This window comes from Nicotiana tomentosiformis, chromosome 11, assembly GCF_000390325.3.
Source record: "Nicotiana tomentosiformis chromosome 11, ASM39032v3, whole genome shotgun sequence".
Classification (NCBI taxonomy): domain Eukaryota; kingdom Viridiplantae; phylum Streptophyta; class Magnoliopsida; order Solanales; family Solanaceae; genus Nicotiana; species Nicotiana tomentosiformis.
In genome coordinates this window covers 24,448,602-24,520,690 of record NC_090822.1, presented here as the reverse complement: position 1 = coordinate 24,520,690, position 72,089 = coordinate 24,448,602, and the positions used below count along the sequence as shown (strand labels likewise).

The 72,089-nt window shown below is 38.1% G+C and overlaps 2 protein-coding genes across 2 annotated transcripts; both read left to right on the top strand.

The window, feature by feature from the left end:
• Positions 1-28,960: 28,960 nt before the first annotated feature.
• Positions 28,961-29,716, top strand: LOC104086164 (uncharacterized). The gene has a single exon (XM_009590360.1). It carries the CDS (start codon positions 28,961-28,963, stop codon positions 29,714-29,716), a length of 756 nt encoding a protein of 251 aa, XP_009588655.1.
• A 25,953-nt stretch (positions 29,717-55,669) lies between these two features.
• Positions 55,670-60,923, top strand: LOC104086158 (uncharacterized membrane protein At1g16860-like). Its single transcript, XM_009590356.4, has 5 exons — positions 55,670-55,926; positions 57,218-58,220; positions 58,906-59,061; positions 60,041-60,252; positions 60,379-60,923. The coding sequence occupies exons 2-5, from the start codon at positions 57,363-57,365 to the stop codon at positions 60,569-60,571; spliced, it is 1,419 nt and encodes a 472-aa protein (XP_009588651.1). The 5' UTR covers positions 55,670-55,926; positions 57,218-57,362; the 3' UTR covers positions 60,572-60,923.
• Positions 60,924-72,089: the final 11,166 nt, after the last annotated feature.

Genomic DNA, 72,089 nt, shown 5'->3' with positions numbered 1-72,089 from the left:
ACGTGTTTGTAAGAGGACACCAAGCCTCACAAAAGGCATTCATGATACTTGTAGAATGATCATAAATAAACAATGAGGCATAGACAACATTGTAAATATTGGTGACCCTCAATGTTCGATGGTTCCTACTAAGGATATCTTCGGTCCACTCCCAATAGCTGGGAATATAATGAAATTCGCCACCAAAAGTTAAGGAATCACTCCAGTGTACTTCTCCTTTGAGGATTCGTTGTCCTAAGCATGGGAGGGAACTTGCCACATTCTTAAATTTATGATTATGGTAACAAAGAGTCCATGTGTTGAATTTACGTTTGGTGTTTTCAAAGGTCCAATCTACCAAACGAAATGGATTTTGTAAGGATGGCCACGAAGCTGCATATAAGTCGGTTAGTGGTATATCAACTAGCAATTTGGTCTCCGTTTTACTATTCTTGTGCTCTGAGTTTACAAGATACTTGGACATGGAGAAAGAGGATGATGAGTCTCTGAAGTAAACCATGTTCAAGCTGTATAAAAAATATATATTTGTTAGTACCTAAGTCAAAAGGAAAGAGTAAAAATCGCAATCTTGAAATCAATTATACTTCCTGAAGCATTTCAATTTCGGGATCCTATAAATAACGGCTCATAGATAATGTCCCGAATTATCCTCGTGCCACGTCTGTGAGTCCAAGGATTTGCGTAAAGAAAAGGAAAATATTCCCTGTTAAAAGAATGTGATTGGAAGCAAAATAAGTGGACAAAGTAATATGATCATTGATTGTCCATGTCATGACAAATTTGACAAATTAAAAATCAAAATGTAGTGCCATTTGTCTCACGTGAGAAACATGCACCGAAAATCATGATTCAAAAATAAGAATATAAACGTTTCACAAGAGAAAAATAGAAAAGTTTTTATAGTTTGCTCGAGTAATCCAGCGTAATTATGATACTTCAAGCCCAGTCTTCAAAAGTTTAGACACCCGACAAGTCTTGAATGGGGACATTTGTAGACATGCAAAATTTATTGGATTCAATTTTAATAAATAATTTGGATTATATTTTAAATATACTAGTCCAAATAAGTATTATGGGCTAATATAATTGGATTAATTACATAATTCAATATATATAGATTAAATAAATAGGTCCAAATTCATTGGGTTAGCCCATTTAATTGGGCTACAAATTATGAGCCCATTTCTTTAGGCCCAAGATACCATCTTCCTAGAGGCCCAGTTTGGTGTCACACGTGAAATGATGTGGCACGCCAAGTCAAGCGGAAGAGCCAATAGGATCGTGCCACGTGTCAAAATGACAAGGCCATCCCAAGTCAAATTAAAGAGCCAATGAAATCGTGTCACGCGTCAAAATGACAAGGCCATGCCAAGTCAAATTAAAGGGCCAATAAAACCGCATCACGTGTGCGGGTGACATGTTCTCGCCAATCAAATGCGGTCTTATCACACTTCAATTTGATTGGTCGGAAAGAGTTTGTTCTTATCATAACTCTTCCCTCTCACAACTATAAATGGGGATCTTCATAACTCAGAAAAGACACCAGAAGTTATAACAAGAAGCAAGAGAGAGCTCGTGGATCAAACGCCGAAGATTTCTCTAAAAGCTACAAGCATTCAAGTGTTTTAAGAATTAAAAGATCAAGGCGAAGATTCAAGAACAAGCTGCAAGCCCTTGTATTAAATATACGCCAAGATCGAGATCAGGCCTCAAGCACTTGGATTAAAATAAAATAAAATTCAAGATTAAGCTCGAAGGCTCTTTTATTAACTGTTGAAAAGTAGAATTAAAGGATTCATAGAGATTGTAACACTCAAATATTTGAAATAAAATACTACAATTGTTGCAATATTTTTCGATCTTGATTTTATTTTCTTGACGCAATTTATTGTCTACGATAATAATAATAATAATAATAATAATAATAATAATAATAATAATAATAATAATAATAATAATAATGGGATTTTACAATTAGGAAGCTTATTTCTGTAGTTATCAGTATATAAACGACAAATAAATTGGTTTAAAAGTATCTTGAAAGCAAAATTCCAGTAAACTGTTAAAATAGGAAAGATTACAAACAAACAGAAAAAGTAAAATCATTAATTACTTACAAGTTGCAGAAATTCAGGTAATGAGAAGATTTTGAACTCCTCTATGGTTAGGTTTGGGTCAATTGCCAATAAAAGGCTGAGTGATCAGAGGGAGAAAATCATACTCTTCTTCTATATTTTCTTTTTACAATTTTACTTTTTCTTTAAATTTCTTAATTTATCGAGTTAACAACAGAACTTTTTATTTACCTTATTTTTTTTATGATATCTCACGGTATTAATTAAGGAGAGTGGCTTTACGAGTAGCACGCAAAAGAAAATAATCATATAAAGATTACTTGTGTTTTATTTAAAGATCACTTGTGTTATCTTTTATGAATTTTTTGTGAAAAGGATCATTTAATTACTAATATAACATTTAAAGTGGACTATAAAACTAAAATTTCCGATTTCTCATGCATGAGGTCGAATAAGTTGCTCCAGTGGACTAACCAACATATGTGCTATTTCAAATCTTTAATTTTAGAAAAAAAATTCTGTTTTGTTTTTGAATTTATAAAATGCATCATTTGTAGTAATAAGTATAAAATGATGAAAGAAAATCGTTCTCCTATGTAAGGTAGATTTTTCGTTATCTAAAAAAGAAAGAAAATCTATACATACACAACAAGACTAGACAACACCCATATCTAATCCTATATTTCGTGATAACTATCATTTTGCAAATTTGCAAATAATAATGGGCGTCAAATAAGTTAGATTTAATTAAAATTCTTCTCAATCGATCTCCCTGCTGCTTTATACTAGGTAATGCTTTCATTTTCTTTATTTATCTAAAATGACTTTATTCATACAATATTGAAAATTGTAATTCAATCTTCCGTGTCAACACTGATGAAAACGAATATTTATCCTTTCTCCAAGTTCCTTTTTATTGCTGCTTGGACTGAATTTGGTAATACGATGAGTGAAATAGGTAATTATCATATATATATATATATATATATATATATATATATATATATATATATATATATATATATACTAGTATCTATGAACATGCGTTGCACGTTAATAATGGCACGAGATGATTTAAATATTTATTTATATGAAGGAACAATAAAATTTAATTAATAAGAGCAATTTTATGCATAATAATATAACAATTATCTAAATACCGAAAAATATTATTACATTAGCATAATACATTTAGACAAGAGTGGGTTGCTCTAGTGGTAAGCACCCTCCACTTCCAACCAAAGATGTTGTGAGTTCGAGTCACCCCAAGAGCAAGGTGGGGAGTTCTTGGAATGAGGGAGCCGAGGGTCTATCGGAAACAGCTTCTCTAACCCAGGGTAGGGGTAAGTTCTGCATACACACTACCCTCTCAGACCCCACTAGTGGGATTATACTGGGTTGTTGTTGTTGTTAGCATAATACATTAAAATTAAAGGACATCATCAAACTTACACAAATGATCAATTTTGTCGTGTTAGTTAGATAATTATGTGTTATAGTTTAAAAGTATTTAATGTGATGGTATCTTAACGAACACTTCTTTGTGGATAATATTTTTTTTTTGTATGTTTCCTCCTAATGCTTTCGTTGCTCTGCCTTAACCAGAACTCTTGTTGTCGATCTTGATATCCCTCTTGAAAGTGCAACATACAATTATTCGTGCAAGAAAATATATTAGTCCAATATTTAGGATGCTTGTCCTTGTACTTTATTTATTATATTTGCAAAACATAAACATACTAAAAAATATTTTCACACAAATTTAAAAGGATATTCCTTAGTTTCGCAAGATGAAAGTTGAATTCAGGGATAAGAATATACTTAGAAGTACATTGACCAGTATCATAATTTTTGCATGTATGACGTTATTGTCAAAATTTCTATATACCATCTATGTGCTATTACATAAGCTATTCGACGTATTTAAATTTTTCAGTAGCATGACAGGCATATGTTTTCTTCAAAATTAACCTATATACAATGGAAGATCAACTTAGTCTATTATATATACGGTGACACTCACATACGTAAGAAATAATAAACTTGACAACAAACATGTATGGTAGAAGGCCGTTTGGTATTAAAGTATTTAAATATTCTTCTTGGTAGTAATTATTGGTATCATTTTCTGTTGATTCAAAAACAGAAAAATATTTTATTCTTACTATAAATTTTGCAATCGATATTTTATTTAATTGATCAACATATTCATTTTTGCTAGCTAAGATGTCTTTTTAATTCTATCATGTAATTTGCACAAATTACATTTTAATCTATTGATAAAAATATTTCTCTTATTAAATGCACTATTATTACCATTGAGATTGATAACCAAGTGTTCAGGAAGAACCAAATCATCTTTTATTGGATGCTCTTATTCGTTTCCGACACAAAGCAAGAAGACACTGAATATTGGATCTGTTCTTACTTTATATTTTTTGTCAGTTGAATCTTTTTCATTTGAGGCTAGAAGTATAACTTTGGCAAGCTACCTTTTACAATCTCTGCTTTTGTCGATTTTGGAACTACTGGTAGTACTTGACATAAATTACCTCTCAAACCATTAATTTTTTACCAAACGATTCATGAAACTATTTCGATCGTTTGACACATAACCATAAGTGCTTCATCCCATATTATCAATTTTGCTTTTCTTATAAATTTAGCATCATTGCTCTGCTTTGATATATTTGTGATGGTTATTTAAGTTGTTTGAAGAGGTATATCAAATCTAAAGTGGGTGGCCTCACAATAAAATCATTGTTGTTACACCACTTGCTATTATTGCTAACAATGTCATACCTCTTAATATGATATTTGCAAGTAATGCATGATATAGAAATATTATTTCTATTCCGTCGGAGGCATCTACAAAGAATAATCATGCTATAGCAAAGTCGACTCTTTATAATATAGTCTTGAAAGCTTGTTCTTGTTTAATATTTAGCTTTGATTGTGCTTCCTAAGACACTTGTATAGCATTTTGATTCTTAATAATATATTAACGTTTTTACTTTGTGTTCTAACGCTCTTTTCATGGAATAAATTTGTGTACCCTAAGATTTTTTTTAACTTGAATAAGAATTTTACTCATGTGATGAATTTAAAAAATAATTGAATTGGATTCTCTTGATAAATAATTAATTAAAAGATTTAATTATTTAATTTTAACATAAAAAATAATTTATTCTATGTTGATTTAGATCTTAATATTAGTTCATCTCTTGTTTTGAATATTTAATCTTGACAAAACAAATATTATTTGAGTAGAAAAATAGTTTAAATATAATATAAAAATATATTATCGTGGGGGTATTGGGGGTATTTTTTTCTCAATGTCAACTCTTAATATAGTCCATTTAATATTACTTTATTTTTTGTATTGGACATTATAGAGTGGTAACAGTAACGTATTGCCAATACGGAGGATTCTGATGAAATTAATTTTATTAAACCTTCCTACATATTTTTAATAACAATTTAATAGATAAATTTTATTAATTTTAAAATATTTGTTATTAAAAATTAGCATATAAGGTATTGTAGTCCAAAAAATAAGTTAATACATTTATGGCATTTCCCTATGAGTTCTTCCGTTTAATATTTTTGGGCTATTTTGGTATATTAATATTGTATTTATGCTTTTATAATAATATAGGCTCTTCTTTTTCTAAATGGATTTGGACAATATAATACATTCTCAAATTAAATTAGTAATAGGATATTATAATATGTTTTCAAATTAAATTAATAATAAAAAAATTTAAGAAGTATATCCTAAAAGTAATAGGATTACATGACTAAATATATTTACTTGTTCAATTTTATATGAATTAGACAGCCGGAAAGTAATTATACTAATAGGATTCCTAAAGGTAATCATGTAGGATTTCTAACGTGAGTATTATGTCCTAAAACTAATAGGATTATAAGGCTAATATCTAGAATTTCAGTTATGTTCTTTTATTATGAGTTATTATTAACTTGTCATAGGATATCACTTTATATTTATTCTAGGTTACTAATAAATGTTATTCCTTTAAAACTAAGTTACCTGCAATTAACTTTTTAGAGATCTTATTGAATAATTATTTATTACACCATCAGTGCCTAAAAATCAAACTCTTAGCTGCAAAATATTGAAGACAACTTTTATTGAAACATGAAGATTGTATATGACAATTTGGAATCAAAGTTGAAGGTGATTTACCTCACTGATCACAGAGGATGGGGCTTAATAACCATCATTACTGTTTTTCCTTTTAAAAAGTAAAATCAGGAAGATAACCAATTAGTTGATCTATCATGTAAAAGTGAAACCAAATGAGTAAAACAATGTAGCATTATTTAGATATTTGCGGATGACTGAAGAATCTATTGAAAATAGCACGTGCTATTGGTAATTGAAAAATAGTCAGTATTTGCAAAGTTATTAAAAAATAGCCACTATTTTACTGTAAGACGGAAAGTTTCAGCATAATATACTGGAGATGTGTATGAACTTCCAGCATATTATGATGAACCTCCAACACACGAAAGTTCCAGCATAATATACTGGAGATTGGAGCACCTGTGTTATGCTGGACCAGTATATTATACTGGAACTCCAGAATATTATGCTGGAAGTCCAGTATATTATACTGGAAATCCAGTATATTATGCTGGAATATTTTTCGCATTTTGAACAGTGTTTTCGTTCAGATTTATCTTTACATGAAAAGTGACTAAATTTCGATTACTTTTGAAACTATGTCTATTTTTCAATTATCACTTGTAAATCTGGTTATTTTTGAATTTCTCTCAAGAATCTAGAGTTAATTTTCTTCATTTTCATCCTTTACGCCTAAGAGTAGGTCTACTCAAACAAATGTTGGCCCATGGGATTAGAATAGATGCTAGACCTTCTTATGAGATAAGACCAAGTGACATAACTTTGGCCGGGTCGAGGCATAACTATTCTCCTCGTTTGTTCAAAGCTATGCTTAACTTGACATAATTTTACTTAAACATGGACAAAAGTTAAATAGCAGCCCAAAATGATCCTATTGCAAATCTCCCAAACCTTAGGTATTTTCTGTCCAATCTAAGTAAATTAGTAAGGCCCAACAAGCAAGTTGAATTGAGGTCCCTTGATTGCCAATCGCTATTCGTTTCATAATTTAATTAGAGATTTTTATGCGGTTGCTCATATTTTAAAACTTTTTTATGTTCAAAAATGATATATTTATTTACCTTTATAGCAATTTAAAGTATTAAATGTGATTTTCAAAATAAGTACTAAAGCACAAGTTCAGCCCAAACGTGATATATTGCATTTAAAACAAAACCTGCATTTAATACAACTACTATATAGGCGTTACTGCCCCACTAAAAATGAGGAATCTGTTTCTATCTTAATTATATCAATTTTATTAATTTGATTTCTTCTCACTCTTCTATAAACAAAAAATTACCTTAATCTCTCGGAGATTTTCTACTATTTTTGAACATTTTCATGATTCATCTTCTTATTCTCCATTTTTATATTCAAAGTCTCTGGATACTCAGTAAATATCTTAGAGGTATTCTATACATAGTATAAAAAATTTAGCAGTTTTCTTTGTATACAAAGTATTAATATACATGGTATAATTTTGTTGAGTTATAATAATATATATTTGGTACAATATTTTCTTTAGAGAAATACTAGGTATTATTATGGTATTAAGTTATAACATTATATCTAACTAGTATAATGATATTTTCGAGAAATACTATGTATACTAACGTAATAATATATCTTTGATCTTTTTAATAAGAAAGTACTCCTTGGTATAATAATGATATAAAATTACATGATTTATAATATAAGAAAAAGGGTCAGATATACTTATGTACTATTAAAAATTATCCACATATGTCATTCGTTATACTATCGGTCTAAATATACCCTTCCCGTTAGCAAAGTAATTTAAAATACCCTTATTTCTAATAGTGGTCCGCTATGGCAATCCAAATCGTACATGATCTGACATTTGGGTGAGGTGGCATGCCACTTCACTATCTTCTTCCCCTTCCATTTCTTCTTTCCCCCTCGTACCTTGAAATAGAGGTTCCAAATTCTTTTTCTTTTAAGTCCGGACAAAATTACTGTTAATCTCCGAATCTAACACAAATAAATAATCTCCAAAAGACTTAAAGAACAAATCACAAAACCCAATATTTCTCTAAACAAACAAAAACAGACATCAGAGAGATCTTTGATGTTCATCATTGATGAACGGAGTAAAGTGGGTCAGTAATGACTTTATATCCATTTACATTTCATAGTGGTAGAGAATAATCTTTTTTTTTATAATGAAGATTTTGGGAAATAAAGTTATGCTCAGTGGAAGGAGAAGTCGTCAATTAAATGAGCTCACGGAGAAGGCTTTAATCTTTATTTGCTTAAGATTTGATTTTTTCCAGAATGACAAAGAATTATCTTAAATGCTCAGATTTGTTTTTTTGGGAATAAAATGGGCTATATTTTTGTTTGCTACTTTCTCAATGGCTGCTATTTAGTCTACAAATATGTACTTCAAGGGAGGATTATTAACCTCTTTCATCACTTTGGTTAAGGTCGGAATAACCCCACAAAGCTGGAGTTCTCCAAGTTCACAAATTCTAGGTGTGTGTGGGTAAGGGGGTTGGGGGAAGAAGAAATGGAAGGTGAAGAAGATGGTGAGGTGGCATGCCACGTGGCATCCACCTCACCCAAATGTAAGACCATGTAGGATTTGGATTGTCATGGTGGAGCACCATTAGATATAAGGGTATTTTTGATTACTTTGCTAACGGGAGGGTATATTTAGACCGATAGTATAACAGAGGATATATGTGGATAATTTTTAATAGTACAGGGATATATCTGGCTATTTTTCTTATTTGTGGTATATATATATATATATACCACAAATATACATTACAGTTTTCATGAAATATATGTATTTTATTTTTTCCAAATATAAAGATGTATACTTTTGCTAGAATTTATGTTGTATAAAAAGGTACATGTATTTTTCTAGTAAAACGATTCATGTATGGAAAGTAAAAAATATGTTATGGAATGAATTAGTTTCCAACAAAAAATAGGAAAATATATTACCATTTAAATATGTTAGGGATTGGTTTCAAGAGAAAATATATAAAAAAATATTTAAAAGTACTAGAAACGTTTTCATTAAGAAATTAAATGCATTTGGTGCGTGATTATAGGTACATAATTTAAAGGTGTTGGTTGGTAATATAATTATTTAGTTGCCAAGTGTGTAAAATAGCTGCTACACTTCTAGAATTATTTTTTAAGTGTTGCCTATTTATGTTTTTTGCTTTTTAATTAATCACAAGGGGCACAATCAAGGGACCATCTCAGTGATCATGAGGTGCAATTCAATTAGTAATATCACGAATTTGAGTTTCAGTAATCTCTTGACTATTGCCTTTTATAGGTACTCGTATTTATGGATTAAAATTTATATATATACGAGTAAAATACGAGTAAAGTCAAATTCTAATCCATAAATACGAGTAAGGTTTGCTAGTAATATGGTAAAAATCAAGTTTGACTTTAGAGACCAATTTATACATGAATTGTTTTTTCCTCTCCTTATGTAGCTCCCATTTTAAGTGATAGTCTTTTTCTGTAACTAATCATATTTATATAGGATACAATATTATTGTCAATTCAAACGCTTAAAAATGCAACTGATTTTTTGTTGATATTTTCTTTAATTGTCAAGACATGTTAGGTAATTCCTTGAACCACATTGCATCTTCAACCATACACGAGTGAACCTAATTTGAAGTGAAAAGAGAGTTGACGTTGAGATATCTCAATTTCTCAACCACAATGACATGGACTCCACTGTGTAACTAACTCAAAATCTGGTTAATTAAAACCAAATCTAGTTCTGTCTCAATGATAGCAACCTAGCAGTTGCACAATATAATTTGTAACTCACCCAAAATTACCATAAATCACTTTATTATGTTATTTAATAGCTTAAGATAACCAAACAATTAAGAAAATTAAATTTTCCTCGACGACATCATATTACATTATTTAATAATAGTGATGAATTCCTATTAGTGAAATTTCCCAAAACCTAAGGAAGTAGCATGGAAGCCTTCTATTTTGTCGTTGCATAGAAAAGAAGTTCTCTAAATAAAATACACACGAAGGTTTAGATTTATATTAAGAGCTTAACTGGCGTTGGATGTCAATCAATTGTCAAATTTTAAAATAAACCAGCCTCGTGAGGATGTTTGTTTGGTTTGAGTATACAGATAGATTTTTATATTGGAAAATCTATTTCTTTAGCATTCATTATTCTTTTTAAATATACTTACCGCCCAGGAGGTTTAGTTTCTTAACTAAAGGGATAATACATAATTATCCGCTGGCGTTGAACGTTTTTCAAATGCATCCTTTATTTTTACGGGGGTTGTATTAACATGTAATACCTTTTAAGCCCGTGTAGTGTAAATCATTCTCTTGAAGAGAGTTAGAAACTATTTTTATTAGCAATTTTATTAAATATTAATTATCTTTTAATATTTACACAATCCCTAATAAATCAAAGTAATAAATCTGTCATGACCCAAAAATCCTAAACTGTCGTGATGGCGCCTATCTCAATACTAGACAAGCCGACAACATCAATAACCCACGATTTTCTTTAAGTTTGAAAATATAATGTTTAATACAATACCAAAAATCTCGCAAATTCCGATACAAATACTCCCAAAATCGGTGTCACTGAGTACATGAGCATCTATACATTACAAGTCTGGAAAATACGGTCTATAATAGTCTGAGATCGAATACAGTAAACAAGGAGATGGGGAAGGAGAGACAAGGTCTGCGAGACATGGCAGCTACCTCAGAATCTCTGAAAAATCAACTGTGCGAAAGAATCAACACCCACTGTATCCGAGATCTCCTGGATCTGCACACGAAGTGCAGGGTGTAGTATGAGTACAACTAACTCAGTAAGTAACAATAATAAATAAAGAACTGAAAGTAGTGACGCGCATCACAGCTAAGTCCAAATACAATACTTTCCAACATGAAAAGGTAGGCATGCTTTCAAGTTCGACATTTAAAATTTTACAACAATTTCATATCAAATTTTGATTGAAACAGAAATAATATCTTTCAGAGTTTTCCAAAACAGTGATATATGACAGCTGGAATGCAGTAATAATGAAATCAATGCATCATCTCAGAGTAACAGTCACTCAGTTCTCCCATTCACTCCAACCTCACATTCACTCTTCCATCACAGTCACTCTGTCACGACCCAAACCGATGGGCCGCGACGGGTACCCGGTACCTTACTTAACTGAGTATCAATGTAACGTATCTTTCTTATTACATCATCGTATACACGTGACATACGGGCATAATAGGCCAACATCATCATTTATAAACTCAAAACATAGGCCGACAAGGCCGTACAATCTTTCACGTACACGACATATGTCTACAAACCTCTAAGAGTACATAAATGTCATAAAGGTCGGGATAGGGCCCCGCCATACTAATCAGTACATGTTCTAATCATACTAACCACATAAGCAACTCCGGAACAAATGGAGTGCACCAACATTTTTCGCTGAGTTGATCGCCTACTTGGAGGACTCTCGGCCTGTCTATCGAGACCTGCGGGTATGAAACGCAGTGTCCCCAGGCAAAAGGGATGTCAGTACAAATAATGTACCGAGTATGTAAGGAATGAAATTCAGTAAATAATAGACATGAGAAAAATATGGAGTAAAAGACTCGACATGTATGTCTGCATAGCTCTGTGAATCATTTCATTTTTATAATGTCATGCATATGCGTATAAATGTCATACCATGCATTGGTATATGCGTTCCTAATATCATCAAGCCTCTGAAGGCATCCCATCATATTATTTCGGCCATTGTGGGCAAATCATCAACATATACCAGCTGATCAGGTAGTGGTGCGTATATAACGCCGTAACTTTTTTCCATATCCCATATATATATAATATACATATATACGCGTATATAACATCATCTGGTCATAGGTCAATGTACATGTATACATGAATGCAATGCATGAGAAATACGTCATTAAAATCTTTCGGAGTGTCATAAGACCATTATGCCTTTCATTAATATCATGAAATAAACTTTATCACCCATGAACAGATGATAGAATAATATGACACATGGGGAATCAAGAACATAAGCATCTCTAGTATTTCTATGAATAGAGTCTTTTATGAAAATTGTGCATTTGCTCGTTTCGTTTGTATCGTATAGATCATGCCAAAAGGAAAGAAGGGATAGCCTTAACATACCTGGAGTAGAAAAAATTCGTATGATATTCTTGGAAAAGATTGCACTGTACTCCTTTAGAATCGCAAAATCTCACGTTGCTACGGTGCTAAGAAATCTCGTTAAAATTGTTTTGTTTCGAGAGTAATGTTCGTTGAAGCCAACATAATTATGGAAATTGTTCTTACTAGATTTGAGATAACTTGGAATTTTGGAAGAAAGCTATATGATCCCTTTGATTATCTCGAAGGCCAAACTTTAAATATGCTTACGGAAGTGTCATGTGTATGACACTTAAATGGCCACCTTTCATGCCAAGTTATGAGTTACTTAATGTATTTCAAAGGGGCTGCCACGTTTTTGCTTTAGTCTTTATCCAAAAACTTTAATTAATCCATCACTAATTATTAATTAACTAGGTAATATCCCATTACCCAATAATTAACTAATTACCCACATAATTAAGAATTATTTCCACGTACTTAAAATACTACCCACTCTTCACATACCTTATACACCTTACTACCATGGTCATGTGGTACCCTGTATGGCATTAGTCCATAAATACCGAGTATTTTAGCTGATGTCAAACTTGACGAAACTCATTTTCTTCCACTCGATCACCCTATCACCTTCACGGATTTACTTATCACTGGTTTGAAGTAGCATAATACTTATAATCCCAAAATAATCTCATTCCCGAACTTACGTCGATTATCTTACGACGAAATTTTAACGTACAAAAATGCGGGATATAACATCTCATTCCCTAGCTTTTATCAATTTACTTATAGCGTACTTTCACGTACGAAAATATGGGGTGTAACACACTCGTTCCTCACAGTCACTCATTCCTCACAATCACTCAGCACTCGGCACTCGGCACTTACACTCAGTAGGTACCTGCGCTCACTAGGGGTGTGTACAGACTCCGAAGGGGCTCCTTCAGCCCAAGCGCTATAACAAGCCAATCATGGCATAAATCAACAAAAATATATTGCGGCGTGTAACCTGATCCCATAAATATTCTCACAATTAGGCCCTCGGCCTCACTCAGTCATCAACCTCTCCAGTCTCTCGGGCTCTCAAAAATCATGATAAGCAACCCAACAACAATGATATGATACATCAATAATGAACAAGAGAGATTGAGATGTAATATGCAAGTAAAATCGTGACTGAGTACAAAATAATAATTTAACTGATAATTCAATATGTACATGACCTCTGTGGATCCCAACAGTGTCAACATATCGTTTATACTTGATTTATAGTTCAATTTCCCTAATACGTGGAAACATTTACGGGTAACAACAATTTATTCAACTGCACAGATCCATGGAATTTACCAAGTCACAATTTCTACGGTGCATGCCCACACGCCCGTCACCTAGCATGTGCGTCACCTTAAAACCAATCACATAACACATAATTCGGGGTTTCATACCCTCAGGACCAAATTTAGAACCGTTACTTACCTCAAACCATGTAATTCTTTATTCCGCTATGCCTTTGCCACTAGAATTGCTATCCGAAAGCCTCGTATCTAGCCACAATTAATTCGATTCAGTCAATACCAATTATTGTAATTAATTCCATAAGGAAATACTAATTTTTCTAATAAAATTCGAAATTTAACTCAAAAATCGCCCGTGGGCACGTATCAAAAACCCGATAAAAGATACAAAATATGAACGCTCATTCAAACACGAGTCCAACCATACAAATTTCACCAAATTCCGACATCAACTCGACCCTCAAATCTTCAATTAAAGTCTTTGAAGATTTCTACCTTTATCAACCCAATCTTTACCCATTTGAACTCAACAATCTTTTCACAAACCTTATTGGTATGTGTATGTATAAATAATACTGTCATACCCACAAATCATACTCCCAATCACCCATCTTTACCCAAACTCGAAATTGAAGATTAAGGGTTAGAACCTTACCTCTTGGGTGAAGATCTTGTGATATTTCCTTGTTGGACTTCAAAGCTTGAACAAGATCTTGATGAACAAAGCACTTGAGCTTCTTCCTCTCTCTAGAACACTCTCCCTTCTCTCTAAAAATGTTAGAGTTTTGCTCCAAAATGAGTTTCAAGGCCTATAAATCGAAGTTGGGTCGGGTAAAAAATTAGAAAAAATTGAAGCCCCGACGCAGATTTGCAATCACATAACACGTACGTGGTCCGCAAAATGACCGCATAAATGAAGCTCCAAAACGAGGGTCGTCTGGATAGGTCTGCGGTGATTATGCGGCCCGCATACCTATTCTGCGGTCGCATAATGCACCGCAGAATAGGTGTGCTATCGCATAATGCACCGCAGAACAGGTGTGCGGTCGCATAATGCACCGCAGAACAGGTGTGCGGTCACATAATGCCCCGCAGATTTCCTCAAATCTTGCCTCGCATCTGCTTCACTCTGCGGCCATTATGCTGTCCGCAGAGTGATTCTGCCACCGCATAATGGGCCACATAAATGTCCTCTTTTGCTGAAAATTTTTCTTTACTCCCCAGTGCATTGTTCAACCAAAAACGGTTGAGCCGCGACGAGCTTTTCTATAACCTTTGTACTAATTGATCTACCTCGGCACCACAAAACCTTAATTTCCTTAGCAAAATTTCTCCGGGGTCGTTACACATAAGTCAACATCCGGTCAACCTTTTCAACTTAAATTCTAAACTTTGGAACTAAGTGTTCCAAATCATTCTAAAACCTTACCGGACCCGAACCAATTACCCCCGACAAGTCACTTAACAAATGTAAAGCATAAATTGAGCAGTAAATGGGGGAACGGGGCTGTAATACTCAAAACGGTCGGCCGGGTCATTACAAAATCACACACACAACTAATAATAATTATATCAAGATTAATATAAGTACATTTAATAGACTAGAGAATTTACTTTATTAAGTCAGTATAAAATACTTATCTCTACTTGCTCAGTTCAATATATATATATATATATATATATATATATATATATATATATATATATATATATATATATATATATATATATATATATATAGTACTAGCAGATGAAGTCGAAAATCATTCTTATAATCAAGATAAATTATATTTAATCTCGTGCTATAATCATTCTAATGGCTTGCCTAATTCCATTATTAGATGGTGAACATAATTTTTAAAATTGAAACAGTGATTTAATCTTTCATGTATAAGCTAAACTCTACATACTAAATAATCTACTCTATATGTAAAGACATAAACGAATACATGATCTGTTTAAATCTTTAATAAAACTGGTTAAATATTTTTTCAATAATAAGTATTATATCTAAACACATGGTTAATAGTATATATCTTTATAATCTCATACTTAAATATTTAACCATGACAATTGTTAGAATATACTATATCTAAATAAAAGTTAATTATACATTCCCTAATAATTTTTCACTTAAATTTGTAATCATGATAATTATTAGAATATATTAAAACGCATGATTAATAGTATTGTTTACCCGTAAAACAGTACAGTTGAATTTATAATGTGGTTCACAGACAAACGAATCGATTTGATCCCAAAATGATAAATAAATTAAATTAAATACAAGTCTTAGCGTTGAAAATGATATAAGACAACAAATAACTTGGTCCCGGGAGCAGAGCTTCCGAAGGTAGTAATACGAATATCAATAAATAAGAAATAAAGTGTTATTGAGCTTTTGAATAGTATATAGCATAAGTTTGTGAGAAAATTCATGCGTCTACAATGGCTATTGAAGTCATTATTTATAGTTGCACCTAGGGAATAATGTTCTAGGATCAAGCCCATCTTAAATGACAATTATGGGGGACATTGAAGAATGTGTAATGGCAAGTTATGAATGCCAAAATTCTCTATAACGGATTTAATACTGCAGAATATTCTTCATTGAATGCTATCGGGTGACAGACATTCGTTTGTCTTCACTAGTAATATTCCCTTCGGAGGCTTCGCGGTGCCAACCGAAACTGCTGCCCCCGGTCTTAATTTTCACCTGTCTTCGGTTTCACGTATCGCTCTATTATACGAGTATTTAATATGAACCGATTTTAATCTATATAAGTATATAACCCACTAAAAATTTACTCACATTTTGTTATTGAAAAAGAATGACGGATTTGATAAATACATTACACATATTAACTTATATTTTTGAAAATCCAGTCTTACCTTATATCACTCCACAGGAACAAAGGAGAAAAAAGAAAATGTGTGTGTTTCGAAAGTCCAAGGAATCTATAACACAGCTAACAAAGCATCATAGTCACATGCAATGTTCAATAAATTATCTAATCGTTTATTCTTAATCCACGTTTTCTCTTATGATTGGTCGGAACTTCATGCGCGTCCAGCAATAATCTATTTTTGGATTCTTGAATGTTAATTCTTCAGGACAAAAGTCTGTCTTTGGTTTTCACTCAAGTCCCATATAAACATGTTTTTGAACATCTAAGGGGTTGTTACGCAAATAACCGTCCACAATGTTTACTTTTTGTAGTTATATATATTAATTTTATATAGTTATACATAAATTATATATGAATTATACATATATTATATATTCGTCGAATATTTTTAATTTAGCATATTAGGTGGACGACTATTTAAGTTAATTTTGGCTTGCAATTTTTGTGAATCTGATGTAATTTTGACAATTATTCTATATTTATAATGAAATGAAAAGATGGTCAAAGGACCTCTAGCGATTTGGCTATGAAAACCAGCAATTTAAAAGTATCGTCAACTAAATAGTATTCTCTGGGGTTCACTTTAATTGATTTTTTTTTGACTATTTTCACATATTAAGGAATCGGCTTTTAGCATTAATTAACGATAAAATTATCATATTAATCTTAATTTGTTCATTGAAAATACAACAAATACTCTTAGGCTCTTTACTTCTAGGACAACTTTGAAAATAAGAAGTTAATTCCTTCTTGATAATTGAGATCTTCCTAATCTCAACCAAGAAATTCGAATTTAGGCCTTGAAAATAAATATCTCTTCAAAAAAGGGTACGTTAAATCTTAATAGGCCTACTCGGTGCAAATTAGTCGATCAAGATGCTTTAGCAACAAAAAAAAGAAAAAAAAACAATAAATAATTAGTATTCTAATCAATATATACAAGTAAGATGGTCAAAATTGGACATCAGCTGTCCCTTCAATTTCAACATATTAATTTTTTTAAACTAAACTTCCAAAGTTTTGCTGTTGCGTTAATGGAAAGAATTCAACATTTTCAAATTTTTAAATTTTAATCGGTGGAAATGTGGAATAAGCTGAGTATCAGATAGTTGTATGCCACTACAATGAAAACAGATAAATTGTGATAAAACTCAATTACTGAAGTTTTAGGTAAAGATAAAACAAAAAATTCCAAATACGACAATTGACAAGTAGACAAGTTGTAGAATCTGGGAATCACCCACTTAAGTCTTTGTCACATCCTATTATTATACGCTTAATATATGAATTTCTAGAATAACCTAAGGTTTACATTAATTTAAATAGTACAAATTAAAGAATTCTTGTATAATATTTCTCTTATTTATTCTATATAACACGATATACGAATTTCATAAAGTCATTTCACGTTCAACTTTCGGTTTCATTTAATGTACATTTTTTATTAAATTAAAATAACTTGCTATATATACGTTAATCATGGAGAAATAATTTTCCTGAAAATTATTTCTTTCTGTCCTAAAAGTGTAGTCCATGCTTGACTTATGTAGGAGTAATTCTTAATTCATTTCGACTATCAAAAAACTATAAGCACTATACTTACAACCCTTTTCTAATGTTATAGATTTTAGTCCGCCCATCACTAAAAAAGTTATAACTATAATAATATATTAGACCATTAAGTTCAATTTAGGTTACCTAAGGTAGGTTGTAGGAATTTATAGACATACTTCTTCACTTCTTAATACACTTCTTTTCTGCTATTTCAAATTAATCAAAAACCAATTTTTGGTGCCCATATCTTAAAAGCCCATTCTTCTACATATTGATTTCTATACAATTGATAATCATTTTAAAGTACAACAACAATAACAACAAACCCAGTGAGTTTTAACAAGTGGGGTTTGGGGAGGGTAAGATGTACGCAGCCTTACTCCTACCCTGGAAGGGCAGAGAGGCTATTTCCGACAGACCCTCAGCTGGAGAAAGGATGAAAAGGAATAATGGCAACAAGTAAGAAAAACAACAAGATAAAAATACGACCGAAGCCAAGAAAGCACTTAGACTCTAGGTAGTAATAACAATCTAAAAATAAAAAGATATCATATTAACACTCGCGCTCCTTCCGCTAGCAACCAACTTCGGATTCTCCTTAAGGCACCATGTTGAGTAGGGATTTGAATAGAAACTCTATTTTGGGGCTCAATGTTGCTGGACTCTACTCCTCTCGCCAGGCTGCTAGTGAACTGAGCAAACAAAGGAAAACGGTCGATTATCTACTAACCTTCTACCCTAATATTCGACCTCCACACCCTCCTATCAAGAGCTATATCCTCAGTAAGCTCCAGTTGTGCCATGTCCCGCCTAATCACCTCTCTCCAAGACTTTTTAGGCCTACCTCTACCCCTACTGATACCTACCAAGGCTAACCTTTCACACCTTCAAACCGAGGCTTCTATGCTTCTCCTCTTAACATGCCCGAACCATCTCAACCTTGCCTTCCTCATCTTATCCTCCACGGGGGCTACTCCCACCTTATCCCAAATAACTCAATCCCTAATCTTATCTAACCTGGTATACCTACACATCCACCTTAACATACTCATTTCAAATACTTTCATCTTATGAAAATGAGAATTCTTAATCGGCCAACACACTACCTGATACAACATGGTCAATCTAACTACTACCTTGTATAACTGTTTTTTTAATTTAAATCCATCCACACAGGCTTTCACCTCCTGCGGTGATGGGGGGTTTGGCATATACCACTACCTTGTATATTATTGAAGAAAGAAAGGAGTACATTGAGGGGAACATAAACCTTACCTCCAACTAAAAATACAAGGGAAAAGTAGGGGAGAAATGACCGAGCATAGCCCTGACCTCCTTAACAAAAAAAAACTAGGAATGATAAAATCCTCCTATTATACCTAATGGTCATTGACCTTTACACTTGGGAACTTAGGAACATACTACAAAGAAGACTCAGAGAACAATGTTCCTCCTTTCCTATACTATGTAGTTCAGCTCATGGTGGTTCAAAAAACCAAGTCAAGTGCTTTTTAGTCCTTCTCCTGAAGTTGGGAAGTATAAGTTTGTTCATCCTCAAGGGACCTCTTACCTCTCGTGGTAAGTCATTTTCGTGGAAGAAATGTTTTTGATCTGGAATAGTTGTGGCATACTTAGAAAGAGCATCAACTACTACCTTGTAGAACTTATTTTTAAGTTTCAATGACACATTCTTATCACACAAGACACCGGAAGCGAGCCTCCACTTCAATCATCCTGCTCCGATAGGATGCATTACATTCTCATCAATATCCCCATCACCCTGTATTATAGACCCAAGGTACTTGATGTAAGGCCCCGTAAAATTTCGCCAAGGAATTTAAAGTTTCGTGATGCCGAGGTAGGCTAATGGATTTGAGGATTATAGAAAACGAGTCACGATACTGACTTTTTGGGTTGAAGAATGCACTGAAGTGTTGATGGAAATTTTTGGCAGAAGAAAACGATTCTGCGGTCAATTTCGCGACCGCAGAACTGTTCCGCGGATCGCATAAGAATTGCAGAGTGGAAAAAAAATGGGCAAATTTTGAAAAACAATTAATTGGCCGCAAAATAATTCTGCTGGCCGCATAACAATTCTGCTGGCCACATAATCATTCTGTTGGCCTCATAACCATTCTACTGGCCGCATAATCATTCTGCTGGCTGCATAAAAATTTTGTTACCCACATAATGATTCTGCTGGCCACATAATCGATTATGCTACCCACATAACGATTCTGCTACCACATAATTGACTTCGGGGGTCATTTTTGAAAGTTTTTTTATCCGACCCTATTTTGATATAAGGCCTTAGGGGGTCATTTTAGAAGGAAAGATCTAATATTTTAGAAAGAGGAGAGAGCTATTCTAGAGAGAGAGAAGGGAGGGCACCAACATCGTCATGCTTCAAATTCTTGCTCAAGCTTTGGAGATTCATGGGAGAAATCCATAAAATCTTCATTTAATGGGTAAAGTTTTACTCCCTAGCCCTAAATTTCGTGATTTGGACTGAAAGTAGGTAATGAGAAATGTGATTCTTGGGTATGAGAGTTGTTATTTATGCATGCATATAGCTATAAGGATGGTGGGAAGGTAATTGAGATAATATGAGTAAACTCTTGGTATTGAATGAGTTGTGGAGTGTAGGAAATCTTGTAGAAGAACCTTGTAGTCGAATTTGCACACCTAGTGTATGATAAAATGCTCAAATGAGCTGAAACCATGAATATCTTCCTAATTTATGTTCTATTTTGTTATATTTCAAAATAGATTGGGATTGCTAGGATTTTCAGAATATTGTAGTAATTTAAGGAAAGCTCAAAGCAAGGTATGTTGGCTAAACTTCTCTCTTAGAATTGAATTCCATAATGTCCCCGTAAGCTTCAAGTATGGTTGGTTCAAGTTCCTAATTCCCATGTTCTGAGTTGTTCATAATAAATTCGATTATCCCGAGTAAACAAAGTGTTGAAAGTTATATGTTCAAAACATGTTCCGAATGTTCCTATCACATTATGTTATCCTTCGGGAATGTGTTTACGAATGATATGTGTATTAAAATGTTATGGTTTTGAGAAGTGATTCAAATTAAAGTTATGGTGCCAAATTGTGTGAGAAAAACTCGATGTGCTTAAGACTCTTAATTGCTCATATGTGCACTTAAAGTCTTAATTTGAAATCCTTATTATTGATAATCTATAAAGATGCTTGAAAGTGAAAGAAGTGGGTTGATGATATAAAGTGTAGTCACTGTGCCAATAATAAAAGTTATACTTGTGGCCAATGGTTTCAATAAAATTAAATGATGTGACAGACGTTATGGAATGAGCCTTGATTCAACTGTTTCACAATGACTTCGAAAATAGATTTGCCTAAAATCTTATGTACTCGAGTCATGCCCAAATGTGGCTATTTTAACTAATGCTATGCTTTGTAAGCATTTCCGGTGTGTTTTAAGCTCTTACATATTCATGAGTTGAAATTGTGCATTTTCCTTTTGGAGAAAAAGTATTTCAAGAATAAATGGTGTGTTACTCGTTTATGATTTTAACTTCCGCTTTGATTGCCAATCATTTTACTATATTTCTTGGACAGAGATTCACTGTGTTTAAAGTCTTCATTACAAATGAACTTAAAGTTGTGATTTCCGGAATATTCTATATGTTGATGTTTATGATGATGATCCTTGAAAGTAAAGAAATGGAGGTGTGGAATATGAAATACGGTCATTGTGCCATGAAAGAAGAATCATATGTATGGCCAATAGAGCCAATGAAACGATGATGTTGTAAGTGGTTGAAAGTACTAATGAATCTATATACGGTATGAAAGGTTATGAGGCAAATGTAATTGTATTTATGTTTCCCTTGTATGAAAATCAAAAAATAATTTGGGAGTATCGTTAGTCACCGAAGAAGGGTAGGTGGGAATAACCTAACCCCGAAACTACACATGTTGGTATAGGAGTGCATTTTGGTTATTCCCCTTATTTGGGATGAGATTGATGTGATAAGAATATTCCCCTTAATTGGGATGAGATGATTGCTAGCAAAAGGGTGATGTTAATCCACACAGCATTGTGGTGAGATGACCTAGCTGATCGGGTCGAGATCGGACGCCATGCCACACACATGGTGGTGATTGTGATTGTGATTACACCTCCACCCACACATATTGGGGTGAGGCGACATGGCCGCTTTGTGTAGAAGTTGTTGTGATTGGATGTCTCTGGTGAGACGGCTTAGTCGATCGGGCTAAGATCGAACTTCATGCTAAAAGTACGGTGGTATTGTGATTTGATGTCTTCGGATGAGATGGCTTAGCCGATCGGGCCGTGATCGGACTCCATGTTAAATTCACGGTGGTATATCGGTACTAAAGATATCCCAACCAAAAATAACATTATCTTCATAATTTGATTATCATCTTCACAATATTATCTTCGTACTTTGAAAACTGTTATGTTTTAACTTGGCATTTGGATATCATTGATTGTTGCTTGCTGTTTCCATGGTTTTCCTTTCTTATATTGGCATTCTATTTTTAAAGAGGATATTTAGATTTACATATTAGTACTATTCCATATGTACTAACGTCCCTTTTGCCGGTGGCGCTGCATCTTCAATGGATACATGTGGTTCATCATAGGGCATCTTTGGATCTCGTTAGCAGTTACTCCCTATTCAGCAGGTTTTGGTGAGACCTACTCTATTTCGGGCCTGATGTCATTTGTTGTTGTACATTGTGTTATGAGGTATAGCAGAGGCCTTGTTGCCGGCACTTCCATACTACTCTTCTGTTGTACTTAGAGGCTCCGTAGACAGGTTGTGGGTGGTGTTTGATGTTGGGAATTAAACTAGAAGTATTGGTAGTTGGAAAATATATTTTTCATTATATCTATAACACATGTAATGTTTTGGAAATTTTAAATGAAACTGCTAATGGTAATGAAATGGGTGTTGTTTATAAAATCTTTTCAATGTTTAATTAATGGAGTACATCTCCACTCTATTCATGGGCAAGGTCGGGTAGAAAGTATCTAGCAGGCTTACTTGACCGGGTTATCTTGGTTGAGCGCCGGTCGCGCTCCCCGAGGTCGGGGGGTGACACCTCTCCTAGGATAATTTGTGTATCAAGCCTTATATCCATGTCCGCTTCCTAGGTAACTTCGCTAAACTTTCACTCCAAGTACTCCATCTTGGTCCTGCTCAACTTGAAATGTTTAGACTCAAGTGTCTATCTCCAAACTTCCAGCATATCGTTAACACCTCCTCGCGTCTCGTCAGTCAGAACTACATCATCCGCAAATAGTATATATTATGGCACCTTCCCTTGAATGTGACGTGTTAGTGTGCCATTGCCAAGGAAAATAAAATTGGGCTAAGGGTTGATCCCTATTGCAACCCCTTTATAATCGGGAAGTGTTCTGGGTCTCCACCTATCATTACCTGTGTCTTAGCTCCATCATACATGTCCTTACTCACCCTAATGTAGGCTACATGCACACCTCTAGTCTCTAAACACCTCCATAGAACCTTTCTCGAGACTTTATCATATGCTTTCGCTAGGTCAATAAACTTCATATACAAGTCCTTCTTCATTATCCTATACTACTCCACCAATCTTCTCGGAAATATCTTCATTGTCGAACGATCCGGCATGAAACCGAACTAGTTCTCGAAACAGACAGACTCCACATCATTCTCCCTTCCCCCACCCTCTCCCAAACTTTTATCGTATGACTCAACAGCTTGATACTTCTATAATTGTTGCGATTCTGGATATCATCCTTGTTCTTGTACAAGGGAATCATCATAATCTATCTTCATTCTTCATGCATCATTTTTGTCCTAAAATTTACGTCGAACAACCTAGAGAGCCATTCCAAGCCTGTCTTACCTGCGCTCTTCCAGAATTCTACCGGGATTTTGTCTGGCATGGTCGTTCTACCCCTGCTCATTCTATACATCGCCCCCTCAACCTCCCCCACTCTTATGCACCTACAATACCCAATGCCCGGATGACTCCCGGAATGCTCCAAATCACCAAACATGATGTCCTTATCCCCTCTTCATTTAAGAGTTTATGGAAGTATGACTACCACATCCGCCTAATATGTGCCTCATCCATCAGAACTCTACCCTCCTTATCTTTTATGCACTTCACTTGATCCAGATCATGGGCCTTACTTTATCTCACTCTATCCAGCCTGTACAACTTTTTATCCCTGCATTTCTCCCTAAGCTCTTCATACAAACGTCTAAACATTGCAGTTTTAGCCGCAGTGATCGCCAACTTCGCCTTCTTCGTAGCCTTCTTATACCTCTCCTCATTGGCCCTCTTCTCCACCTTGTCTATGCTCTCTATATGCCAGTTTCTTGCCTTTCACTTTACCTTAGACCTCGTTATTCTACCACCAGATCCCTTTGCGGCCACCAGAGAAACCCTTCGAGACCCCAAACACCTCCTTCGTAGCTTCTTTGATACAGTTTGTTGTCATGATCCATATACAACTTGCATCCCCACTACTTCTCCAAGCTCCCATAACCACTAATGTCTCCCCCAACTCCTGAGCTTTGTCCTTTGTCAAGGCACGCCACCTGATCCTAGACAAGCGAGACACTACCCTCTTTTTCTTTGTCCGCATGATCGTGAGGTCCATACCTAATATCCTATGTTGAGTCGTGATATTCTCACTCGGGATAACCTTACAATTTGTATATATACCTCTATCACACCTCCTAAGAAGTATATGATAATTTTGCATCCTGGCCACCATACTCTTAAAAGGACCAATTGCTCCTCCTTCTTCAGAAAACACGAGTTAACGACCACCAAATCAAAGGCTTTAGCACGATCCAACAAAGAAGTTCCTCTTCCATTTTTGTCACCAAAACCAAAGCCAACATGCACATCGTCATAACTCCTCCAATGTGGCTATTAAAATATCCTCCTATGAGAAGCTTCTCGGTGTACGGAATTCCCCCCCACCAATCCATCTAAGTCCTCCCAAATGAGCCTCATCCTCGTCCAAACCCACTTGAGGTGCGTAAGCACTAATTATGTTCAAAGTAAACCCTCTCACAACTAGCTTAATAGCCATCAGCCTGTCATTCACCTTCCTTACCTCTATCACTAGCTCTTTAAGATCTTTATCAACAAATATGCCTACCCTATTCTTCCCCCTCACCCCTTTCGAGTACTACAACTTAAACCCAGCAAAGAACTACAGTAAGGAAATACTATAACAAAGCACGCAGGCAAAACAACTAGCTAGGATACAAGCAAGACTGATTGAATAAACAATTCAACTTAATGGAATATTCCTAATATAAACAAAGGAACGAGATACAGATATACATAAATAAATATATACATGGGAATCAAGTCAATGCAAACTAATTCCAACAATGAAGCAAATCAATAATGCTACTGAATCTTCAGAAAAGAGCAAGAATATAGAATACTTAGTCAGAACACAACCAACACGAAGGTTTCCCAGAAATTGACAAGTAACATGCGAATTAAAGCAATAGAGTATAATAAATCGAGTCAATGAAAATTGATTCCAACGATGAACAATGATCTCGTCCAAGTTCACACCTCAATACGAGGTTATAAAAACGGTCGATGCAATAATAGTACCCAACAAGAGTCAGGGTCGAATTCCGCAGGGAGCTATAGATGGGAGTTAGTAGTATATATCGTAGTATGTGAATTTGAATATCTAAATTTACTCCAAAAAATTTGGCTGTTTTGAAATCTAATTTGAACTACGATTGCAAGTTGAGAATTAAAACTAGGAAATTGTTTTTATTGTTTTTCAAATGTTGTAAAAAGACTAGGGATATGACCTTCACCTAGGTGATTGCCTAATGGGATATAAACTTTAAAGCTTGTTTTATTGGTCGGGGTATATTATAGCTATCAACACTAAATTACCCACTCAATACCTCTCGGTCAGATAGTGATTTTGCCCAATTTGACTTTCTCAAGTCCAAATGGGTATTGAGCAAAACGGTTGATAAAATCTCAAGTCGGGTTGTTACTATCTCTAGGTTCAACCCTTTAATTGAGCTTATCAATCTCTCGATTGACCCAATTTCTTGTTAGTCAAGTTTTCCTAGACTAAGTCTCTCTTTCTCAAGTAGAGACCAAGTCAAATAGGCATGAACTAATGTTTGCAACCATTAATTCCACAAATAAAATCAAGAACAAGGCTAAATAATAAATACCCAATAATAAACAAGCAATAAATTAAACACCCATTAAGTTTACACACTAGGATTGGGTCACAACCCTAATGAAAAATCTAGTTGCTCATGCTTGAAATGGAAGAAATAGAAGAAGAAATAATAATTAAACTCATATTGCTAATTAAAATGATAAAATCTAACTTAAAATAGCTCAAAATATGAAAAACTACTAAAAAGAGTAAAAGGAAACGGCTACTGTAGCAGCTGATGTCAAAAGTTAACCTAAAAATGTGAAACTTGTCTATTTATACAGGGCTGAAAATTTCGGACAAAAATGCTCTTTCGGAGGTTCTGCGGCCGCACAATTACATGTGCGGTCTGCACTTTTCTTCAGCTTGACAGGATTGGAAATCTGCGGCCGCATAATTCTGAACTGTGGCCGCACTGCACTCTATCTGCGGTCCGCAGATTTGTAATTGCGGCTGCATCTTGCTCTTTTGCGGTCCGCACAATTGTGACTGCGGCCGCACAATAATTGTGCGGTCCGTATTTTTGATGGACTTGAATTGCAGAGTCTCTGAACTTTGCTCTGACCCAGCTTCTGCGGCCGCACCATTCATGTGCAGACCGTTTGCACCAGTCTCTGATGGATTTTCCTTCATAACCTGTGGCCACAGATGATATTCTGTGGTCCGCATTTTTGAGCTTCTGTGCCTTGTTTTGTCCTTGAGTTCAGATTACTCCTTCTTGAGTTGGATTTCATCTCGGGAGTTCATCTTCTAATATTCCTATAATTAAGCACATTTTATCAGTTTTCGGGAACATAATTAAACACTTTTGGACTAAAACGAAAGCTAAAAGGCGCTAATAAGTAGTAAAAATCCACACTTATCAACTCCCCTAAACTTAAGCTTTTGCTTGTCCTCAAGCAAATAAAGTGGTTCCCACCTCCACAAGTTAAGAGTCATTCCAGAAAATCAAAGTGAGTCACTCACACATCAATTGGGACCAACAATTACCCACACCACTTATGAATTATCAACAAGGCAACAAGTTAAACTTTTAAGCACAAATAGTTCTATTGTGACACTTGAGCATCAATAGTTGACTTTATTCATCAAGGAAGCTTCCTCTTTCATGTAGGTCATTGTGGATCCCAAACTCATCTTTCTCTACTCTCTGGTTGACTATCTCACTTAAGAATTTAGCACTCAATCCAAGGATTTGCTAAAAGTTCACTCATCTCTCTCAAAAGAATATCGCAAGTACGGCTTTAAGTACCATAGGCTTGCCCTCATGTAAATGACCACTAATGTAAGCTCACTCGGCTTGAAATCACGTAGGGCTTTTTTACGGAGTGCAATGAAAGCTTTTGGACTAAGGTTGGATATGCTATGATAGAACGAGTTCATCTTTCCTTAAGCACTTTTATTTTCTTTTCTCGGCTCATGCTTTTCCAACTCTTGAGGCATTGATGGTAGGCTATAATTGTATATTTTGGCCATTAATTGCACTATAATTCTCTGTACTTTACTAATATTTGAGCTTTAAATGGTATTAATTTGCACTGACTGTGTGCTTTATGCTTTGCAGGAGCGATTTTGAGCTACTATGGAGCTTTGAAGGCTAAGTAAAAGCTTATGGAGTAATTTGGGATTATGTTCGAGGATCAAAGGATGCTAGTGTACTTAAAAAGAAGAAGGAAGAAGAGAGCAGAAAGTTGCCTAGGTGCACGACCGCGTACTGGGCGCGCATGACAAGCAGAAACTGGCCAAAGTGCGCGGCCATATGCGCCGTCACCTGCCCAGGTGCGCGACCGCGCACGTATATCGGAAAAATTCTCCCAAGGCTAATTTTGTAATTTTGGAGGCGACTTCCCTTGACCTATATGAAGCCCAACTCGTCTAAAAAGAGGGCATCTTGGATTTGGAGGGCATCTTTGCAGGGAGAAGAAGCACGGAAGCAACGGGAAAGCAAGATACTTGATCCAATTCACTCAATACGAAAGTTGGTTTGAATTTGGGAATTGTAATGTCTCCTTGTTCTTCTAATACTCTTGCTATGAATATTTTCTTCGTTATGGAGTAATTCTCCTCAGGGTTGTTGGCGGATGTTATGAATTGACTATTGTTTTGGGTTTTACTCTATGTTAATTGCTCGAATTTACTGAATGGGCTATTAATTGAATTGCAAGGTTTATCGTAGATTTACTTTAATTGAAAGAGAAGTCTGCTGCTATTTGCTTTGTACCATCTTAACTGGGTTGATTTTACGCCCCTTCTAGGTAATCGAAAGAGCTTAAGGAGTTATCGATTTACCTAGTTCAGGAGAATAACCGAGAGGTGCTCTTCGAAAGATCGTTCATTCACTATTTTAGTGCATATATTCAGAGGGCCTGTTATTAGGCTAGCTAAAGGAATCAAATTTATTCGGAAGAAGACTCAATCCCAACCGAGTTATCGAGGATGCATTTGAAAATGCAGGTCCTAGGCCTGGGAGATTATGCTAGATCGGTGTACAACCAACAACAGTCTAGTGTGAGGCCCCCAGAATAATTGCATTTTCAGAGGCAAACCCAATAAAGATTCCAACAACCATCTGATGGACTTTGATAAAATTGTGAACACATTCCGCTACAATGGAGCATCACATGATGCTATATACCTCAGAGCATTCTCGTTCTCGCTGAAGGATGATGCAAAGCAGTGCTTGAGAAGTTTGCCCACAGGGTCAATCCGTACGTGGGAGGAGATAACTACCAAGTTTCTGGAAAAATACTTCTCAGCTGCTAAGACTAGAAGGATGAGGAAGGAGATACACAATTTCAGCCAAGGTGAAGGAGAGACAGTATTCGAAGCATGGGAAAGATTTAAGGAGATGCTGCGGAGGTGCCCTCACAACGGAATGGAACAATGGATGCAACTTCAGGACTTTTGGGACGGTTTAAACCCGTCATCTAGGAGATTGCTAAATAGTGCAGTTCCAGGCCCTTTGATGAAGAAAACTCCGGAAGAGATTGTCACTCCTTTGAATGAACTATCTGAAGATGCAGATCAATGGTCCACAGACCAAGTGGATCGGAGAAAATTAGCAGGGGTGCACCAAGTAGAATCGTCTGTAGCAATGCAGGCCCAAATTGCAGTTATAGCTAAAGACATCAAGCAATTGACTATGGCTCAGGTGCAAACTCAACCACAGGTGGGTTGTGACATTTATGGGATGGGACACCCCACACATGAGTATCAAGCTACAGCTGAAGAGGTCAACATTGTGGGGAACTTTAATAGAGGAAACTACCATGGTGGGAACAACTTTAATGCTATGGGTCAAAGACATCCAGGTTTTTCGTGGAGTTAACCTAATGGGATCTTGAACTCATGGCAGCAAAACAATCTCAAACCCTAGGGTCAGAGACCACCAAGTTTTCAAAACCAGCAGAGGCAACAATACCAGCCACCACAGCCAAATCAGTCAAATATTGAAGATCTCAGAAAGGCATTCATTAACAAAACAGATGAAAAATTCGAGACTCAGGGCATGACTATCCGGAACTTAGAAAGGCAAATGGGATAGATTACAAATTTGTTGTCTGAGAGGGCTCCTGGGACTGTTCCCTCCGACACTGAAAAGAACCCGAAGGAAACAATCAACATTGTATCTCTAAGAAGTAGAAAAACATTGACTGACCCAATACCAAAGGCTAAATCGGAGGTGGTTAACAAGCAGACCGAGACACTAGTAGAGGAAAAGAATGAAGAGCAAAAGAGCTAGAATAGTGGGGTACAAAAGAAAATTGAAGAAAGTAGTCATATGCCAGCTCTACCGTTCCCTAAAAAGATGAAGCGGGAGAAATTTGACAAATGTTTTGGGAGATTCTTGGAGATGCTCAAACAACTTTATGTGAACATTCCCTTCACAGAGGTACTCACTCAGTTGTCTGCTTACGGAAAATTCTTGAAGGAAATCCTGTCTAGCAAGAGGAAATTAGAGGAGACAACAATGGTCACGTTGAATGCCCACTTCAGTGCCATATTGCAAAATAAAATTTCCCAAAAGTGTGGGGACCCAGGAAGCTTCACCATACCATGCTCGTTGGGGAGTGAGAAATTCGACAAGGCCCTCTGTGATTTGGGTGCGTCTATAAATCTAATGCCTGTCTGTATTCAGAAAACTGGAAGGTAAACTTGGAGTGATCAAATCAATACCAGTATCCCTACAACTGGCCGACTAGATCACCATTCTACCTGAGGGAATCATTGAAGATATTCTAGTACGGGTGGACAAGTTTGTATTCCCCGTAGACTATTATTGTGGTGGATATGGAGGTGAACAAGGAGGTGCCTTTAATTCTAGGGAAGCCATTTTTATGTACAGGTAGAGTCATCCTTGATATGTATGAGGGGCAGCTTATACTTAGAGTGGACAATGAGAAAGTAGTGTTCCAGATGAAGAGAATGATGAAATACCCCAGTGATGAGGCGTCTGCCTACTCGTGTTTCAAGCTAGATGTCATTGGAGAGTTGGCTGAAAAGTATAAGTTTGACAAGCTTGTGGGGGATACTCTAGAGAGGTGTATAACTCAGTCTAGCACAGTGGAGGATGAAGATCCTGAAATAAAAAAAGAGGCTGAAGCTCTTAAAACTGAGGATCAAGTGGTTGATGAGGAGGAACAAAAAGAGCAGGCTTCTAAGCCCAATGTGGAATTGAAAGTCCTCCCCACTCACTTGAAATATGCTTTTCTCGAAACTAACAATTTTCCTGTGATTATTTCTGCTGACTTGACAGGTACACATGAGCAAAAGCTGGTGGAGTTACTGTCAAAGCACAAGAAGGCCATTGGTTGGAGCATACCTGATATTCAAAGAATCTGTCCAGCCATTTGCATGCACAAAATTCTGTTGGAAGAAAATAGCAAGCCAGTGGTGCAGCCTCAACGCAAGTTGAACAAAAATTTGGAGGAGGTAGTGCATAAGGATATCATCAAATTGCTAGATGCGGGAGTGATTTTTTCCATCTCTGATAGCCAGTGGACTAGTCCAGTGCAAGTTGTTCCTAAAAAGGGGGGCATGACAGTGGTGAAAAATGAAAATAATGAACTGATCCCCACAAGAACAGTCACCGGGTGGATAATGTGCATTGATTATAGAAGATTGAATGATGCAACAAGGAAAGACCACTATCCACTCCTTTTTATTGATCAAATGCTCGAGAAGGTGGTTGGACACGGATGCTACTGCTTCCTGGATGGATATTCAGGCTTCAATCAGATACCCATTGCCCCAGAAGATGTTGAGAAGACCACATTTACTTGCCCGTCAGGTATTTTTGCTTACATGAGGATATCGTTTGGGCTATGTAATGCACCTGCCGCTTTTCAGAGGTGCATGATGTCTATATTCTCGGATTTAAATGGGAAGTATCTAGAGGTGTTCATGGATGATTTTACCCTTTTTGATGATGAATTTGAGGATTGCTTGATGAATTTGAAGCTCGTGCTTGAACGTTGTGATGCCACTCACTTGGTTCTTAACTGGGAGAAGTGTCACTTCATGGTGAATGAGGGAATTGTCCTGGGCCACAAAGAAATTGCGCATGGAATTGAAGTTGACCGAGCTAAGGTTGATGTTATTGCTAGGCTCCCCTCCCCCTACTTCGGTGAAGAGCATAAGACGTTTCTTGGGACATGCTGGGTTCTATAGGAGGTTCATCAAAAACTTTTCCAGCATTACCAAGCCATTGACAGCATTGCTAGCGAAAGATACCAAGTTTATTTTCAATGTGGAGTGCTTAAGAGCATTTGAATTGATAAAGGAAAAGCTTGTTAGTGCTCCTATTATGGTGACACCTGATTGGAGCCAGCCATTTGAGATAATGTGTGATGCTAGTGATGTAGCTGTGGAAGCAGTTCTGGGGAAACGAAGAGATAAAATGTTTAGGCCTATCTACTATGCAAGCAGGACATTGAATGATGCTCAAGTCAATTATGCCACTACTGAGAAGGAATTTTTTGTTGTGGTCTTTGTTTTTGACAAGTTTAGATCTTACCTGGTTGGAAGTAAGGTGATTGTACACACTGATCACTCAGCGTTGAAATACCTATTGAGTAAGAAGGAATCCAAGCCGCGTCTGATGCGGTGGGTGTTGTTGCTCAAAGAGTTTGACTTGGAGATAAAAGATAGGAAGGGCACAGAAATCAAGTTGCAGATCATCTATCTCGACTTGAGAAACCTCCAGTTGAAACAATCGAAATAAGGGAAGAGTTCCCTGATGAGCAGATTGTTTCCATAGCAACAGTCTTCGAAAGGCCGCCTTGGTATGCGGATGTAGCCAACCTTTTGGCTAGTGGATGGTTACCCCGTGACCTCACTCATGATCAAAGGCGAAAGCTTCAAGGTGAGGTAAAAAGTTATTTTTGGGATGACCCTTTCTTGTTTAAACTATGTGCAGATGGTGTAATTCGAAGATGTGTGCCTGAAGGAGAAATGGAAAGCATTCTGTCTCATTGCCATGATGGATCATCTGGAGGACACTATGGTGGAAATCGCACTGCAGCAAAGGTCATGGAAGCTGATTTCTTTTGGCCTACTCTGTACAAAGATGCAAGGGCGTATGTAGCTGCATGTGACAAGTGCCGGAGAACAGGCAATATTAGCAAGAGGGATGAAATGCCTCTCAACTCCATTCTGGTATGTGAAATTTTTGATGTTTGGGGCATTGACTTCATGGGTCTGTTCCCAATGTCGCATTCTCATGAGTATATCCTAGTACTCGTTGACTACGTCTCTAAATGGGTCGAATAAATCCCTACTAGGACCAATAATACTCGGATGGTGTGTGAGTTTTTGCGGAAAAACATCTTTACCCGTTTTGGGACACCTCGAGTGATTATTAGTGATAATGGGTCACACTTTGTGAATGAACAGTTTGTTGCACTACTGTCCAAGTATGGGGTCACACACAAAACAGGAATCTCGTACCATGCCCAAACTAGTGGGCAAGTCGAAGTGGCCAATCGGGAACTAAAACAAATTCTTGAAAAGACGGTTAGTGCTTCTCATAAAGATTAGTCTGTCAAGTTGGATGAAGCACTATGGGCGTATAGAACTGCGTTCAAAATGACCATAGGGACTTTGCCATTCAAATTAATGTATGGTAAGTCATGTCACCTACCTGTTGAGATAGAACATAAGGCTTATTGGGAAATTAAGGTGCTTAATCTTGATCTTAGTCTTACAGGTGATCACATGTTGGAGCAGATGAATGAATTGGAAGAGTTCACACTGGACGCGTATGAAAGTGCGCGAATTTTCAAGGAAAAGACTAAAATGTGGCATGATCATATGATTAAGCCAAAGGAGTTTCATGAAGGGGACAAAGTCTTACTGTATAATAGTAGACTCAGATTATTTCCCGAAAAATTCAAGTCTAGATGGACGGGACCATATGTGGTGAAACATATATCACCATACGGGGCAATTGAGATCCAGAACCAAGACGGAATAGAAAGTTTTAAAGTAAATGGACACAAACTAAAACCGTATCTTGTTGGGGGATTTGCACAGCAATCCTCGAGCATCAAAATCAACTAGGATGCCCGATTGAGTCAAGCTGACGACTATAACTCAGAACTACCTCTAACCCTTCTGCTAGTTAGATTTTCTTTTTTTTGCTTCACATTTGTTCACAGCAAAGAATAGATAAAAATTAGTGTATACTATGATGTAATAGGTACAGGAAGGCACATGCTGTGGAAGGTAGGAAGTTTTATAAAAATAAAAAAAAATATAAATGTGCGCAGCCACGCACTGACCGCGCATATGGTCGCGCATTTTCAGACCTCCACTGCCTCACGTGTGCGGCCACGCACTGACCGCGCACAGGTAAGCTTTTTTTTTTTTTCTTTAGTTAATTTCGGACCACCCCCCCTCTTCTTCTAAACAACTCCAATTTCGGACCCACCCCTTTCCTAAACAACCCCAATTTCAAAATCCCCCCTTTCCCCTTCTTCTAAACAACCCTAACCCAAACCCCTTCTCTCATCTCTTCTCTGAAGCATCCAATCCCACCATCAATTGACAGTGCCCACTTTCCTTTTCTCCTCTCCCCACAACCTCACGAGTTTCCCCCCAGGTAAGTGAGATGTTTTCCCCCACTTAGTTTAGTCTATTTTCTTTTCTTTTTCTTGAGTTGTAGTAGATTTTTGTTAATGTTTTCTTTCTAGTTATACTCGTTCTCTTATGGGGTGGTAGTTGAATTTCATCAAGATGGGCTACGTGTGACATTGGTGTATCTTTCATCGAATTGGGGGCTAAAAATTGTTGTGTGAGGGTTCGGTAGAACTGCGCATATCAGGTGTTCGTATAAATGCCACAAAGAGTTTGAGAGTGTAATTTTGTGACCAAGTGTGCTGGTGAAGTCTGAGTAACCGCTCTTGGTTTACCCATTGTGCCTTTAACTGATATTTGGTGTTTGTTACAGGTATTATGACGCCTTCCAAGAAACGAAGAATCACAAGTGCCTCCTCAAGCGGTCACGCTGGCTCGTCCCGGCCGTGAGCTTCTGCTAGTGCTCGCCCGTATGATAATAACAAGTTCGTCTCCAGTGAAGCCGAGGAACGCTTCAGTTATAAGGCAAGCAAGAAGCCTATATCGGAAAGGGGAATTGATATGGGGTCCTTCCAAAATGACTGCCCCAACATGTATCATGAATTAGTCAGGCGAGGGCTCGTGATATTTTTTGAAGAACCTGACGAAGCCAACTTAATGGTTGTTCGGGAGTTTTATGCGAACTGCTTGGAACATGTTAACCATGTTTGCACAGTTCGAAAGAAGAGTGTAGACGCATCCACAGAGGCCATTCGAAGGGCCTACCATTTGCCAGTGTTTGGGGAAAATCCTAAAGCAGAAGACTACTATGACACTATAGCCGAGAACCACCCATGTGGCAACTGTTCTTTAGAAAAATTTGTGTGCCCAACAAGGAGATAGTTTGGGTCACGCCGGGGCAAAAGTTTCATTCGGCATCATTAACCTTTGAAGGGAAGTGTTAGCTCTACATTATAAATAGTCGCCTGCTGCCTTCTTCAAACACCACTGAGGTGAATGGTCCCCGGGCTGCACTGATCTTGTGCTTTATCAATGGCAATGATTTTGATGTGACTAAGGTTAGTCACGACGAGATGTTCATTCGTTGTCCTGTATAGAGGTATGGGTTCTTCTTTCCATCCTTAATCACTCGGTTATGCTGTGAGGCACGTGTACCGGAAAACAAGGACATGGATGGGAAAGTCAAAAAGGAACAAAACTTTCGGGCCGATAAAGTAGTAATTGGGAAGGACTCTGTTAGGCCTGTAGAGGTAAATAACGATGCGTCTTATGTACCCGACGATGGTAATGAGGTGCAAGCTGAGGATGTGGTTGCTTCCCTGCCGCACGAGCAGGTTGTTAGGGGAACCTCAGATGGCAGATGGGACACAAGAATGAGCGCCTTAGAGTAGGAGATGACGAGGATGTGTACCTCTATCACAGACTTGGGAGCTCGAGTGGATGCCCTTGCTACACAAAATACCAAGTCCGAGAGGAAGGTCATGGCATGGCTGCGTGCACTTGGCCGGGCTTGCCATCTAGACCCCGGCACTGTCTCCGACACGGACTGACTCTATCAGGGAAGTTTTCTTTACCTTGCATTTTTTCTTGTGTGACATGGGGGCATGCCACTATTTAAAGTGTGGGGTGGGGGATATGTTGTATGTATGTATGAATGTATATTAGTTTTAGTTTTCTTTTGTTAGTTGAGTAAAAAAATAAATTAAATTTTTGACTTTTTCCGACGATGGATATCATTCGACGGGTTTCTTGAGGGATTAAAGTCGAAAGAAAAAGACAAAAAGATTTTCTTTTGTTATGTAGTGTATTAATTCCCCCTTGGTTTTTCTTTGTGACGCGGTTCTTTTTCAAGGGTTTTGTTTGAACCGGGTGTAGTTAGATTTTGGTTTTTATAAGTAGAAAAACCTTGTGCTATGATTTGAAATGGAAGCAATATCTCTTGACTTGAACATGCCTTGAGAATAGTGAGTGCTTTAGTTGTGACGCTTAGGCTCAGTTTTTGACTTTTGTATAAGTGCCTTAAATGGTATAATCTTGACTTTGCTAAACTGCTTTGACTAGTATGTTTTGATGATCCAATCTTGAGTGAGTCATGTGCCATGTGCGTGTGAGGTTTAGTGTATTCTGTGCATTGCATTTGATGTCTAGAACTTACCCGGTGTGTTTGCAAAGCGAAATAGTAGTTTTGTTCAGTTCTGGAAGTGATATAGGCATTTCTTTGTTAAGTCAGATATATAGTTTACCCACCAAATTGTTATGTAATCGTAGTCAAACCCATTGAGCCTATAATCATGTTCCTTGGTAACCACATTACAAGCCTTACCCATTTGTTTGAATTGTCCATCTTTTTGAATCGTGTACCTCTCATGAGCACTCGAATTTGTTATGAACTCTACAAAAGTTGAAGTGTGGGGTGGTTGGTTTGGTTTTTGAGTGGAACTAATGAAATAAGGAGAAAGGTGCACTGATTTGAAAAAGTAAGAGCTACTTGTACTGAAAAAAAAGATTTAGTTGTATTGTGTGCAGATATTCAGTGATAAGTGGTAACTCTTGATATAATTGTGCTTAAATAATGTGGGATTTGATGCATATTGGTGTGAAGGTGGAGTTTTGGTTTGACATAAGTGTGGGGTTTTAAATATTAAAATGTATGTATTAAAGTGCTTAGGGAGGTGTAGTCACTCTTATTTCTAAATGTATCCTACATGTCCCGCAGCCTACATTACAACCATTTAAAGTCATATATGTTCCTTGACCGAATGAGCCCGAATTAGTAGAGTAGTATACTATGGGCAAGCATATGGTTCATCATTTGTGGCATATGAATATTGGTTCTGAGAGTGAGTGAATTATTTCTATCATGAGTTCCTAATCATTCTTAACTTTTATTGTGTGTGGAACTACTCTCTTTTGTTGTGTGAGGGCACTTGATTCATGAAGAAAAGGCAACGTTATTGACCTCTATGTTAGAGAAAGTGAGTTGGTTATAGATAATGTGTGGTGCTGTTGAGTCAAATTTTGAGGTTAAGATGTCACAATATTGTACTTAATCTGTTTTAAAGAGTCTTGGTGTGATGAGTCTTGAGTGTTGTTGAAAAAGGGAGTATTTAGAGAAAGTGTAATTGGATTGCTCGGGGACGAGCAATGGTTTAAGTGTGGGGTGTTGATGGTAGGCTATACTTGTGTATTTTGGCCACTAATTGCACTCTAATTCGCTGCACTTTACTAATATTTGAGATTTAAATGGTATTAATTTGCACTGACTTTGTGCTTTATGCTTTGCAGGAGCGATTTTGAGCTACTATGGAGCTTTGAAGGCTAAGTAAAAGCTTATGGAGTAATTTGGGATTATGTTCAAGGATCAAAGGATGCTAGCGTACTTAAAAAGAAGAACGAAGAAGAGATCAGAAAGTTGCCCAGGTGCGTGGCCGTGCACTGGGCGCGCATGACAAGCAGAAACTGGCCAAAGTGCGCGGCCATATGCGCGGTCACCTGCCCAGGTGCGCGGCCACGCACGTTTTTCCGAAAAAATTCTCCCAAGGCTGATTTTGTAATTTCGGAGGCGACTTTCCTTGACCTATATGAAGCCCAGCTCATCTAAAAAGAAGGTATCTTAGATTTGGAGGGAACCTTTGGAGGGAGAAGAAGCACGGAAGCAACGAGAAAGCAAGATACTTGATCCAATTCACTCAATACGAAAGTTGGTCTGAATTTAGGAATTGTAATGTCTCCTTGTTCTTCTAATATTCTTGCTATGAATATGTTCTTCATTATGGAGTAATTCTCCTCAGGGTTGTTGACGGATGTTGTGAATTGACTATTGTTTTGGGTTTTACTTTATGTTAATTGCTCGACTTTACTGAATGAGTTATTGATTGATTTGCAAGGTTTATCGTAGATTTACTTTAATCGAAAGAGAAGTCTGCTGCTATGTGCTTTGTACCATCTTAACTAGGTTGATTTTACGCCCCTTCTAGGTAATCGAAAGAGCTTAAGGAGTTATCGATTTACCCAGTTCAGGAGAATAACCGAGAGGTGCTTTTCGAAAGATCGTCCATTCACTATTTTAGTACATATATTTAGAGGACCTGTTATTAGTCTAGCTAAAGGAATCAAATTTATTCGAAAGAAGAATTGGAATCCCTGAAGTAGTCTAAACATCTGTTGAAATCGAAAGAATCAATAGAAGTTAAGATTTAATTTAGCACAGAGTTACCCGGAACAATAGTTGATCACATATCTTGTCATTGCCCTTACCTCTCGCACTGATATCCATTGTTGTTACTAATCATTCGGGTATCTTTAGTTTCTTACAGTTGAAAATCTTAGTTTATTTGTAGTCAATAATAACATAAATTAAAAGGTTTATTATCCTGGATAGTGTGGAGCTGAAGAATTAATAGAACATTGTTGAAACCAACCCCTGTGGAGACGATTTAATACTATACTATCTTTGACTAGCGAGCCTATGTTATGTATACCGGTTTTTCACTCGTCAGGCATTTTTTTTCCTTAGGGGAACTAGAGAAACTTAACATCACTCTTTCTTGATCATGATATTCAATTTCTCCCTCTTTGATTTCTCAATTCTTTGCATCATTACTTTTGTTTTGAATCCCTTCCACTTTTCCTTCTCATTATTTCTTTTCTCTTTTTGTGCCTTGATACCTCTTTCAAGTTCCTCGTCTCTCCCCCAAACCTACGTTTTTAGCCAATTATTTCACAAAAGTGTTAAGGAAAGCTCGGGTGCCTAGAGAGGGTCACGATAAAACGGGTAAAGGCTTGTAATATGGTTATCAAATAAGAAAGGTTTTTAGGCTCAAATGGGTTGACTAGGGATAACAATATTGTTGGGCAATGAAAAACTTCAAGCAGGACAAGGAGAGCCTACAATCACTTCTCAAGCCAAGCAAAACTTAAATTTCGCCTAGAAACACATTCGGGCAAGTTCTAGACCATTCGCACGGGTACTTGGACTTACAACAACAACATCTCACCTCTCACGTCTATGGATTGTTAAAGAGGATAGAGTCGAGGGCCCACAATGACTATATTCAAGATTGAGAATCACTATGGTTCGATTAAACCACTCGATGATAGCCTAAGTCAATACAAGAGTCACAAGGTCACTAACTAGAGCTATTTCTTTCCAAATATCTTGTTTTTAACCATAAGCATGCAGTTAAGTGTGTTGGTACCAAGTGAAGCATGTTTAACTCTTCGAGCATGACTCAATTAGGCCTTGTTATTCATTACTACTACTATTATTATCTAAACACCAAAAATGGACTCAATCCCTTAAGAAGGTTGTCACGTCATCCATCGTTGGGAAGAGTCACCCGGTTCACACAAAAATCACCTTTGGAAAGAACCGTGGCATTAAGAAAACCGAAGGCTTATTATCCACTAAAACATAAAAAGAAGTTATTAAATAAAAAAGAAGCTACTAACTCAAAAAGAAGACAAACCTAAAGATAAAGAAGCTACAAAGCAAACTATTGAAAGCATAATGAATATACATAATGAGAGATACGATAGAATATATACATAATGAGAAAGAAGAAGAAAATAGTAACAAATTAATTACAGGCCAAATGTCTCATAGTTATCAAAATACAAGATGTATCAAAGAAACTCCCTCTCCCCCAGAATAAAAATAAGCATTGTCCCCAATGCTTAACAAAATACGAACAAAAGAATGGTGAAAGTGATGAAAACTCCCTATGGCTCTGTGGCCATCTCTGTGTCCCCGGCAGTGGCACCGACCTCAGCCTCATCCAATTGGATCTCATCATTCTCAAGTTCGGGAGTGGCTGGGTTGGTGAACATCTGACGTACTGCCTCGGCAATGTTAGCAGGGCTCCTCAGACTGGCCATCTGGTTCTGTATGTGCTATAGGATCTGGGCCTTGGTGGTGCGGGTCTATCAGCATATCAAATGGAATGTCTCCGGCTACTGCAATCTTGGTAATATATTGCCGGAGCTTGTCCACAGACTTCTTGGAGGCCTGTGATTTCTGCATCTTCTTCACTTCCTTTCCCAGCTCCTCTATGACTGACCCATATTGTACCAAAGTGGCCATAATTGTGTTCTGGTTGTCCAAGAGCTTCTTCAAGGATTCTTCAACTGTGGGGGGAATCTAAGGTTTCGGAATAGATGACTGTGCTGCAACCTAACCGGATATGTCAAACAGCTTTGTAGTAGCTGTCTGCATCCAGTTGTTGAGGCTCGCCAGTGTCTGGGAGACTCATAGCGCAGTAAGTGGAGCATTGGGCATAGGAACCAGTTTCAAAGCCGAGATGGAAGGCACTGAGGCTGAAGGTGGAGGCATGGTAGTTGCACTGGATGAAGGCTCTGCTAAAGCGGATGGCATATCGGTTGTCTCTGCAGCTACCACCGATGGTTCGTCATACTGGCCTACGGTGGTAGTCGGCTGACCCTTTCTATTCGGGTTGTGTGCATCCATCAGAGAATACCATAAGAAGGCTTCTTAGCCCTAACCTTCGTGTCAAAATCTCTAAGCTCTACCCGTGCATCCGTAAGGTACTCAGTGATGGTGTTGGGATATGGGTAGAAGGTATGAGCTTTCCTGGCGACCACTGACATGTTGGCCAATATTACGGCACCCACATTGATCGGGTACCCGACCATAATAGAGGCGACTAGAACTGCCCGTGGAATAGGCATGTTGGTTTCATTCTGGCACGGGTCTAGTCTGTTGCATACGAAGGTCTGCCATCCCTTCGCCTTAAAGTTTAGGGTGTTCCGCTGAATAGGAACCCTTGTTCTGATCCATGGTAGATGTGGCCCTAGGGGCAATAATCTCAGCTAGCCATGGGCGAGCTGCATCACCCATCGCCAGCTTCTCCAAGTACTGTGCCAGCTCAACATCCTCAAACCCCAAATAGGTGTTCAGTGTGTGTTGGTCAAATATCACCTTCATATTCCTCACTTTTGTCACTTTGGTCCCTTTCTTTATGTATGCCACATTGGCATAGAACTCCCATACCAAATACTTATTGGCATCCACAATAGTCTAGGTGAACCACATCCACTCCTTCATCTCTCGAAACTATCTCAACACTGCTGGATTGTACTTCTCTAGATCTTTGAGTTGGAACTGTCGCTCAAGAGTGAGTGATCTCACCGGCCACGACCCACGAAAACTGGTGAAGGTAGTTAGACTGATGAAACGATCCTCCCAGACCTCTTTCTTTTTTGATCCCTCAAGGCCGGCAACTGTCGTATCACCCCCTCAGCCATCATCCAGAATATCGTCAATAGTAGTCGCAGGTGCCTTAGGGACAAGTGCAGAAGAGGGCTCTAAAGCCTGACCGGCACTCTCCGAACCCTCGGAGGTGCTATGTGAGGAGGAAGGCTCGTCCCGGAGTTGATACCTTCCATGTGATTGTGATTGGACAGCAGGTTGCTCTTGCACTGAGTTCGCCCTCCGAAGCTTCCCAAGATGGGGTATATGAACTAGATTCGGAGGGATATGGAATTCTTCCTCTGCCGACTGTAGCTTTCTTGGTGATAATCTTTTGGAGGGCGAGGGGTAAAGTGTTTTTGCCTTGACCTCTGGAAGGTTCACCCCTCCCCTTTGATGTATCACCACAGCCTCGAGATCTGACCATTTTCTGTAACAAGTAACAACAGTAGTCAGTTGTAATTCAATTGCAAGCAGACAGTAACATACAGTTTAGAATATGTTGGTAGGGTGGGGAAGTGCGGTCTGTACAAATACAAGTGTAGTCGCTGGCTGGGATATGCAGACCTCACAATTTGAACTTGCAGCTGCAGAGCTGGAACTGCGGTCCGCACAATTTTTAGTGCGACCGCAGATTTGAAGTGTGGTCCGCACTTTTATCATTGCGGCCGCACATTAGATATTCCAAAAGTGGAAACTCTCTGATGAAAGAGATTACGTTATTCTGCGGCCGCAATGGGATTTCTGCGTACCGCACAATTTCAAGTACGGCCGCAGATTCAGCCTTACTTACAGTACCCTAGTCGTAACTTCTGCGAACCACCCAATTTCTTGTGCGGCGCAGATTTCAAACCAAACTCGATTAGACTCCTAGGGTTTACATAATTTTTCACAAATTCGACATGGTATGAACACATAAGCATGAAAAATAAATCACCCATTCCCCATAGAGCAATTATCAATTAACCCAACACAGTTTAAATCCCACTTGGTAGTAAAATTGAAATCTTTGACAAATGGCCTAAAACTAAATTAAACTAAAAGTTGAAAAATTCTATGAGTAATTGAAGCATACCAGATATGAAGTAATGCAGATGAGTGATCACAGATATGGATTGAGTGTGGCAGATGATTGAACAAACGATTTCAATGTTTTAGAGTTTAGAGTGCTCAGAGAGGGGAAAAAATGTACAGTAACCACTAAGGTTACTATTTATACTTAACAATCAGACCTGAGGGACAAGGGAGGAGTGCGGCCTCAGAATTCCTTCTGCGGTTCGAACTCTATTACTTGGGGCTCAAATGCCCTTGATGATCTACTGTCCGTAGATTTTTTGGTGCGAACTGCATATTTTGTTGTGCGACTCCACTTTGGCCATTTCTCTGACAGACCAAACTTCAGAGAGTTTGCAATTTTCCAACTCAATTTGTGTGGTCCGCACTTTAATTGTGTGGCCGCACTTCCCTTCTGCTGTAGCACCCACAATTGTGCGGTCCGTACAATCCATTTGCGGTCCGCACTTTTTTCACACTTAGCCAATTTTTCTGAGCACAGTTCCTGTAAAGCACACTCATTCCTGCAACACACTTCAAATCTAGTTAGCACAAAAATAACACCTATCTACAAAAGAAGAAAAGAAAAAGAAAAAGAAAAAGAAAAAAAAAGAAAAAGAAAAAGAAACATGGGTTGCCATCATTTCAAATGAATAACTCCCACCACGTGGCCATCATCAACTTGTCCCAAATAATGCTTCACTCGGTGACCATTGACTTGGAATACCTCATCATTTTTGTTCTTCAAGTCTAATGCACCAAAAGGTGTCACACCCACAGTTTCAAAGGGACCACTCCATTTAGATTTCAGCTTTCCGGGAAACATCTTCAATCGTGAGTTGAATAACAAAACAAGATCGCCCACCTTGAACTCGTTGTTTCGGATGTATTTGTCATGAAGGTACTTCATCCTATCTTTGTACAAGGACGAACTTGCATATGCATGGTAGCGAAACTCATCCAATTCATTCAAATGTGCAACCCGCAAATTAGCGGCTGCATCCCAATCAAGATTCAACTTCTTTAAAGCTCACATGGATTTGTGCTCAAGTTCCACCGGAATATGACAAGCTTTTCTAAATACCAACCAATATGGAGACATCCCGATAGGAGTTTTGAAAGCAGCCCGATAAGCCCATAGTGCATCATCAAGCTTCTTTGACTAATCCGTCCAGTTAGCATTCACTATTTTGGACAAGATGCTCTTTATCTCCCGGTTGGAGACTTCCACTTGACCGCTAGCTTGTGGATGATATGGAGTTGTAACTTTATGAGTGACACCGTACTTGCTAAGCAAAGTGTCAAAAGCCTTGTTGCAAAAATGTGACCCTCCATCGCTTATGATAGCCCGCGGAGTACCAAATCTTGTGAAAATATTCTTCTTCAAGAACGCCACCACACTTCTCGCTTCATTGTTGGGTAGAGAAACGACCTCCACCCATTTAGACACATAATCAACCGCGACCAAGATGTAGGTGTTTCCACAAGAACTCACAAAAGGACCCATGAAGTCAATACCCCACATATCAAAAATATCAATCTCCAAGATGGTAGTGAGAAGCATTTCATTCTTCTTCGAGATTCCACCGGCCCGTTGGCATTCATCGTATATTTTTACCATATCACTTGCATCTTTGTAGAGAGTGGGCCAATAGAAACCGCAACTTAGCACTTTAGCCATCGTTCTTGCTCCGCCACGGTGACCACCATAAGGCGAAGAATAACTAGCCTCAAGAATAATATTTTGCTCTTCATCCGGTACACATCTTCTAATTACCTCATCCATGAAAATCCGGAAAAGGTATGGCTCGCCCCAATAATAATCTTGACAATCTCGTTTAAGCTTCTTCCTTTGATTTGAAGAGAGCTCATCCGGGATGATTCAACACACAAGGAAGTTTGCTAGATCCGCGAACCATGGCACCTCCTTCATTGACATATCCAAGAGTTGCTCGTCGGGGAAAGAGTCATTGATTTCAAGGCCATCATGCGGCCTCCCCTTCTCCTCCAAACGAGACAAGTGGTTCGCACTTGATTTTCACTACCTTTTCGATCTTGGATGTCAATATCAAACTCTTGGAATAATATCACCCGTCTCATCAACCTAGCCTTTGAATCTTTCTTGCTCATAAGATATCGAGGTGCCGCATGATTCGTATGAACAATAACCTTTGCACCTATCAAGTATGGGCAGAATTTCTCAATTGCAAATACAATGGCAAAGAGCTCTTTTTCAGTAACGGTGTAATTAACTTGGGCATCATTCATGGTCTTACTAGCATAGTAGACCGGATGAAAAATCTTATTGATACGTTGCCCAAAAACTGCCCCAACCGCTACATCACTAGTATTGCACACGAACTCAAAAGGAATACTCCAATTAAGAGTGGTGATAATGAGAATTATTGTCAACTTGAACTTTAGCAATTTAGAAGCTCTCATGCAATCATCACTGAAGTGAAACCTAGCATCTTTCTCTAAGAGCTTGCACAATGGGTTCACCACTTTGGAAAACTCCTTTATGAAGCGCCGGTAGAACCCCGCGTGACCTAAGAAACTTTTTACGCCTTTCACTGAGGTTGGAGGTGGAAGTTTAGAAATCACCTCTATCTTCGCCTTGTTGACCTCTATGCCATTCTTTGAAATTTTGTGACCAAGGACAATGCCTTCTCGATCATGAAATGGCATTTCTCCCAATTTAGCAATAAGTTTGTTTCTTCATACCTTGCCAATACTTTATCCAAATTTGCCAAACAATCATCAAAGGAATCCCCGACTACCGATAAATCATCCATGAAGACTTCAAGGTAATCTTCTACCATATCCGTAAAGATCGCCATCATACACCGTTAACAAGTTGTCGGTGCATTGCATAAGCCAAATGGCATCCACTTGAAAGCAAAAGTGACATAGGGACAAGTGAAAATTGTTTTCTCTTAATCTTCCGGGGCAACAAGGATTTGATTGTAGCCCGAATATCCATCTAGAAAGAAATAGAAAGCACGACCGGCCAACCTATCAAGCATTTGGTCAAGTAAAGGGAGTGGAAAATGGTCTTTCCTTGTGACTTTGTTTAGCTTCCGATAGTCCATACACACTCTCCACCCGGTCACCGTTCTTGTGAAAATCAACTTGTTCTTATCATTGGTGACCACTGTTATGCCCCCCTTTTTTCGGGACACATTGCACCGGAGAAGTCCATGAACTGTTGGAAATAGGGTAGACCACCCCGGTATCCAACCATTTGATAATCTTCTTTTTGACCACGTCTTGCATGGCTTAATTGAGTCTCCTTTGATGTTCAATTGAGGGTTTGGCATCTTCCTCCGAGTTAATCTTGTGCATGCATAATGTGGGGCTTATTTCCCGAATATCCGTCAAAGTCCACCCAATAGCTTTCTTCCTCTTGTGGAGCACCGCCAATGTAGAGTCAACCTGCACGTTAGTCAAGCAAGAGGAAAGAATAACCAGTAGAGTAGAACAAGGGACAAGAAATTCATACCTGAGATATGGAGGCAATGGATTCAACTCAAAGATCGGAGGCTATTCAATTGAAGGCTTTGTAAGAGGAGTTTTCCTATTCTCAAGATCCAAGAAAAGTTTCCGAGGTGCATATTTGTACGACCCCATTCCTTGCAAAGAATTAACACATTCCATGAAGCCATCCATCTCGTCATCATCAAAATTGAGCAAGACGGCCTCCAACATATCACCCACATTAACCGTGACACTTGTATCATTAATAATCACATCGGTCACCAAGTCCACGAAGGAACACACTTCATTGCGATTTGGTTGCCGCATAGATTTGCACACGTGGAAAACCACCTTTTCATCACCCACCTGGAAAGTGAGTTCTCCGGCTTTCACATCAACAAGAGCCTTCTCCGTAGCAAGGAAAGGTCTACCAAGAATAATCGGCACCTCATAGTCCACTTCACAATCAAGAATAACAAAATCCACTGGGAGAATGAACTTATCAACACGAACTAATACATCTTCAATCACCCCCAACGGTCTCTTCATTGTACGATCGGCCATTTGTAATCTCATAGATGTGGGTCTTGGTTGCCAATTCCCAAGGTCTTGAAAATCGAATAGAGCATCAAATTGTTACTCTCCCCAAGATCACAAAGAGTTTTGGCAAACTCGGCACTTCCAATGGTGCAAGGGATTGTGAAAGCACCGGGATCTTCCAACTTAGGAGCCATCGAATACACAATTGCACTCACTTAGTGAGTGACTTTGATAGTTTCAAAATTCATCGACTGCTTCTTTATCACCAAGTCCTTCATGAACTTTGCGTATCCGGGCATTTGCTCCAAGGCTTCAACTAATAGCACATTTATCGAGAGACTCTTCATCATATCAATGAACTTTTTGAATTGATTCTCGCCATTTTTCTTGCGAGCCTTTGAGGATACGGAGGAGGTGGCTTAGGCAATGGTGCCTTAGCCTTTTACACTACCGGTTCCGGTATGTCAATCGCATGCTCCCTAGACGGTTTCACTTCCTCTTGAGTCTCTTCCACCGTGTCATCAATATCAATTCGCACTTCATCATTTTCTTGCAATACATTGGATGGGATCTCCTCTTATTCTACCACTTACTCAACATCCACAAGTTGCCTTTGACTTGATGTGGGTGCATTCCCACATCTTCCACTTCTTGTAGTAACGGCCATGGCATGCCCCGTATTGTTCCCACCCTTCGGGTTTACCATCGTGTCACTTTGTAGTGCCCCCTTAGGACGAGAATTTAAAGCTTGTAAGATTTGACCCATTTGCACCTCTAGATTGCGGATCGATGTGTTGTGTGAAGCAAGTTGGGCATCAGAATTGGCGTTCTTCTCCATCATTTGCTTGAACATATTCTTAATACAACCCATTTCATTATTAGAAGAACTAGGAGTATGGGAAGGATAAGGAGGTGTGTTGCTCGGTTGTAGATACATCAGGGGCCTTTGAAAACCTAACCCCCGATTTCCTTGATTGTTATTCCACCCGCCTTGATTGTTGCCTTCCCCATTGCCTTGGTTATTGTTGTTATGCCAATTCCCTTGATTATTGTTTCCACTCCAATTGCCTTGACTGTTGTTGTTATTCCAATTGTTTTGATTGTTTTCACCACTCCAATTACCTTGGTTGTGATAATTCCAATTGCCTTGATTATTTTGAGGTCTCCACTGTTGTTGGCTAGGGCTTTGGTAGTTGTTTCTTTGCCCTTGAAAGTTGTTCACATATTAGACCTCCTCTTCTTGGTCATTGTAAGATTCATCTTGATCAAATCCACTATCATCTTGCACAAAATTGTCCACTCTTTGTTGCACTTGCGTACTTCTTGTTCTTTGCTTGTTCACCATCATATTTACTCCCTCTATTGCATTGAGTTGCCTCGGGTTTTGCACTTGTTGAAGTTGTGCCCTTGCCAATTGGTTTATGGAGGTAGTCAACTCGGTTATGGCTTGTCCATAATCATGCAATTTCTTTGTGAAGATGAATCATATTCGGGTCACCTTGTGGAACATTAGCCCGAGATTGCCACACCGACGAAGTATCTGCCATCTCATCCAAGATATCACACGCCTCCGCATAAGGCGTAGTCATGAAGTTCCTACCGGCAAGTTAATTCACTACATTGGTTGGTGGTATTGATCCCTCGATAGAAAGTTTGTTGAATCATGTTCTCCGTCATATCGTTGTTAGGGAACTCTTTCACCATTGTTCTATACATTTCCCATATCTCGTGTAGTGGTTCATTGGGCTCTTACTTGAATGCTAAAATTTTATCCCGAAGAATAGCCATGCACCCGGGAGAGAAGTACTTAGAAATAAATTTCTCCGCTAGTTCATCCTAAGTATGAATGAAATGATTTGGCAAACGTTCCAACCAATCTAAAGCTTTCTCCCATAGAGAGAAGGGAAAAAGCCCTAGCCTCAAAGCATCCCCAGAGACATTAGTTTGTTTACTACCCCAACACGTATCTACGAACCCCTTCAAGTGTTTATATGCATTTTAACCCGGTGCACCAGTGAAGAACCCTCGTTGCTCGAGCAAAGTGAGCATCACATTAGTTATTTGGAAGTTGCCCGCCCTAATACGGGCAGGGACTATAGCACTTGCATACCCTTTATTCGGCAACCCGGTGTGGAGCCGCTCGTGGTGGAGGTGGGGGTAGAGCGGGTATATTATCTTGAGGTGCTCGGCCTCATCTATTTGCTTGAAGTTCAAGAGGGACCTCATCAATTTGATCATCCTCAACGTCCACATCCCCTAAAGCTACGTTTCCGAGCTCGTTGTTTGCCATGATTGCACCTATACTACTCACACGTTAGTAACAAGAAAGGAAAAGAAGATATTCCCAAAAACACACCTAAATATATAGCTAACACCGTTTTTTGGCTCCCCGGCAACGGCGCCAAAAATTGATCTCGTCCAAGTTCACACCTCAATTCGAGGTTATGAAAATGGTCGATGCAATAATAGTACCCAACAAGAGTTGGGGTCGAATTCCACAGGGGGCTATAGATGGGAGTTAGTAGTATATATCGTAGTGTGTGAATTTGAATATCTAAATTTACTCTTCAACAAAATTTGGTTGTTTTGAAATCTAATTTGAACTACGATTGCAAGTTCAGAATTAAAACTAGAAAATTATTTTTGTTGTTTTTTAAATGTTGTAAAAAGCCTAAGGCTATGACCTTCACCTAGATGATTGCCTAATGGGATATAAACTTTAAAGCTTGTTTTAGTGTAAACTTAATGGGTGTTTAATTTATTGCTTGTTTATGATTGGGTATTTATTATTTAGCCTTGTTCTTTCTTTTATTTGTGGAATTAATGGTTCCAAACATTAGTTCATGTCTATTTGACTTGGTCTCTACTTGAGAAAGAGAGACTTAGTCTAAGAAAACTTGGCTAACAAGAAATTGGATCAATCGAGAGATTGATAAGCCCAATTAAAGGGTTGAACCTAGAGATAGTAACAACCGGACCTGAGATTTTATCAACCGTTTTGTTCAATACCCATTTGGACTTGAGAAAGCCAAATTGGGCAAAATCACTCTCTGACCGAGAGGTATTTAGTGGGTAATTGAGTATTGATAGCTATAATACATCACAACACTAGTGAAAAATCTAGCTACTCATGCTTGAAATGGAAGAAATAGAAGAAGAAATGATAATTAAACTCATATTGCTAATTAAAATGATAAAATCTAAGTTAAAATAGCTCAAAATATGAAAAACTGCTAAAAAGAGAAAAAGTAAACGGCTACTGTAGCAGCTGATGTCAAAAGTTAACCTAAAAATGTGAAAATTATCTTTTATACAGGGCTGGAAATTTCTGACAAAAATGCCCTTTCGGAGGTTCTGCGGGCTCACAATTTCATGTGCGGTCCGCACTATTTTTCAGCTTGATAGGATTGAAAATCTGCGGCCGCATAATTCTGAACTGCGGCAGCACTGCACTCTTTCTGTGGTCTGCAGATTTGTAACTGCGACCGCATCTTGCTCTTCTGTGGTCCACATAATTGTGACTGCGGTCGCATAGCTCTTCTTCTGCGGCCGCACAATAATTGTGCGGTCCGCATTTTTGATGGACTTGAATCACATCTTCTGCGACCGCATAATTCTGAACTGCGGCAGCACTGCACTCTTTCTGTGGTCCGCGGATTTGTAACTGCGACCGCATCTTGCTCTTCTGCGGTCCGCATAATTGTGACTGCGGCCGCATAGCTCTTCTTCTGCGGCCACACAATAATTGTGCGGTCCGCATTTTTGATGGACTTGAATCACATATTCTGCGGCCGCACAATTCATGTGCGGACCGCACTTTGCACCAGTCTCTGATAGATTTTCCTTCATAACCTGCGGTCGCAGATGATATTCTACGGTCCGCACTTCTGAGCTTTTGTGCCTTTTTTTGTCCTTGAGTTCAGATTACTCCTTCTTGAATTGGATTTCATCTCGGGAGTTCATCTTCCAATATTCCTGCAATTAAGCATATTTTATCAGTTTTCGGGAACACAATTGAACGTTTTTGTACTAAAACGAAAGCTAAAAAGCGCTAATAAGTAGTCAAAATCCATACTTATCAAACAACAAAGTAATAATACTACTCAGTCTCGAAAAGCAGAGCAAGAATGTAAATTACTTAGCAAGAATACAACCAACATGAAGGCTTCCCAAAAATCGACAAGCAGTAGACGAATTAAAGCAACAGAGCATAGTAAATTAAGAAATGGCGGGACCTGGATTGTAGATGGGCTGCCAAACTAAAAGTTGTCACTCATTAGGGAGCGAAATTGATATAGAAGAACCTGGTTGAAGGGCGTCGGAAATCTCGAGGCTTGCCGAAAGACTGACCAGAGGGGCTGGACCTCGAGCAACAAGCAGGAATTATTCGATCTACAGCGATAACCACCAGGGTGTGTGGCTAGTTCGTGCCAAAAAATCATTGCATTGGAACTGTTCACAAACAAACACACACACACACACACACACACACAGGGGCAGAGAAGGGGAAAGGGTATGAGAAAGAGGGAGGAATAGACAAATAGGACTAGCAGAATGTTGTCTAGGGCACCGGTCGGTCTTAATCAATCTTGTCAAAAAAAGAAAAGGACGGAGACGAGAGAAAGATGGAGAAGAGAGGTGAAGGAGAATAGAGGAGAGATCGAGAGAGATGATAAAGGTGGATTCCTTACCTGCGTCGTCCCCGGCGAGGCGAGATGCACAAACAAACGGCTGCTACCGTTTGGGGTTAGAGAGAGAGAGAGAGAAAGAGAGTCAGAGAGAGATTCTTCTATGTGTTGATATAACTTATAAAGAAGATTAAGAGTTAATCAAAATACGAGTTTAGTTTTCTACGTGTTGGTATAACTTATAAAGGTCATAGTCATCAGGTGTGTATGTAGGAATTTTTGTAAATTGTGTCACAATGTATAGAGGAATTGGAATAAATAACTTTAACTATCTTTTTTTTTATACAAAAATAGTCTTAATCCATTAGTTTTATTGAGAACCTAGAAAAGGTCATGATTTCTACTTAATTATAATTCTTAACCACAAAGACTCTCTCAAATATTTGTCAAAAATATATGCTAGTTGAGATTCGAACCTATGCAAAATCAGGCACATGACTAACATGCTAGGAGACAATCCATGTTTAATGGTGTCATTTTTTCTACTTATTTGATCCCTCACGGTACTAATATATATATTTAGTAAAAAAAATTCGATGCATCAGTGTTACGTGACATCGCTTCTTTGACCAAGCGTGCATAATTCTTTTAAGGAAATATACGATCTAATTTATATGATTCTTTTTTCTATTTTCGGAAGTTCAGAAATGTTTTGCACTCTATAGTCTATAGACAACAAGCTTATTTCATATAATTTTCAGTATTCATAAAAAAAAAAAGATGTATTAAAATAAGTAAACCGACATTTTAAGAAATACAGGAGGATAATTGAAAAGAATAATGAAAAACATAATCATACAGCTCACTATAAGTTGGAAAACAAGGTTAAACACCAAAAATGTTAGAATGATGTGGGTCCTACCATAAACGTGAAAATAAAAAAATAATTTTTTTTTTTAACAAATATGAAAACCATTACATGAGCTCCTAGCAAAGCCTCACTTATTTACCCAAAAAATTATGATGTGACTTGAAACTATTCGTAGACAATATTATTAGTAATTTTCTCTATTTTCTTCCAATAAAATTCTCCTACGTGAGTTCCTCTTGTGACTAAATAAGGTGCGAGTCAAGTAAATCCAGCATTGTTTTAAAAGGCGTTTTCGGGGCGAGTCCTGGGGCGAGGCGTATCAAAAACGCCCCGATGCGATAGTACTCAAGATGAGTGCTCTCCTATTCCGACTTTCCCAAAGCCTCCGGTAGCACAGCCGAGACAACGACTGTGTGTGGCGAAAGTCTCAAGAGGCGTACGCCCAGCAATTCGGGACGTATGCCCGTACATTTGAGGAGTATTTTTTTTTAGTGAGGCGTAAGCGCCAGAGACTTTTTCAAATTAAAATAAAATTTGTTGAATAAGTCCTTCATATAATACCCAAATTCTCAAAATTCAGCTTGGTAATTACTCAAAAGTTTTAAAAAGGAGCTGAAATGTATTAAATTTAAAAGTTAAGATCTTTTTTATTGATTGAAGTCCTAATTCATGATCTTTCCCAATTCTTTATTTTGTCCGCTAGTCTGCTAATGTCTCCCAAAAGCAACGAATATTCAAAAATTTTTCAAATACAAAGAGAACCTCATTCTCTTTCATAGCAGCAAGTTTTAAGTTCAAATTGCAGGTTACTCATCCTTTTTGTTCCTCCATGTAGAAAACTTTATTCTTTTCGACTCAAGTTACTTGTGCTTCTAAGTAGAGTATAATAGATTGTTTTGACTATTTTTTTGTGGGGATGGAGCACATATATATATATATTTCACATATTTATAGTTTTCTTCAATTTTTATGCAATTTTACCTGTTTATAAATATTTACTGTAATTATATTATTTTATAAAATATTAAAAAGTAAATACCTATGGGGCTTACGCCCCGTGTCTCGGGGCTTACGCCTCGCTAAGGCATATGTAAAATGCCTCGCCTTACGCTCACACTTTTTAAAACATTGAATCCTAGAACAATTTACTACTGACACCTTAAATACTCAACCAAATAAGGAATAAAGCAATTTCTAGGTGCTTCGACAGATTTAAGTTATATACACTAAAAATATAAAAGTTTATTTATATTATCAATATATTTTAGATTGTAATAGTAAACAGTTTGTTTTGTTTATCAGGTTATCAATTAATGTCTATTACAAATATATACTTGTAAAGGATTTTTATACGAATGATCTATCGTATTCACTATTTATTTTTAAGATTAATATTGATTATATATATTTATACATATATTATACATGAATTATAAATATATTATATATTCGTCGACTATTTTTTGCTTAAGCAATTAGATAAATAGGTATTTAAGTTAACTCGCCTGCTTGTAATTACCTCGTAAGTTATATAATTGTATAAATACTTTTTACAAGTACTGCATTGAACTTTTGCTCCTCTTCAACTATTCATTCATAAATTTTCAACAAGATGGCCCTAAATGAGTTAAGGAAGCAAGCAACTTAATTGGTAAAAAATTATTCGCACCCGGTGTTTATATTAGATTAATAATTTACCAACCAATAAATACATGATATGTATTTGCACATAAACTTTGAGCAATTAACAACTTGTTTGGATGGTTGTTACCTATTGTATTGTATCGTATTGTTACTTTAAATACAATGTTTGTTTTGATTGTTACTTAAATTTTATTGTATTGTATCGTTAAATCCGTCGTTACGTAACGACGAAATGTGTCACTTTATGTAACGACCGATTTGGTGTGGTCGCGTCGTTATCTTGTCTTTTTCTCTCATCTCACCCTTCATTAATATTAAATAATTTTATTTTATCATTTACACTACCTTTTTATATATAATAATTTTAACCTATATCATAATTTCTCTTTATAATATTGCAAGTCTATTCTTCATATTGCTGGTGCGTGATATCATAAAAGGACGGCAAACGTTACAATCTATTCAAACATTGTATTCATCAAACGATACAGTACAATACGATACGATATGATACGATACATTATGAAACAATATGTAACAACCACCCAAACAAGTTAGTAATCATGGTTGACTATTACATATTTTTATTTTATTAAAACCCCTGACTATGATAAATCTATATGACTTGGTAGAATTTAGAAACATCGATTCCACATGAATATTTATTCAAGTTTAATCAGTATAAATCAAACTGGAGAGTCTCACACTCAAATTCCTAGTGTTTTGGCCTGCAAGATACATTTCCTAAAGCTATGGTGTCAAATTATGAGCACTTATTATACAAGCCTCTTTTTTTCTTCTTCGAAATATTCTGTAATAAAGGTATAAAATATCTATAATAGAACAAATTCCCCTTATCCTTTAAGTTTATTCTGCCTCTTCTTATTTTGATTGTATTATAATCTAATCGTAAGTTCATTCAACTTTTTTACAAGTATTTTCCTCTTAGGAAGATAAAAGGAGAAGAATGAAAAAAATGCAGAATGAATGAGGAAAGACAAGCTCAGCAGATAGTGGAGAAAGTGTTTTACGTTAATTAATTTGTAATTTAAAATTCCTATTTTTTGTTTTGATGATAATTATTTGTGTAAGAAATTATTTACAATGATAAATTAACTAAATGAAATAAAAAACATTGTTCAATAAAATAGAAGAAAGAATGAAATTTCACATAAGGGACAAAATTATCTATTTATTATAGATTATAATTTGGCTACGATGCATGAACTGTTTCGGGTAGGATTTAAGTAATATATATTGACGATACTATATATATTTTTAGTACAATTTAATCTGTTATAACATGTTTACGTACTTACCATTTAGTATATATTATCAATAAATATTATTAAATAAAATTACTTTCAATTACCTTTTAAGTCATTATATATGGGTGTACTCGAATATATGAGTGTACTTGTGACTAAGTCATTATATATGTGTAAGATTTTATAATATATGGGCATAAGTGTTTGATTTTAAAGTCTAAAGGGTGTATCTGTAATTAAGTAATTAAATTCGTATGATTTAGAAATATAGCGAGTGTAAGTGTTTGATTTTAGAATACAAGAGGTGTATACGAAACTGAATCATATTATAGAGGTGTTTAATGCAGTTAATATAAATATTTAAATCAAATTAGTGCTCCTATAAGTTTATAAGAAAAAACCAGTGGCAAACAGAAATATAGCCTTTACATTGAAGGTCAAAAATGTCATTTAATATCACAACCTAGACAACCAGCAGAAAAGGAAGGTGGAGGGTCCATTTTCAGTTTCCACGTTTATCCTTTTTAATTTCTTAATTAATTTTCCTCCTAAAAACACTTTGCTCCTTAGCTAACAAAACCACCAAGACCACCATATACCCAACCCCCCCTACATCATTCACCCCACCCCCATTGCCCTTTACTCAAACCTCATACCCACCAACACTACTAGTACTACTACCTTCCCATATCCCAAATCCCATGTTAAACAAACTGGTTTCTTGATCCATTACCATGTTACTTCTTATTATTCCCAACTCATTTTCTTCCTCAGGTACCCTTCACATTTTCTTGATTTTCCTGAAATGAGTAAAGTTTTGAACTTTATTTTCTGTTTTTTTGTTTGTACATTTACCCTTTTGTTAGAAATGTGAATGTGGATTGTTTTTTGCTTTTCTTGATTTAGTTCTAGAGGGTTTTCAAGATTTATATACATGGTAGATTTATTTTTTACCCATTCTGCTGATTTTGGGTTTTCTTGAAATGAGTAAAGTTTTGAACTTTTTGATCTGTTTCTGTTTTTTTGGGCATTAACAATTTTGGTTAATAATGTGAATGTGGGTTGTTTTTACTTTCTTGATAGTATAGCAGGTTATTTATTTTATGGGGTTCTCCAGATTTGTATAAATGTACTAGTTTCTTTTTTTAACCCATTTTGCTGATTTATGTTTTTCTTGGATCCTTACTTGAGACATTTTTGTGTGTGTAAAAATCGAATCTTTATTTGAGTTTTGTACATTTTGGTCTCTGATCTCTCAGATTGTGCTTCTTACTGCAATTGTGTTGTTGGGTATGACTTTTGTTTTGTTTCTTTGTTTTGGATCGATGGGCGTCTTTGTTGGTACTTGATGTGTGAACACTAACCACATAGTTAGTTAAAGGATGTTAACAGTTTGCTACTGTTATTCAAGAAAACCTTTTAGTAGAACTAATTGAATGAGATTTTCTTCGGATTTGCTTGTCTGCATACATGTACATGACTGAGATTGACTGCAATTTTGAAAAAAATATCCAGATCTGTGGGTTATGAGTACTGATTCATGATACTGCTCTATTGTATCTACATCTATTACAGGCTCATTGTTTCATTTTCTTTTAAATTGGAAGGAAGAGAATTATTAGAACTCTCGTCTGCCCCTCTTTACCCTCTGTAGCTGAACTTTCTTACTTATGCAATGAGAGCTTAGTATTGAAATCGAGTCAGGCAGAAAGTACCGAAAGTCCGCTGCCCGCCCTATCATCCTGTGTCTCAACCAACGTTTTTGAAATTATGGTTATTGCATAATGGTTTACAAAATCTCTAGATCTCTGTGCATTATCCCCCACCTTATACTTATTGGTCATTTTCTCGTTCTCATTAGTTGTGATTCAGAAAATAGTTGATGCTTCTTTCTGGAATTTAAGTCCTAGTGTGAGTGCATATATATTGTGCTAAGTTTGAAGTATCTAAATTTGAAGTTAAGCTTTGATATGCAGAAAGCTTATCATAGCCGCCGTTGGTGCTTCTTGTATTTTGCTTCCCAATGTAAATGAGATGCTTATACGGCAGTTTTTTTGTTGAATAGGTATAACATTACTGTTGAAATTGGTCTGCTGAGGTGGGTTTTCAGCCAGTTATCAAGTCTCTATTCGTGGGTGTTAAAGAATAAACACTGCTATCCTGTCTACGTGCATTGCCATTGGGCTTCTACTGATAGCTAGGTTGGCATTATGGGTTCTCGGTTCCCGTCTCATAAGTTGAGCAGTGGCCTTTATGTATCTGGTCGGCCTGAGCAGCCGAAAGAAAAGGCTCCAACAATGAGCTCGGTTGCCATGCCTTATACTGGCGGTGATATCAAAAAGTCCGGAGAGCTTGGGAAAATGTTTGATATCCCAACTGGGGCACGGAAATCTGGACCTATTAACAATGCCCCATCAAGAACAGGATCATTTGGTGGCGCTACTTCTCATTCGGGTCAACTGAATTCAATCAGTCGCATGTCTTCTGGTGGCGGTCCTGGATCTGTTTCTTTGAAAAAGACCAACTCAGGTCCTCTAAATAAACACGGAGAGCCTATGAAGAAGTCATCGGGTCCTCAAGCTGGAGGGGCTACTGGTAATTCCCGTCAAAACTCTGGCCCTATTCCCCCGATTCTCCCTACGACAGGCCTCATTACATCCGGTCCCATTTCTTCGGGTCCACTCAATTCAGCTGGTGCTCCACGGAAGGTTTCAGGTCCATTGGATTCCACAGGCTCGATCAAGCTACAGAGTTCTATTGTTAATAACCAGGCTGTTACTCGCCTAAGCCCTGGTGAAGAATATTCCTTCCGTAAGAGTTTCCCGAAGCCAATACTTTGGTCTATAGTTCTTCTATTTGTGATGGGATTTATAGCTGGTGGCTTTATTCTTGGTGCTGTTCACAATCCCATTCTTCTTGTCGTTGTTGTTATCCTATTTGCCATTGTTGCTGCGGTATTCACATGGAATACTTGTTATGGAAGAAGTGCTATTGTTGGTTTCATCTCTCAGTACCCTGATGCCGAGCTTAGAACTGCAAAAGATGGCCAATTTGTTAAAGTTTCTGGGGTATGTTTTTTCTTGATATGTTCATTCTGCACATCTTCGGAATCACCATTACTCTCCCATTTTCTCATGGAAATAGCTACTGCTTTTCCCAGTTTGTTATTGCCCATCCTCCCTTTTCTAAAATGCGGTTTAGGATCCTTTAGTAAAGTAGTAATAGTCTTTACTCGAAGTGTTGTTTTTGTGTTAGTTCACAGTAGTGTTCCAGTTTCCATAGGTTGCAGATAGGTTAGTGGTGAATTCTACATAATAGCGCTCACTTGAATATTGCAGTTGGTATATTTACTGCTAATCATAGTCAGAAGTTATACACACACACATAGGCATTATGTAAGGAAACTCTTCCTATGAGTATGTGGAAACAAAACGATTATTTGGCCAAAAGAAATTGAAGACTAAAATATTTGGTATCATAGGATTTAAATTCCGACGTGCAAATTAGTTAGTTGATCCAATAGATTCATGATTTTTTTTGGTCAATGGAGACTTAAAAAAGAAAACAACCATAAAATTGGCTCCTTGAAAATTTTAAAATGCTCTTGCAAGTATGATGCTTGTATCTTACTTGAGTAGTTGAGTTTACGAATGTTATTGTTCTTTGCATCTTTCTAAATTCTTACCTTGCCTGCACTGGATCCCGTAAACTGCTCGGATATTAAGTTTTAACTATTGCTTTATGGTTTTGCAGGTAGTTACATGTGGAAATGTTCCTCTGGAATCCGCATTTCAGAAGGTTCCCAGATGTGTTTATACATCCACTAGCTTATATGAGTACCGAGGGTGGGATTCAAAAGCAGCCAATCCAGAGCATCGTCGTTTCACTTGGGGCCTTCGTTCCCTGGAGGTGAGAAGAGATTTCACACCCCTTTTTTTAAATTCGGAAGTACCTTCTCTTTCCAGAGAAATAAAAGGAAATACCTTTTTCTTTTTTATCTAAGAATATAACCAGCTCAGTTTTAGCTGGTTATATTCTTGCATGGAAACGCTTTAAATAGACCTGAATATTGCAGATTCAGTGATATAAGTGCCTAGAAGTAAGTTCATGAAATTTATGACGTTCGAACAGTTGGGGGATTATGGAATGCTGTAGTAGCTTAGTAGCATCTTGTACTTGTACTCATACCATCTTGGTACCATTTTTAATAAAAGCTTTTACTTATCAAAACAAAAACAGTTGGGGGATTAAGCAGGCTACAGACGGCCCAAGAAATTTAATTTGAGAGCTGAAGTTTGTGGTGAAAACTTATGTGCCTGAATGGGATATGCAAGAAATTATTTCTGGTTTTGTGTTCTTGGACAGTGGCACTTACTCTATTTAGAACTCATAAATGTGATTGAATGAGGGAAATTTAAAGACAACAGTAATATGAGAAGAGAACTCAAGGAACCATCTCGCTGTCACCTTCTAAGTCAGTGAAGTAATAGAAGCTTCTATGAATCAAGATTGACTCCTTTGCTCCCTCTATCTAGGGAGAGTATCAAAGGTAGCATAGATCACACGACCTAAAAAGTAATTTGTCACCTAACATATATACACCTACCTAGCATTTTATCTCCTGTGAAATTATCGTGTTGATCTTCATAACTATCATGTTGATCGTGTGATGAAAGCGCATTGTTTGATTTATTCAAACAACAACAACAACAAATGCAGTATATTCCTACAACTGGGGTCCTGGGAAGTTAGTGTGTACGCAAGCCTTACCCCTACCTAGTGATAGTGTTTGATTTATTCAAATAAGCTTTATAAATTAGGGATGAAGCAAACATATGGTTACAGTGAGACTGAAAATTTTATATGCTTCTTTTTTTTCTTTTTGCAGAGGCATGTTACAGATTTCTACATCTCTGACTTCCAATCTGGATTAAGGGCGTTGGTGAAAACTGGATGTGGTGCAAGAGTAACCCCTTATGTTGACGAATCTGTTGTTGTGGACATCAATCCATCAAATAGGGACATGTCCCCAGAATTTGTCAGGTGGCTAGCTGCGAGAAATCTATCCAGCGATGACAGAATAATGCGATTGAAAGAAGGGTATGATTTTAACAAATTTCAAAGAATTAGTGGTTGCACTTTTTTCCAACCGCCAACTACATAATACTAATATTAATAAACTGTAGTGTCACTCTTGACTCTTTTCTCATCTACATTTGCGCTCAGGTATATAAAAGAAGGTAGTACTGTCAGTGTAATGGGAGTTGTCCAACGAAATGATAATGTCCTAATGATCGCTCCTCCTCCTGAGCCGTTTTCAACAGGTTGTCAGTGGAGTAAATGCATTCTTCCCGCCAGTTTAGAGGGCATTGTACTGAGTTGTGAAGACAGTTCAAAGATTGATGTCATTCCGGTGTAACAGATGAAGGCTCTACTATTTTGGTATTAAAGTCGTTTGGAAAATCCACTTTAAGTAGTACTGAGAATGTCATCTCCACTCGGTTAACCAGGTGTATAGTTTGTCAATCCTATTTTTTGCTTCTTTTTTTTTTCTTTTATCCGTAATGGTGTTGGTGTGATTATTATAGTAGAGGAAACATGTTGATTAATGAGGATTTTTGAGAGTTTTCTTATGGTTAGAGAAGTTTGATATATTCTTATTCATGTGGGGGCTTGTCAAAATCTGTTATGTCCTGAAAAAAAACAAGAAATATGTTTATTGGTTTGAAGAATTTTTGTGTGGCCTCTTAGCCACTTTTAATTGCTATGAACTAAGATCTCACTTGCAGAAATATTACAGATTAGAAAGCTGAAGCCTTGAAGTTCAGACAAGGAAAGAGATAAGGTTGAAACAATTTTGATATAATTTGGAGTATTTTTCTGGGTTTTACACACCATTTAATGTGTATATGGTTTCACTTGACTAAAATAACAATGTCTTGTCGACTACTTCTGAAAATAACAATGTCTTCTCGACCCAATTTTTTTTTTATTTTTTATTATTATTATATAAGTTTTAATCTTTTATTTACATATTAATGTTTAATAAATTCTTTTTTCTCTCTCAAATTATAACATAATTATTTGTTTTTCAAATTATTTTCCTCTAAGGACCTACTCTACCAGATCTAATTATTTGTTTATATTCATTTTATCATTTAAGCCTATATGATATATAAGCTAACGTACTCTCGTTTATAATACTTAATCGTGAAAATAGTTCGGGCTATTCAATTTTCGGACTGGTAATTGAAAAATAGTCAGCGTTTGCGAACTCATTAAAAAATAGCCATTATTTTATTGCAATACGAAAGCTCCAGCATAATACACTGGAGATTGGTGTACATGTGTATGAACTCCAGCATATTATGTTGGAACTCCAACACACGGTAAGTTCCAACATAATATACTAGAGATTGGAGCACCTGTGTATGAACTTCCGGCATATTATGCTGGAATATTTTTCGGATTTTGAACAGTGTTTTCGTTCAGATTTATCTTTTTTACTAAATTTTAATTATTTTTAAAAATATAACTATTTTTCAATTATCACCTATAAATTCGATTATTTTTTAATTTCACCTAACTTTATCTCCACAAGTTTAGATATTGTTCAATAGTGTTGAGTTTGACTAGCAAGTCACTAAAGTAGGATTACCTTTCATCATTTCAAGTTTGCACTTTTTGTTTGTTTGATTTTGTTTTATACCTTCCACATAGGTTTTAACAATATATATGTGTGATTTTAAAAGTTTTACTTGTTGACACGCGGCATATATGCGGCGAATATGGAAGCTAGTTTTATTAAATAAAATATATTTATTGATATAATGTTAAATATCCGCCTCTACACATATTACAATAAGCTCTAGCTAGTATTTTCTTTATTTAACTTCAACACTATTCTATTAGTAGCTTCTTGTTATGCTTTCCTCAGTAATCATTCTTGTTTTCATTGGAAATCTCCAGCATTTGAATGTCTAGATACTCTTTGTCAATTTCAACTACCAAACCTCTTAACTCAATATCTATATATGCAAATATAATTGTTTACCCGAAAAATCGGATAACGTTGAATTTATGTATGGTTCTAAGGGCAAGTAGATTCCTTTGATATGAAAATAACAATACACGTATTTATAGTGCAAAAATAGAAGATGATGAACAAAGATATCAGGTGAGCTTTTAGAAAGATAAACACAATGAATTCTTAATCCCTCTCCAAAGTGTGTTCTATTACAAACTCTCCTTCCTTTTATAGCCAAGGATCACTATTTAATCTATAGCAACATGATGAAATAAATATTACTAGTGGAGGACCCATGATGGTGTGTCCCCTCCTTATTTCCCGCAGAGATTCTCTCCTTTGGTGCGGTTGTAACAGCTTTTTTGTCTGTGAGCTCGATACCGACTCGAGCTCGGTATCGGATCGGAACCCCGGCCTTGGTTTCGAGCTAGGTGTTCACTTTTGGGCATCGATGTTCGGGACCTGTATCGGTCGATGTAACCATGGTCGATTCAAACGCCCGAGCTCGACGCCGCCATCTCGGAATTCGTTCGGGGTCTCCATGAAGATACCCCTCAACTGAGATGTCATCCTCGATCGATCTTCATGACCGAGGATCGGTTTTAACCGTATACAGATAGCCCCCTCGTTTCTTGGAAAGGAAATGACGAGAAACGATGTGATTTCCCTAAGGTTTAACCGTATACAGATAGCCCGTGATTTTTGATTTCTGTAGGAGATATCGGGTCACCCTCGGCCAAATTCATCCTTTCTTATGGCGTATAGTCATCTTATTGCGTTTCTTCTCTATCAAAGCCGGAGGGTTGGATTTTTCTTTGAGCCACCTTATACGACTGTATCAGCCTCAGATTTATCGTGGACTTATTAGGCTATATCGTCTGGCATCAAAGGCTTTGATGTCGAGCATCGATGAAGATAAGGATCGAGGCTGGATGGGTCGATATGTTCGAGTGAGGACTCGTGATCTTATTCCGGAGGAAAAGATGCCGTTTCCTGAAAAATGAAACTTCGACCGTAAGTGATCCGTGCTTGCTTTTCGTGTCTCTTTCCGTGTTTGCTAATATTATTTTCTGATGTCCAGCTGCACCTTGGATGCCACAAGCTGTGCCTGATCTCGAGGATTGGGTTCGAAAGTTAGCCTCGACTTCATCCTATGCCGAGCGCGCTTGGCGTGATTTGGCTAAAGGTAGATGGGAGGCCAAGAATCATGGTGAGGTTTGGTTCCTGTTTCCCTCGAGGTGTATTCTGAGTTCATTTCGTTATCGATTTTTTCCTTGCATATAGATGTAACTAGGGATGCCGTTCTGCAGCCTTTGAGCGTTGATGAAGGCAATAAGCCCCCGGTCCTGGAACAGGGAAAAGAAAAGAAACGAAGGGCTTCCTCTCAGCCGGAGGACCCCAAGCCCAAAACTCGAACGGTGAGGAGAAAAATCATTGCCCTTTCGATCAACTCGGTCCATCGACTGAGGAGGAAGAAGAAGAAGAAGATACCTCATCGGCTTTGGTAGTCCGACCTGCGGAGGCAGTCGAGGTTGTTAGAGCTGCTGAGCCGATGGCGGCCGTGCCCATCGGGGTTGGTTCCGAAGACCTAGGTCTCGATCGGAGTACTCCGAGTGATTTTCTCGGGGCAATGGCAATGGGTCATTCACCTTCCCTTCCGTCTTTTTCTGAGGAGGCGTTGAAGGAGGCTCGAGAGCTGAAGACTCCCGATATTGGTGCTGGCTCAGGTGTAACAGATCCTTTTAAGGATTGTTTTACCGGTGTTGATGACAGTTTCGATATCGGTGATGCTTCTCTTTTGTTAGAGGAAGCTCAGCGTTTTATTACTCGGGTAATGATTCTTTCGTACTTGGCTTCTTTGTTCTTTTCCATACTTGGCGGTTCCGATATCGGTGATCCTTTTTTTGCTTTATTGGTGTTGATGACAGTTTCTAACTGTGCAGGCTATCGGTAGGTTTCGAGTTGATCTTAGCCAGTGTGAGGCCGAACTCCGGAAGGTCTTAGGTGAAAGAGATGACCTTCGGCTTCTTTGTAGCAAAAAGGAGGAGGCTATCAAGGATCTTCAAGCGGATTTGGCTAAGGTTCGTGAAGAAAGGGTCGAGCTCGATCAGCAGGTGAGCCTTGTTCTGTTAAAGTATGGATTCGACTCGACTGTGGAAGTTAACCATCCGTTGTCTCAGTTGCAACAAAAGATCGAGAGGATCGGGCTACTTCGAGAGGAGGTCGATCAAATCCGGGCCGAATGCAACCAGTGGAAGGAGACTATTGACCGCCTGGCAGCAGAGAAAGAAACCATCTTAACAAAGTTATTATCAGCCGACGTTCAGCTTCGAAACGTCAAGCAAAAGGTGTTGGTTCAGACTGAGAAATTTGATGAGCTTGAGATACGACTTGCTGAGGCTAAAGCGGAGGTTGAGTCGTCGAAAGTTTTGGCGGATAAGTCTATTGCTGTATATCGAGCTGATGCTGAGGCCGCTCAGGTGGAGGCCCGGGAAGCGGCGAAGATTGCCGATGCTCGAGCTCATTGGGTTGCCGAACTTGTTAAGTGTAGATCTCGGAGGGAGACCCTCGAGGAGATTCATGCTCGAGGTTTCGATCTTACCGAAGAGATAAGAAAGGCAAAAGAGCTTGAAGCGGAAGCTGAAGCCTTGGCTTCTGATGATGATGACGATGATAACGATGATGGTAGCAAAAGCGGGTCCGAGGGTGGGGAAGACCCCGACCCAAAAGCTTAGAGTCTAATTCCCATTACCTGTAAATTAATTACGTAGGCAATTTTGTATATGTATGACAAGGTTGATTTTGCTTGTTGAGTTGATGATGATGTGGTGGTTAACGTAAACTCTGAGTAAACGTAGCTTTTTCAATGTTTCAAATTCTATTGGGTCCTTGTTCGAACTTGGCAGCCCGTAGGCTCAACGGTCGACTGAGTATTTTGAACATGATATAGGAGTAGCCCGTAGGCTTAATGTTCGAGTGTCTATTTCGAACTCGAGATTATGTGGTAGCCCGTAGACTTAATATTCGAATGATTATTTCGAACTCGAGATAATGTGGAATCCCGTAGGCTTAATATTCGAGTGATTATTTCGAACTCGATGTTGAAGTGATTATTTAGAACTCGATGTTGAAGTAACCCGTAGGCTCAACGGTCGACTGAGAATTTCGAGCATGATATAGGAGTAGCCCGTAGGCTTAATGTTCGAGTGTTTATTTCGAACTCGAGATTATGTGGTAGCCCGTAGGCTTAATATTCGAATGATTATTTCTAACTCGAGATAATGTGGAAGCCCGTAGGCTTAATATTCGAATGATTGTTAATTCTGGTTGTATAATAAATCTCAAGCCATTGTACATATGTTTTGGGGCAATCTAATATGAGCATGTTTTATTTTGACCATTTTGGCTCTTACAATTTTTCCTCTATTGTTGTGAGAAGACTTTGTTGCATCTGAACTCGATGTATTTGAGGATCTGGTGCCCCCCCGGTATTCGAGGCCGTTCGGGCTAAGGGTCGAAAGCCTCGGATACTTATTTTGACAGCGCAACACGATCGATGGTTGCCTCATTAAAAACCTTGCCGCAAAAAACCCATTTGGAAAAAAGCCGGTCTAAGGAAAAAAGAGTGCAACACGTACTTTTGAGTAAAAGAATACTTTTGTTCTTTGTTCGAACTTCTGTACGGGACAGTTGAATAAGGTCGGACCTTAGCAGTAGTACCGTTTTAGATGTGATACATTCCAACTGCTTGATAGCTGTTTGCCGTTTATGATGCCGAGCCTGTACGATCATTTCCCAAAGTGATCGAGCACCTGGTACGGTCCTTCCCAATTTGGTCCTAGTTTTCCTTCGTTTGGATTCCGAGTATTGATGGTGACTTTCCTTAACACCAAGTCTCCTGGCTTGAAGTGGCGAAGTTTAGTTCTTCGATTGTAATACCTTTCGATTCGTTGCTTTTGGGCGGCCAACCGGATGAAGGCAGTTTCTCGTCTTTCGTCCGATAATTCAAGGCTGGTGTTCATAGCCTCGTTATTTGATTCTTCCGTCATGAATCGAAATCTGGAACTAGGCTCTCCGACCTCGACTGGTATCAATGCTTTGGAGCCATATACTAAGGAGAATGGGGTCGCCCCTGTACTAGATTTTGATGTTGTTCGGTATGCCCAAAGGACTTTGGGCAGGATTTCTCTCCATTTTCCCTTAGCGTCGTTCAATCTCTTTTTCAGATTTTGAAGAATATATTTGTTTGTTGATTCGGCTTGTCTGTTTCCACTGGGGTGGTATGGGGTTGCTAGTATCCTTCTTATTTTGTGGTCTTCGAAGAACTTTGTGATTTTGTTGCCAATGAATTGCTTCCCATTATCACATACTATTTCGGATGGTATCCCGAATCGGCATATGATATGATCCCACAAAAAGTCGATAACCTCTTTTTCTCTTACTTTCTCGAATGCCTGCGCTTCAACCCATTTAGAAAAATAGTCAGTCACAAACAAAATAAATCTGGCTTTACTTGGGGTCGATGGTAGGGGACCGACGATGTCCATTCCCCATTTCATGAATGGCCATGACGATAAGACCGAGTGAAGTTGTTCTCCGGGCTGATGGATCATTGGAGCAAACCTTTGACATTTATCGCATTTACGAACAAATTCTTTTGCGTCTTTGCCCATGTCGATCCAATAATACCGTGCTCTGATCACTTTTTGAACTAACATGTTGGCACCGGAGTGATTGCCACAAGTGACCTCGTGTACTTCCCGGAGGATGTAATTGGTATCTCCCGGACCTATGCATACCACCATTGGTCCATCGAATGTTCTTCGATATAACGTTTCGTCCGCAGTCAAATTGAATCGAGCAGCTTTAGTTCTAAGGGTCCTGGACTCTTTGTGGTCTGAAGGGAGCTTTCCATTTTTTAAGTATTCAATATACTTGTTTCTCCAATCCCAGGTTAAGCTGGTAGAATTTATTTCGACATGCCCTTCTTCGATTACAGATCTTGAAAGTGGAACGACAGTTTTCGAGTTCAAATCATTCGCCTCGACCGATGATCCCAAATTAGCAAGCGCATCGGCCTCGTTATTCTGTTCTCGTGGAACATGTCGTAGACTCTATTGTTTGAAATTGTTCAAAGTGACAAGCAGTTTGTCCAAATACCTTTGTATTCGGCCTTCTCGGACTTTGAAGGTTTTGTTTACTTGACTCACCACTAGCAAAGAGTCGCAATTGGCCTCAACGACCTCCGCTCCCAGATTTCTAGCTAGCTCGAGACCTGCAATTATGGCTTCATACTCGGCCTCGTTGTTAGTTAACCTGATAGTTTTAATAGCTTGCCTAATAATGTTACCCCCGGGACATTTTAAAACTATGCCTAGCCTGGACCCCTTTACGTTTGAAGCTCCGTCCGTAAAGAGGATCCATGCCCTCGTTGATAAATTTGATTTTAACAGTAGTTCTTTTTCGACTTCGGGTACGAGGGTCGGCGTGAAATCGGCCACGAAGTCTGCTAAAATTTGAGACTTGATGGCTGTTCGAGGCCGATATTCGATATCATACCCGCTGAGTTCGATGGCCCATTTGGCCAATCGGCCCGATAGTTCAGGCCTATGCAAAATATTACGAAGTGGGCAAGTGGTTAATACGCTTATGGGGTGGCATTGGAAATATGGTCGTAATTTCCTATAGGCGCTAACCAGCGCAAGCGCCAATTTTTCCAAGTGCGGGTATCTAGTTTCCGCTTCCCCTAAGGTCTGACTTACATAGTAAACAGAAAATTGCGTACCTTCCTCTTCTCGAACCAGGACACTGCTTATGGCGACTTCTGATACCGCCAAGTACAGGTAAAGTTTTTCGTCGGTTTTTGGAGTGTGCAGCAGTAGTGGGTTCGATAGATATCGTTTCAGTTCTTGCAACGCTAGTTAGCATTCCGATGTCCAAGCGAAGTCGTTCTTCTTTTTGAGTAGAGAGAAAAATTTGTGGCTTCGATCCGATGATCTTGAAATGAATCGGCCTAAGGCTGCTATTCTTCCTGTTAACCTTTGTACAGCTTTCACGTTGTTCAGGATGGTGATGTCTTCAATGGCCTTGATTTTGTCTGGGTTAATCTCGATTCCCCGATTTGACACCATGAAGCCGAGGAACTTACCCGAGCCGACTCCGAAAGCACATTTTTCAGGGTTGAGCCTCATGTTGTATTTCCTCAGAATATCGAACGCTTCCTGCAAATGGGTCAAATGGTCCTCTGCGCGCAGGGACTTGAGTAGCATGTCATCAATATAGACTTCCATTGATTTACCTATTTTTTCTTCGAACATTCTATTTACTAGGCGTTGATAAGTAGCTCCTACATTTTTTAGCCCGAAGGGCATTACGTTATAACAATATGTTCCATATCTGGTCACAAACGCAGTCTTTTCCTGGTCTTCCGGGTTCATCTGGATTTGATTATACCCGGAATAGGTATCGAGAAAGGTAAGGATCTCGTGGCCGGCCGTGGCATCGATCAAGTGATCGATGTTGGGCAGTGGATAAGAATCTTTGGGGCATGCTTTGTTCAAGTCCTTGTAGTCTATACACATTCTAAGTTTGTTTCCCTTTTTAGGCACTACAACCACATTGGACAACCATTCGGGGTATTTTACCTCTCTAATGGATCCTATTTTGAGCAGTTTAGTTACCTCGTCTTTTATGAATGCGTGCTTCACCTCCGATTGGGGTCTTCTTTTTTGCTTCACCGGTTTGAATCTAGGGGACACACTTAGTCGATGTGTCGTTATGTCCGGCGGGATTCCTGTTATATCTAAATGGGACCAAGCAAAGCAATCGATGTTATCGATAAGAAATTGAATGATTTTTTTCCTGAGTTCGGGTCTCAAACCCCTTCCCAGGTATACCTTTCGTTCGGGCCAGTGATCGGTCAAAATGATCTGCTCCAATTCCTCAATAGTTGATTCGGTGGCATCGGAATCATCGGGGGTCACGAAGGATCGAGGGATCCACTGATCACTATCTTCTTCGATGCTCTGCTTATCTGGCTGGGTTGGGACCGATGTCTTTGGTTGCTATTTGGCGTTCCGGTCTTCGACTGTGCCTCCTTTTGAACCCGATCCATTCACTGGCGAAGATGAAGATGTTGGTTTTGCTTCTTCGATGGAAAACATTTCCTTTGCGGCTGGTTGTTCTCCGTACACTATTTTGACACCTGTCGGTGTTGGGAATTTGAGGACCTGGTGTAGGGTCGAAGGTACAGCTCACATGTTGTGGATCCACGGCCTTCCGAAAAGGGCGTTATATCTCATATCGCCTTCGATCACGTGAAACTTTGTTTCCTGAATTGTTCCGGCGACGTTTATCGGTAGGGTTATCTCGCCTTTGGTGGTTTCGCATGCCATATTAAATTCGTTTAAAACCAAAGTTGCGGATACAACTCGGTTTTGTAGGCCGAGCTGTTTTACGACCTTCGATCTGATGATATTGGCCGAGCTACCTAGATCAATTAACACACGCTTAATTTTAATTTTATTCATGAGTACGGATATTACCAGTGCATCGTTATGGGGTTGGATGATTCCCTATGCATCTTCATCATTGAACGATAAAGTCCCTGAAGGGGTGTAATCTTGAATTCGAGATCGCTTTTCCCTCACAATCGACGTTTTAGCGCGTTTGAGCATAGGTCCCTGAGGGGTATTGACGCCGCCGATGATCATGTGAATGGTGTGCTGTGGCTCTTCTTCTTTGTTTTGCTTGCCGAAGTCCTTGTTTTTAAAATGGTTCTTCGCCCTATCACTCAAAAATTCCCTGAGGTGCCCTTTGTTAAACAAGCGGGCTACTTCCTCTCTTAATTGTCTGCATTCTTCCATTTTGTGACCATGGGTGCCATGATACTCGTATATTTGATTGGGATTCCTTTGGGCCGGATCGGTCTGCATGGGTCGAGGCCATCAGGTATCTTTTATGCGTCCGATGGCCGATACGATGGCGGATGCATCGATGTTGAAGTTATATTCCGATAATCGAGGAACTTCTATAGGATCGGCATGTTTATCAAAACCTCTCTTGCTCATAAGTCCCCGAGAAATTTTCCCCCGATCATATCTGCGGTTACTCCTAACTGTCTCATGCGCCGAACTGTGGTTCACCCGATCTGTGACGTACGGTTGATATCGGTCTCTGTTTGACCTTTGTTCTCTGTTGGTTTCCTTCAGAATTTTAGTGGTTGCACGGTTTTGAGGCGTGGGTTCATACGGAAATCCCAATTGATCATCTTCGACCCTGATTTTCGATTGATACCGATTGTGTATATCCGCCCAAGTTATTGCAGGGTATTCGATCAAGCTTTGTTTCAACCGTCGTGATGCTGTCGAACTCAGTCCATTCAACCCTTGGGTGAAAGCTTGTACGGCCCAGTCATCTGTTACTGGTGGCAAATCCATGCGTTCCATTTGAAACCGGGATACGAATTCCCTCAGTATTTCGTCACCCCTTTGTTTTACTTTGAATAGATCCGATTTCCTCGTTGCGACCTTTACGGCACCAGCATGTGCTTTTAAGAACGAATCTGCTAACATGGCAAAAGAATCGATAGAATTCGGTGGCAAGTTGTGATACCAGATCATTGCTCCTTTTGCGAGGGTCTCTCCGAACTTTTTCAATAATACGGACTCGATCTCATCGTCTTCCAAATTGTTGCCTTTGATGGCACGTGTATAGGAGGTGAGATGTTCGTTAGGATCGGTCGTACCGTTATATTTGGGAATTACGGGCATACGAAACTTTTTTGGGATCGGTTTAGGGGCCGCGCTCGATGGAAAAGGCTTTTGTATGAATTTCTTCGAATCCAGCCCTTTCATCATGGGCGGAGCCCCCGGGATCTGATCGATCCTAGCATCATATGTTTCGAATTTTTTGTCGTTGGCTTCGACTCGCTTTGTGAGTTCCTCGAGCAGTTTAGCAATTTCAGGAGCGGTTCCTGATTTTCGCTCGTTCGGTTTCACTGTGTCGGGCTCCGTTCCGGGGGTTACTTCTCGAAGAAGCGGATTGGAGTTTGGATTACTTCGCATATGAGTTTGGCTTTGCAACTGAGCTATCGCTACTTGTTGGGCTTGTAGCATTTCGAAAATCATGCGCAAGCTGACCCCGATTTCCCCCGTGCTGTGGGTGTCTCGGACTATGGGTCGAGCGCCACCCTGAACGCTTCTTTCCTGCTCGGAACATTGATTCGCTTCAAGAGCTATTCTTGAATTGATATCTACTGGTATTTCGGCTCGAATTTCGGGTTCCTCGATTCGAGCCTCGTTGACGTTGTTGGGTAGCCTTTCGGCCACGGGCACCAAGTTGTTGGTTTCATCATGAAGGCCGGCTTCGAGGTTGATTGGCAGAGCCATTGCTGACATGAAGTTGTAAGCTGGAGTGTGCTGTATATTTGTATCAAATAATCACTTGTTATCCTTAGCCCCACGGTGGGCGCCAAACTATTTACCCGAAAAATCGGATAACATTGAATTTATGTATGGTTCTGAGGGCAAGTAGATTCCTTTGATATGAAAATAACAATACACGTATTTATAGTGCAAAAATAGAAAATGATGAACAAAGATATCAGGTGAGCTTTTAGAAAGATAAACACAATGAATTCTTAATCCCTCTCCAAAGTGTCTTCTATTACAAACTCTCCTTCCTTTTATAGCCAAGGATCACTATTTAATCTATAGCAACATGATGGAATAAATATTACTAGTGGAGGACCCATGATGGTGTGCCCCCTCCTTATTTCCCGCAGAGATTCTCTCCTTTGGTGCGGTTGTAACAGCTTTTTGTCTGTGAGCTCGATACCGACTCGAGCTCGGTATCGGATCGGAACCTCAGCCTTGGTTTCGAGCTAGGTGATCACTTTTGGGCATCGATG

Coding starts and splice junctions, on each gene's coding strand:
- LOC104086164 (XM_009590360.1), top strand. CDS start 28,961: ATGGACTTTGATAAAATTGTGAACACATTCCGCTACAATGGAGCATCA.
- LOC104086158 (XM_009590356.4), top strand. CDS start 57,363: ATGGGTTCTCGGTTCCCGTCTCATAAGTTGAGCAGTGGCCTTTATGTA. Junction 58,221..58,905: donor AATTTGTTAAAGTTTCTGGG/GTATGTTTTTTC, acceptor ATGGTTTTGCAG/GTAGTTACATGTGGAAATGT. Junction 60,253..60,378: donor ATAATGCGATTGAAAGAAGG/GTATGATTTTAA, acceptor ATTTGCGCTCAG/GTATATAAAAGAAGGTAGTA.